The sequence below is a fragment of the Humulus lupulus genome, chromosome 6, assembly GCF_963169125.1.
Source record: "Humulus lupulus chromosome 6, drHumLupu1.1, whole genome shotgun sequence".
In the NCBI taxonomy this organism is placed as follows: Eukaryota; Viridiplantae; Streptophyta; class Magnoliopsida; order Rosales; family Cannabaceae; genus Humulus; species Humulus lupulus.
This window is the reverse complement of record NC_084798.1, coordinates 203084493-203156581: the sequence shown is the minus strand read 5'-3', so window position 1 is coordinate 203156581 and position 72089 is coordinate 203084493. Positions and strand designations below refer to the sequence as shown.

At 37.8% G+C, this 72089-nt stretch overlaps 2 protein-coding genes across 3 annotated transcripts; both read right to left on the bottom strand.

The window, feature by feature from the left end:
• Nucleotides 1–32614: 32614 nt before the first annotated feature.
• On the bottom strand, nt 32615–45992 carry LOC133782999 (protein REDUCED CHLOROPLAST COVERAGE 2). Of its 2 annotated transcripts, XM_062222499.1 has the most exons (24): nt 45432–45992; nt 44954–45015; nt 44714–44806; nt 42250–42322; nt 41751–42107; nt 41415–41479; nt 41118–41249; nt 40886–40927; nt 40284–40808; nt 40041–40198; nt 39384–39894; nt 39105–39167; nt 38909–39010; nt 38378–38698; nt 38196–38288; nt 37987–38088; nt 37765–37869; nt 36905–37038; nt 36189–36372; nt 35811–35942; nt 35607–35719; nt 35236–35314; nt 33469–35143; nt 32615–33387 (listed from the first exon to the last, which is right to left on the bottom strand). In XM_062222499.1, exons 1-24 carry the CDS (start codon nt 45499–45501, stop codon nt 33095–33097), a joined length of 5484 nt encoding a protein of 1827 aa, XP_062078483.1. In that variant the 5' UTR covers nt 45502–45992; the 3' UTR covers nt 32615–33094. The 2 variants fall into 2 exon arrangements, with proteins under 2 accessions (XP_062078483.1, XP_062078481.1); XM_062222497.1 differs by having other exon boundaries at nt 32615–35143; nt 45432–45990.
• Nucleotides 45993–50420: 4428 nt separating this feature from the next.
• Nucleotides 50421–51244, bottom strand: LOC133782998 (uncharacterized). Its single transcript, XM_062222496.1, has 2 exons — nt 50891–51244; nt 50421–50797 (listed from the first exon to the last, which is right to left on the bottom strand). The coding sequence occupies exons 1-2, from the start codon at nt 51109–51111 to the stop codon at nt 50665–50667; spliced, it is 354 nt and encodes a 117-aa protein (XP_062078480.1). The 5' UTR covers nt 51112–51244; the 3' UTR covers nt 50421–50664.
• Nucleotides 51245–72089: the final 20845 nt, after the last annotated feature.

The window sequence follows — 72089 nt, the reverse complement described above, 5'->3', positions numbered from 1 at the left end:
CAGCATTCCCTGGTGGAACCTGTTGTCTCAGTAATCGTATCTCATCTTCCTGTCTCTGTAGTCTTGCTTGCAAATCAGCAAGCACTTGCTGCCAATCCTGAGGGGCATGTGGAGGGTTCTGACTCTGGTCATTATCTCTAGCGCCAATACCTGTGTCGACTAGTCGTTCTGATCTCCTTGGCATAATATTTGCAATCAACGACTTGACTTATAAGGTAATGATAACATGTTCCAGAAACCATCCCACGGTCCACAACCAAACAAATAAGCAAACACATGCAACCACAATGCTAATAAGCATTTCACTAACTTTCACATACTGCAACAACGCTAATAAGCATGCCTTTTCATATTCACCTAGCAGTCAAGGGCCAGTCCCTATCAGTATATTTCATGCTTCCTATTCTAGGATGCAGATAAGGCATATATATTCTAGTTAAGCAGTTAAACACATATTTAACACATAAGTTACCAAATCGCCAGTCGAGCTTATCTTTAGCAGCGAGCGTACACACTTAGCCTATCTTCGGGAGCCATTAACCTTGGCAGCTCTAATACCAAATTGTAACGCCCTACTAATCCATGATCGTTACATCGTGTGTTAAAAATAGTGCTAACTCGTTAAGTGAGTCATTTGGACTTAAAAATGTAGTTAAGGTTAAACGATAACTTAGGTACTAAAAATTTCAATCAATAAGTAAAAATTTTATTAAAAAGTGTTTGAATAATTACAAGGGATCCCAAAGGTATTCAAACAAAAATACAAGTCCATCAAAATTACAGAATTAGTGGTCCTAAGCGGAAAAATTGAACTAATAACCCATGTGTTAGAGAATATATTTTATTGCTCAATGGAAAAGTGGAAAAACCAAAAATACAACTCTATGCAAACAATACAATGGACAAGATGATAGATAAATAGGTTTACAACTCAATGACCAACAATATAAGTAAATGTAGAAAAGAGATAAAGAAGAGAATTATTAGAACTAAAACTCTAAAACAAGAGATACCAGTAAATCTGTAAATAGAAATAGAAGAAGAGGATTACAAACTCAAAACAATAATAATACAAGAAGAACAACTGAATGAAAAGATCAATGAAAAACACAAACTCACACTCAACCAAAGTGTAGAGTAATGGGGATTACCAACTTGAACAAGGTTCAAAACCTTTGTCCAAAAGCTTATTTGCCCCTATTCTCTAAGCACTAAGGGATCTCTCAAGGAAATAGCTCTCTGGAATAATCAAGCCTCAAGGTGTATTTTTCAACCAAGTGCTTTGTGGGTGAAAAATGGTGTGTCTTACAAGTGAGCATTAGGCTCCTATTTATAGAGTTTTGAGACACCCTTTGAATTTCAAATTCCACCAACCCCATGGTTGTTACCAATGATTAATTGGATGTTTTATGAAATTAAAATAGAGATTTGGGAGTTACTTGGTTGTTGAAAACGTTCAAAATTGGATAAAAACTAAATTTGTATGAAGCTGTCAGCCACTAAGGCCGCGGCGCTTGAAACAAGCCACGGCCCTTGGTCATTTTCAGCAACCAATTTTTTTTTCTTTTTTTCCAAAACATTCTAATTTATTCCCACTTGATTTTGTAACTTCCATACACAATATGGGAGTTAAAATCACATCTCTATCAGCCATTTCTCATATGGCTTTATGAAATCCAATCTCAAATGTGTAACATATAATATACACATTATTGGGTAATATTTGGGAGTTACAAATTTGTAACTGATTTTGTAACTCCAAAATATGTCACATTTAGGCACACACATGTGTCCAATTTTGTGACTCTCAATAATATGTTACAAGGTGTGACAAATCACATTTTGTCACATTATTTAATCTAATATTAAAAATACAAGTTCATCAAAATTACAGAATTAGTGGTCCTAAGCAGCAAAATTGAACTAATAACCCATGTTCCTCAAAAGTATCTCGACCGTGGCGGTCGAGTAGGCTGAGTATGTACACGTTGCTCCTACAACTCTCCAACCCATGGCTGGTCCATCTTTCCTTTGCCCTTACTTGGACCACGAAGCACCCATGTGCCAATACTCAGTAAGAAAACCCAAACAAGTAAAACAGATATCCAATACTCAGCCGTTGAGAAGGCTCTTACCGCTGAGGAAGCAAAGAACAAAATTTGGAAGGAAAGTGCAGTAAGGCGCGAGGGCCGCAGGGTGGTGCCTCCTTATTCTGGCTCAGGTAAGGGCGGAGGCCCTAGTGATTTCAAGAGAAAGACCCTTGACACTTCGACCGCTGCTGGTTCTGATAGGAGGGGTCGGGGTGGTCAGGGCAGCCGTCAGGGCAGCAGTGAACCATGGAGGAGTTACCCAGAGTGCCCAAGGTGTAGAAGACGCTATCAGGGTGAATGTCGGGCCAAGGCTTGCTATGTATGTGGCACGGTGGGATACCTCAAGAAGGATTGCCCAACAGTGAAGAAAGGGGAAGCAGGAAAGGTGGACAGCTTGACTCCAGCTCGAGTGTTCACCTTGACGCAGGCAGAGGCCGAGGCTAGTCCCTCGGTAGTGACAGGTCAGCTTTCTAGCGCTGGCTCTCCTTTTTCTGTATTGATTGATTATGGTGCTACGCATTCCTTTGTTTCTAGTAAAGTGATTGATAGACTGTGTAGACCTAGTGAGTATCGGACTGCGGGGTTTGGGACTTTATTGCCTACTGGGGAACTGGTAGTTTCTAGGAGGTGGATTAGGACATTGCTAGTGATGGTGGATAGTAGGGAGCTTTATGTTGATTTGATTGAGCTTGATATGGAGGACTTCGACATGATTTTAGGGATGGATTGGTTGGTCAGATATGGGGCTACTATTGACTGCAGGAAGAAGATGGTGACTTTTGAGCCTGAGGGCGAGGATCCTTTTGTCTTTGTGGGTGCGATATGTGGATCCCGCATACCCATGATTTCTGCATTGAGAGCCAAAGACTTGTTACAGGGTGGATGTATAGGTTTTCTGGCTAGTGTGGTGGACACTACCAAGATATTGCCAGTGGTGCCGGGAGAGTCCAGGGTGGTTTGTGAGTTTTTAGATGTATTCCCTGAAGAGCTACCGGGTTGCCACCACGCAGGGAGATTTAGTTTGTTATTGAGTTGGCACCGGGGACAGAACCATGGCACCGACAGAGTTGAAGGAATTGAAGATACAGCTGCAAGAACTTCTGGATTTGGGATTCATCAGACCTAGTTACTCTCCATGGGGTGCTCCAATTCTGTTCGTTAAGAAGAAGGACGGGACTTTAAGGATGTGTATAGACTACAGGGAATTGAAAAGGTTGACTATTAAGAATAAGTACCCTCTACCAAGGATTGATGACTTGTTCGATCAGCTGCAGGGAAAAACAGTGTTCTCAAAGATTGATCTTCGATCTGGTTATCACCAGCTGAGGATCAAGGATGAGGACATACCGAAGACGGCCTTCCGAATGCGGTATGGGCACTATGAGTTCTTGGTCATGTCTTTTGGTTTGACCAACTCCCCAGCAGCTTTCACGGATCTAATGAACAGAGTGTTCAAGGATTTCTTGGATCAGTTCGTCATTGTTTTCATCGACGACATCTTGGTGTACTCTAGTTCAAAGGCAGAGCACGAGCGGCATCTTCGACAGGTTTTACAGAGATTAAGGGAACACCAATTGTATGCTAAATTTAAGAAATGTGAGTTCTGGTTGCCAGAGGTGACTTTTCTTGGGCATATAGTTGGCGCAGATGGGATTAAGGTGGACCCGTCCAAGGTGGAGACAGTGATAGATTGGTCGAGGCCAAGGAATGCCTCAGAGGTACGGAGTTTTCTTGGGTTGGCAGGCCATTATAGGTAGTTTGTAGAGGGATTTTCAAAGATTTCTTCACCAATTACATAGTTAACAAGAAAGAACCAAAAGTTTTTTTGGTCAGAGAAGTGTGAGAACAGTTTCCAAGAGTTGAAGCGACGACTTATTACTGCGCATGTAACGACCCAAAATCGCTAATAAGGCTTAAGGGCCTTGATTAGTGTGACAGGAGGGCATTAATGGACTAATTGTGATTTAAATGAGTAATTATATGTTTAGTAATGTTTATATGACAATTGATGATATTATGTGGTAATGTGATATGAAATAAATATGTGATATATGTGAGAACCACATTATTATGTGGACAGGTTCGCAGAGCACGACTCGAGATGATTCTAGGATTAGATAGCGGGAAAAGTCACAACAGGACTTAAGATATGGCTTTGGATAAGTCGGGGGTATTTTTAGATAGCAGGTAGCGATTTGGACTATCGGGTCATGAAAATAAATATATGGAGATATATTTGAGGTTAGGATGTCTAGACGGGAATATTGGGGGATTTTACCATTTTGGCCTCGGGGACGGTTCTGGCAGCCCGAACCTCGGGATTAACTTAACGAGTAAGATAGACATAAGGAAGTCTTTAGAAAACATAAACCGACCTTATTTTCTCAGCCTTACCTCTCTATTCTCTCTTAAGGAAAACAAGGGGAAAACACAGAAATCTAAGGAGAATTTGCTAGAATTCAGCTGGAGTTTAGAGGATTGAAGGAGGGTGATTTGGAGGCTTAGCTTAGGGATTTATCAAGAACTGAAATAGGGTTAAGGTAAGCTTTTAATTTTCTTCTCTGTGGTTAGAATTCTGGGTTTTGGTTAAGTGTTGAAGCAAATATGGTTTTGATGTTTTAAGGCAGGATTAAGGAGGAAACTTGGGGACTTAGCTTGGCTTTGGCTTGGTGAAGTGATTCAACAGAAAAGGTAAGTGTCAACTCATGGTTTAGAGGTTTTAAATTGGGTTTGAATGGCTGGTTTGAGTGTCTATAGCTCTTAAGTTTCAGAAATTGAAAAGAGAAGATTAGTGTGTGTTAGGCTGTGTTTTCTGTGGAATTATGTTGTTTAAGTCATGCTAAAGGAGTTGGGATTAATTGGTTGTGAGTTGGGGAGCTTTGGGATGGTTTAAGGTGAGGTTTGAAGCTTATAAATGATGGGTTTTCTGGGCACGAAGGGGAGGGCCGCGGTTCTGTTCTAGAGTGTTGCGGCCCTAGGATGAGAAAAGGCCAAGAAGGCTCGGCCATGGGAGGGCGCCGTGGCGCCCAAAGCAAGGGCCGCGGCGCGTGTTTGGTTCAGCATGGGAGTGGTTCTGTTTTGAGGCTAGGGCCGCGGCTAGGCTTCAGGGGCCGCAGCCCTTGGTTGCACACATGAGTTTTTGAGGGTTTTAGGCACGGGAAAGTGGTCTAGTGTGCTCGAGATTGGTTTCACCACCGTGCTTGGTGGAATTTGGTTCTCGGGAGTTAGTTTTATAACCAGAAACCTATATCGGAGTATTAATGGAACCCTATACTTTGGTTTTGACTAGGTGATAAAGGCTTAGGCTCGGAAACAGATCGTGCTTGAGAGGCGTTGCTCGTAATTCATTAACTGCACAGACTAAAGGTAAGAAAACTGCACCTGGTTGAATATATGTGACAAGACTAAGGGCTCCCTATTGTAAATGCTTGAAAAGATGGTATTATGCCATGCAAGCCATTTAGTGAACCAGCGGCCTAAGGGTGCCAAGGGTTTCACTAGCACACAGGGTGCGGCTCGGCCACTGATAGCCAAGGATAGCTTATTATGCACTGAGCTCGGTTTAAGCGGGCCAGAGTCAGTGGGTTAAATAGAGGGTGCGGCCTAAGTCGTCGGCCCTGAATATTATGTGATATGGGTGTAATATGTGATTGATTATTTCTTGAATCTGATTGTCTATGCTGAATATTTGTTGGGGATTATCTGATGGGAATACATGTATAATGAATTAATTGTCTGTTATTATTGTTTGAGTTGTTTATGATGGTTTCTTGCTGGGCCTTGGCTCACGGGTGCTACGTGGTGCAGGTAAAGGCAAGGGCAAATTAGATCAGCCCTGATTGGAGAGCTCAGCGAGCATAATGTACAAAGCCAGGTGCTCAGCCGCCACGGTTGAGGTCTAGGCAAGGACGTGAAACCTGAAGACTTTCTGTTTTGCCTTAGTATGCCTAATGAATACTCATGTGCTTTTGGGAGTCTGTAAACTTATTCTAACTTTGTTTCCGTATGGGATCCCATGTTTACTACAGTTTAAATATATGAAATGAGTCTTTTGAGACCAAAACCTTTTTAACCTTAGCTCTTACATGTTTAGTGACACGTTTTCTAAATAACGACTTGATTAGTGAGTCTTGCACCTTTATAAGTACACAGTGTAACGGTCTTGGCTATCCAAGGCGTTACAGTGCATGTACTGAGTCTTCCTTCGGATGAAGGAAAGTTTATAGTATACTGTGATGCATCGAGGATGGGTTTGGGCTGTGTGTTGATGCAGAATGAGAAAGTTATAACTTATGCATCACAGCAGCTAAAGGAGTATGAGCAGCGGTATCCTACCCATGACTTGGAACTGGAGACAGTGGTATTCACAGTGAAGGTTTGGCGGCATTATCTGTATGAGGAGAAGTGCAAGATATACACTGACCATAAGAGTTTGAAGTATTTCTTCACCCAAAAGGATCTGAACATGAGGCAAAGGTGTTGGCCAGAGTTGGTTAAGGATTATGACTGTGACATTATTTATCACCCAGGGAAAGCCAATGTTGTGGCAGATGCATTGAGCCGGAGGGGCTCGGGGCATTTATTTAGTTCAACTCAGATCTCTAGAAAGTTAGCTGATGAGATTACCAGGGCGGAGATATAGCTAGTGGTAGGTCGGTTGGCCAATATTACCTTGCAGTCGACCCTTCTACAGCGGATCAAGGAGGGACAAATGGTAGATGCCCAGCTTCAGGAAGTTAGGCAGAACGTCTTAGTAGGGATAGCTAAGGATTATTCTATTTCTGAGGCTGGTATGCTTTGATATCAGGGACAGATTTGTGTTCCGAAAGATGAAGGGATCAAACGAGAGATACTAGATGAGTCGCATAATACGCCATACTCACTTCATCCGGGTACCACGAAGATGTATTAGGATCTACAGACATTATATTGATGGCCTGGGATGAAGAAGGATGTGGTAGAGTATGTGGTCAGATGTTTGACATGTCAACAGGTGAAGGCTGAGCATCAGCGGCCAGCAGGATTGCTTCAGCCTTTAGGTATCGCTGAGTGGAAGTGGGAAGACGTTACGATGGATTTTGTGGGAGGTCTACCCAGGATGGTGGGACTTTGTGACTCGGTGTGGGTAATAGTAGACAGATACACCAAGTCAGCTCATTTTCTACCAGTGAAGTCAACTTACATAGTGGAGCAGTATGCTGAGTTGTATGTGAGGGAGATAGTTTGTCTCCATGGGGTTCCCAAGTCTATTGTATCTGATCGAGACCCTATCTTTACCTCTAAGTTCTGGGGAGCTCTGCAAAAAGCCATGGGGATTCAATTGAAGTTTAGCACAGCCTTTCATCATCAGACTGATGGACAGTCTGAGAGGACGATTCAGGTGTTGGAGGATATGCTTAGGGCGTGTGTGATTGATTTCGAGGGATCTTGGAGTAAGTATCTTTCGTTAATTGAGTTTTCGTATAACAACAGTTATCAGTCCACAATTGGAATGACTCCTTATGAGTTGCTATATGGAAGGAAGTGTAGGTCTCCCATTCATTGGGACGAGATGGGTGAGAGAAAGCATTTGGGGCTAGATATGGTTCAGAAGACAAGTGAAGCTATTGAGAAGATTCGAGCTAGGCTGCTTGCTTCACAGAGTAGGTAGAAAAGCTACGCTAATCCTAAGCGTAGAAACGTGGAGTTCCACCACGTGTTTCTGCGAGTTTCACCACTGCGAGGGGTGAAGAGATTCGGAGTAAAGGGCAAATTGAGCCCTCGGTTTGTTGGACCTTTCGAGATTTTAGAAATGATTGGACAGGTGGCTTACAGGTTGGCCTTGCCACCGTCGTTGTCGGGAGTTCATGATGTTTTCCATGTCTCTATGTTATGAAAGTATGTCTCAGATCCGACACATGTATTGAAGTATGAGGATTTAGAGTTACAGACAGATATGTCCTATGAGGAGTGCCCGGTTCAAATTTTGGACTGGAAGGATAAAGTTCTGCGGAACAAGACGATTTCGTTAGTTAAAGTGTTGTGGAGAAATAACAAGGTCAAGGAAGCGACCTGGGAGCTAGAGACGGTGATGCAGGATCAGTATCCCGAGCTATTCAGGTAAATTTTGAGGACGAAATTCTCAGCAGGAGGGGATAGTTGTAACGACCCAAAATCACTAATATGGATTAAGGGCCTTTGTCAATGTACCGGGAGGGCATAATTGGTTTATCTGTGAAAATTATTAAATTAACGTGTGATTTTATGATAAGCATGTTTGTGTGGCTATATGAATGTAAATGTGGTTGTATGTTGTATTTGTGAGAACCACATTATTATGTGGGTAAATCTACAGTGTGCGACTCGATGTGATCCTAGGGAGCTAGTTAGCGGGAAGTCACAACGGGGCTTAATATTTGACTTGGGGAAAGTCAAGCGGTATTTCGGGTATTAGGTGATTATTTGGGTTATTGGGTTATGGAAATAAATATATGGAGATATATTTGAGGATACGAAGCCTAGGCGAGAATATTGGGGAATTTTACCTTTTTGCCCTCGGGGATGTTTCCGGTACCCCGAGCCTCGGGATTGACTTAATTAACTAAGGTTAGACTAAGTAAATAGAAACCAGTGGAACAAAAAAAACCCAAACCGACCCTTTAACATCTGTTCTCTTCTCTCTCTCAAGAAAGCTATTGGAATCTAAGAAACTCAGCTGGAAATCTTGTGATTTGAGCTGAAGTTTGAGGGATTAGCTCAGCTCTAGCTAAGGGAACTTCACCAGGACTAAGGTAAGGACTGAAATATACTCTTGATTATTAGAATTCTGAGTTTTGGTTGAGTATTAAAGGTGTCTATGGTTTTGATGTTTAAGGACTGAATTGAAGCTGAGAAGCTTGGGTTTTAGCTCAGAAATTGTTAAGGAAGTGGTTCATCAAAGTAGGTAAGCTTCAATTCGTAGTTTAGAGTTAAAGTTCTGAGTTTGCATGACTGGTTTTAGAGTTATTGAGCTACTGGATTTCAGAAATCAAAATGGGAATTTAAGGAGTTTTTAAGCTAGGTTTTTGTTGGATTGAGTTGCTAGAATCATGTTAGGAGTTGTGTGATCTATGGGTTTTGGAATTAGGGTGCTTTGGGGTGGTTTTTGGCAAGGTTAGGATGCTAGAAATGGTGGTTTTTCTGGGCACAAAGGGTTGGGCCGCGGCTCTGTTCTAGAGTGTCGCGGCCCTGCGAAGCAAGAAAGAGCCAAGGAGGCTCTGCAGTGGGGAAGCACCGCAGCGCCACAGGGCCGTGGTGCATGTCTGTCTTTAGAGAGACCTAGCCTCTGTTTCAGGGGTGGGCCGCGGCTGGGATTCAAGGGCCACAACCCTTTGGGGTATTTCTGATCTTTTGGAGGTTTTAAGAGCGGGAACTTAACCTAGGGTGCTCGGGATCGATTCCACCACCGCGTTTGGTGGAATTCGATGTCCCGGAAGCTAGAACTCTATCCAGAAATATTAATGTGATTGTTAATGGTACTCCCTATCTTAGTTGTGACTAGGTTTTTCGCTAGGGCTCAGGAAGCGGATCGTGCTCGAGGGGCGTCGCTCATAGTCTGTAAACTTGGAAATTAAAGGTAAGAAAACTGCACCCGGTTGTGGATTTATAATGGGACTAAGGGATCCTTATTTTGTATGCTTTGTAAAGGATGGTATTATGCCATGTAAACAATAAACCAACGGTCTAAAAGTGTCGAAGTTTACTCTAGCGCATAGGGTGCGGCTCGACCACTGGTAGCTGAGGACAGCTCATTATGCAGTGAGCTCAGTTTAAGCGGGCCGGAGTCAGTGGGGTAAACAGAGGGTGCGACCTAAGGTGTCGACCCTGATTATTGTATGATTTGTTTGATGTTATTGACTGGTGGATTGTTATGCTGTATGGCTGGATGATGATTAGCTGACTCTTTGGTTGAATCTTCATGCTTTGTGATTATTGTGGTATGTTAGGTGTATGAACATGCTTAAAGGGTTATCCAAATGTTAATGTTGCTTGTTATACAATATGATATGTTTTCTTGCTGGGCATTGGCTCACGGGTGCTTCGTGGTGCAGGTAAAGACAAGGGCAAGCTTGATCAGCCCTGATTTGGAGAGCTCTGAGAGCAGAATGTACATGATCAGCTGCTCAGCCACCACAGTTGAGGGGAGACAGGGACAAGAAAACCATAAACTTCTGTTTTGCCTTTAGAAAGGCTGGTGGTTGTCTGTACACTGGAAATTTTGTAAACAGGCTTTTGAACGCTGTTTCTTTTGGGATCCCATATGTAAAATGTTTTAATTATATGGAAATTATCTTTTGAGACCAAAACCTTTTAACCCTAGCACTTTAATGACTTTAGTAATCACGTTTTCAACTGATTGGCTTGATTAGCAAGTCTTGCACCTTTATAAATACACAGTGTAGCGGTCTTGGCTATCCAGGGCGTTACATATATCCACATAATAATGTGATCTCAAACACATAGCATACAAGTTACAATTATACCATCAACGGGTCAAAATTATAGTGGGCTTTTAAGCACATTTAATACACATAAACATGCATAAGCAGTCATATCATAATATAACTCACATAATCACATATATATTCGATTAAAATCACATAATTTCCAATTATGCCCTCCAGGCACACTAATCCACTTACCAATCCTTGTTAGGATATTTGGGGCGCTACAACTATCCCATCCTAATAGAAATTCCATCCTCAAAATTTACCTGAACAGCTCAAAATATTGATCTCGCATATCTGACTCTAGCTCCCAATTCGCTTCCTCATTCTTGTTATTCCTCCATAATACTTTAACGAACATAATTGTCTTGTTTTGCAAGACTTTATATTTCCTATCCAAAATATGAACTTGTTGTTCCTCATAGGATAAATCTGTCTGTAACTCTAGATCCTCATAGCTCAACACATGAGTCGTATCTGATACATATCTCCTAAGCATCAATACGTGAAACACGTTATGTACACTTGAAAAAGCTGGAGGCATAGCAGTCTATAGGCCACATGCCCAATCCTTTCTAGGATCTCAAAAGGTCCCACAAAACTGGGGCTTAACTTTCCATTCTTCTCAAATTGTTTCACTCCTCTCAACATTGAAACTCAGAGGAAAACATGGCCCTCAACTTGGAACTCCGCGTTCCTATGCTTAGGATCAGCATAGTTTTACTGTCTACTCTGTGAGGCTAGTATCTAAGCTCTAATATTCTCAATGGACTCATTGGTTCTCTACACCGCTTTAGGACCAAGTATTACCTCTCACCCATTTCATCTCAATGAATGGGTGATCTACACTTATACCATACAACATATCGTATGGAGACACTCCAATCATTGATTGATAACTGTTGTTAAAGGAAAACTCAATCAAGGGGAGATACCTACTCCAGGATCCCTCAAAATCTAATACACATGCCCTAAGCATGTCCTCCAGTATCTTAATCGTCCTCTCAGATTGTCCATCTGTCTAAGGATGATAAGTTGTGCTAAACTTCAACTGAGTAGCAATAGCCTTCTCCAGGCTTCCCCAAACCTTAGAGGTAATGACGGGATCCTGATTTGACACAACAATGCAGAAAAGTTCTTATACTCTAAGACTTGTGAGGCTATGTCATCTTAGTGTGTCTATATGTTGATGATATGTTGATTTTGAGCAATGAGATGAAAGGCATAATAGAAACGAAGAGGTTTCTATCTTCCACTTTCAAGATGAAAGACCATGGAGAGGTTGATACCATCTTGGGTATAAAAGTAAGAAGAAATAGTGGGGTTTATGCCTTGATTCAAGCATAAAGTTTGAAAAGAATAATGGTAGAGTGGTGGCTCAACTTGAGTATGCAAGTGCATTAGGGAGTCTAATGTACACCGCTCGTTGTACAAGTGCAGATATGGCATATGCGGTTAGTAAACTAAGTAGGTTTACTAGTAATACAAGTATGGAACATTGGAAAGAAATTAAGAGAGTTCTAAGGTACCTTAATAGGACCAAGTAGCTAGGCCTCAGATATTCAAAGTTCCTGAAGATACTTGAAGGATATTCCAATGCAAGTTGGATATTGAGTGTAGGAGATAATCTCTCCACCAGTGGTTGGGTGTTTATGTTCGGAGGAGGAGTGGATTCTTGGGGTTCCAAGAAACAAACATGTATTTTACAACTCAACCATGGAGGCCGAGTGGCTTAGAGATTTCATGTTGGATATCTCAATTACCGCGGATGAGGTATTGATGATCTCGATATATTGTGATAGCCAAGCCACATTAGCTAGTGCTTATAATGGCATATATAATCAGAAGTCTAGACAGATAAGTCTAAGACATGAATATATGAGACAATTAATTCGAGGAGGAATCATATCGATCTCATATGTTAAGACAAGTGAGAACTTAGCAAATCCACTTACAAAACCTCTTGCGAAGAGGTCAGTAAGTTCCACTTCAAAAGAGATGGGACTGAAACTCTTAGAAAAATATATTCATCAATGATGGAAACCTAACTCCAAACTTGTATATATCAAGGGTAAGAGTTCAATGGGTAAGAACAAGTCATTGAGTGAATAGTTTCAACACTAACAAAGTCGTGAGTTCCATCCAAGGATGGTTAGTGTTGGTTGCTACCGAGTGAGGGTTAAGCTTTAGGGATTTCAATGATTTTCAATTTTGTGCAACAAGAATCTCTAAAGGTAACAAAGATTTTGTAAGAACTTCACCTATGTGAACTTAGAGGTGGTGCTGCCTCTCATGGGAGTTGAAGTTTCTCCCCAGAAAGTTCATGAAATGGATGAGCACAAGGCCATGAAAAGGGTCTATGCGCGATAATGGTAAAATGAATGGTCAAATGGAGGTGTGTGAGGTGTTACTGGTCTTATCATTAAGGAGTACTTGGTTCAATCTTTAGGACACCAATGACTTCGATAAGGCTTTGTAATACTTTCACTAAGGTAAATTTCAAATCGAAAAATACTTTATTTTATGCACCAAAACTATTAAGCTAAAAAGAGAGGATTATATTTAACCAAGTGGGGGAATGTTAAGATTAGTTAAATATAATGGTTAAGATACCAAAACACTTAACGATTTTCACTTAGGTTGAAGTGAAAATATGAGATTGTGTAGAAGACATCCAAAATTGACTTTTATGTGTCTAAAGTGATTCAAAGAGGTATCCAAACAGTCCCAAAAATTTTGGAGTCATTTGGAGACATTTTGGGGCCATGCTCGGGGCGTTATTACAGAGGCATTGCCTAAAAGAGCCTAGGAGGAAAAACCCCCAGCATGCGATGCATCGCCACATAGCAGGAGACATATTGTAACGACCCAAAATCACTAATTTGGCTTAAGGGCCTTGATTAGTGCGTTGGGAAGACATAATTGGTTTATGTGTGAATTTATTGATTTAATGCATGATTATATGATAAGCATGCTTGTATGATTATATGAATATAAATGAGGTTAAATGTTATATATGTGAGAACCACATTATTATGTGGGTAGGTTTGCAGCGTGCGACTTGAGGCAATCCTAGGGAGCCAGTTAGCGGGAAGTCACAACGGGGCTTAATGTTTGACTTGGGGTAAGTCAAGGGGTAATTCAGGTATTAGATGAATATTTGGGTTATCGGGTTATGGAAATAAATATATGGAGATATATTTGAGGTTAGGAGACTTATGCGGGAATATTGGGGAAATTTACCGTTTTGCCCTTGGGGACGTTTCCGGTACCCCGAGCCTCAGGATTGACTTAACTGATTAAGATTAGACTAAGTTAATGGAAAGCAGTAGAACAAAAAGACACAAACCGACCTATTTAGCTCTTCTCTTCCTTCTCTTCTCTCTTTCAAGAAATACATTGGAATTTAAGGGAAATCAGCTGGGAAATTAAGTGGTTTGGGCTGGAATTTTGAAGGTTTAATCTAGTGCTCAGCTAAGGGACACTCAACCAGGATCAAGGTAAGAATTGAGTTTTTTTTTGGGGTGTTAGAACTCTGAGTTTTTGACTGAATATTAAGTTGCTTATGGTTTTAAAATTTAAGGGCTGAATTGAAGCTGAGAGCTTGGGTTTTAGCTCAGAAGTTGTCAAGGAAGTGGTTCAGCAAAGAAGGTAAGCTTCAATTCGTAATTTAGAGGTTAAAATCTGAGTTTGCATGACTGGTTTTTGGTGTTTTGAGTTGCTGGGTTTCAGGAATCAAAATGGAATTTTAGTAGGTTTTTAAGCTGGATTTCTGTTGGATTATGTTGTTAGAATCATGTTAAAAGTTTTGTGATTAATGGGTTTTGAGTTAGGGTGCTTTGGGTTGGTTTTGGATGAGGTTAGGATGCTAGAAATGGTGGATTTTCTGGGCACGAAGGGTAGGGTTGCGACTATGTTCTAGAGCGCTGCGGCCCTACGAAGCAAGGAAGCCAGGGAGGCTCGGCCAAAAGGGAGCGTCGCGGCACCACAGGGAAGGGCCGCGGCGCGTGTCTGTCCACTGGGGGGGCTTGGGTTCTATTTAAGGGGCGGGATGCGGCTAGGTTTCAAGGGCCGCAGCCCTTGGGTGCATTCTTGATCTTTTGGGGATTTTAAGTGCGGAAATCTAACCTAAGGTGCTCGGGATCGATTTCACCACCGTGTTTGGTGGAATTCGATGTCCCGGAAGCTAGCATTGTACCTAGAAACCTTTATTTGAATATTAATGGAATCCATTACCTTGGTTGTGACTAGGTGTTAAAGCTAGGGCTCGGGAAACGGATCATGCTCGAGGGACGTCGCTCGTAGTCAGTGAACGTAGAAATTAAAGGTAAGAAAACTGCACCCGGTTGTATCTTTGTAATGGGACTAAGGGTTCCCTAATATGTATGTTTTGAAAGGATGGTATTATGCCATTTAAACAGTGAACCAATGGCCTAAGAGTGCCAAGGTTAAACTAGCGCACAGGGCGCGGCTCAGCCACTGGTAGCCGAGGACAGCTTATTATGCACTGAGCTCGATTTAAGCGGGCCGGAGTCAGTGGGGTAAACAGAGGGTGCGGCCTAAGTTTTCGGTCCTGATTATCATTTGAATTGATTGTTATTAATGCTTAGTTGCATCTTTGATTCTGAATATGTGCTATGTGGTTAATATGAGTATTGAATGTTTGATCATGTTTAAAGGATTATTCTTCTGTTATTGTTGTTTATGATGCATATTATATTTTCTTGCTGAGCCTTGGCTCACGGGTGCTATGTGGTGCAAGTAAAGGCAAGGGTAAACTCGATCAGCCCTGACTAGGAGATCTCTGCGAGCTGAATGTACATGACCAGCTGCTCAGATGCCATGGTTGAGGGGAAGGCAGGAACAGGGGAACCAGAAATGTCTGTTTTGCCTTAGAATGGCTGATGGTTGTCTGTATTTTGGAGATTCTGTAAACCAACTTTTAAACACTGTTTCGTTTTGGGATCCCATGTGTAAAACCGTTTAATTATATAAATTGTATCTTTTGAGACCAAAACCCTTTTTATCCCTAGCACATTCATAGTTAGTAACACGTTTTTAATTAAATGACTTGATTAGCAAGTCCTGCACCTTTATAAGTACACAGTGTAGCGGTCTTGGCTATCCAGGGTGTTACAACTTGGTATCAGAGCATCCTAGGTTTAAGGGTTCCTGAAGACCGGCTGGACATGTACATTCGTTGCTAGAGACAAGCTCGATTCAGGGTTTGGTAATGTGTATGTATGTTTATATGCTTGTATGCTTGGAATGAATTATGAATGTTGTTGTTCATTGGATTAATAGGATGAATGAGATACTGATAGGGCCTGGCCCTGGACTGCTGTATGAAAATATTAAGGCATGCTTATCACCATCGTAGTGCATGTAAATGAATATTTGAATGATTAATTGTATATTGTGTATTGGTGAACGCTTTTATCTTAGCTGTGGTGTGATAATGTTGGGGCATGCTTATCAACAGCCAGTGCATGTCCCTTTGATGAGAGACCAAGGCTCTCTGACTTGAGCGCGCCACGGCCCTTAAGGGCTGGGCGGCGGCTCAAATAGGAGATGTTGGTCATTTGAGGGTTTTAAGCTCGGGAACCCAAATGTTAAGGCTCGGGAAGGATTCTACTACCCAGTTTAGTAGAATTCAAGGTCCCGAAGGCTAGTATTTTAATCTAAAGTTCTTAATTTGTTAGGGATTTATGGATATCTATTTATTATGGTGTTGTGACTAGGTTTTACGTCAAAGCTCGGGGATAGGGGATCGTGCTCAGGATCGCGTTAATCTGTCAGCTCGAGACACAGGTAAGAAAATTGTTTGTGCTCGTAGAGTAGGGCATGGCCCTAATATTTGTGTTTAATATATGTGTGAATACTTGTAAATACTATGCTATATTGTGCATGATTATGAATGAGCGCCGAAGACCGAGAACGGCGAAGGCTAAGAATGGCGAAGGCCCGGAATGATAAAAGGTCGAGAACAGCAAAATCCAGGAACGATGAAAGCACGTCGAGTGCAGGCCGCTAGGGAGAGACCCTTTAAGGCTGTTGTATCCACCCGCTCGGTGAAGACCACGAACCCAGGGCCTGGTAAAGCACTTGGGTTGGCATAGGCCGCTATGTGTTTAATTTGTTGACTGTTTATGTTGTATATTATTGGATTTAATTGTTATTTGTTATGCGTTGAGTTTTCTTGTTGGGTCTCGGCTCACGGGTGCTCTATGGTTCAGGTAAGGGCAAGGGAAAGGTCGATCAACCATGAGTTGGAGAGTGTGAAGCGGTGTAACGTCCCAAATTACCTAATAAGGCTCAAGGCCTTGATTAGGGGGCTAGGATGGAAAATTATGGAAATTATGTGATCTATATGTGTATCATTATATGATTATGTGAGTTATATTATAATCTGACTTGATATGCATGTTTAGGTGTATTAAATATGCATGTGGGCCCATTTCTAATTAAAATGGAAATTTGTGTTGGCCTTTGTTGTTGAGGATACAGGAAACAAGATTTGGAGGGAGAGTGCTGGAGAGCGTGGAGCTCAGGCAGTGATACCTCTGTTTATTGGATTATGTAGGGGTGGAGGCCCCAGTGATCAGAAAGGAAAAGTTATCAATGTATTCGGTACCTCTGGACTAGAAAAGGGGTTCTGAAATGCTCATATAGGCCATCAGGGCAAGGACGAGGATTGGAAATTTTACCTGATATGTGCTCGGTGTAAGAGACTCCATTTGGGAGAATGCCAAGCAAAGGCATATTTCTTATGTGGGATGGTTGGGCATCTCAAGAGGGATTGCTCAGGACTAAGGAAGGATGAACCAAAGGGGGCGGATAGCTCGACTCCAGCTCGAGTGTTCGTTCTGACGCAGTTAAGGTTAGAGACTGAGACTGGGGCTAGTTCCTCAGTAGTGGCAGGTCAGCTTCCTGGTTTTGATTCTTGTATTATGTTGATTGGTTTTTGTGTCGTGTTGTTCCTTGTTTTGTTGCATTTAAGAGAGGCATGGAATTGATATGCAGATTACATGGTTATGATATGATAGAGTTGGTCATGACCGACTTTGATATGATCCTGGATATGGATTAGTTAGTTAAGTATGGGGCAATGGTAGATTGTAAGGAAAGGATAGTAACCATTGGGCTTGAGGGTGAGAAACCCTTGTATTTGTTGGCACTGCGCATGGACCCCATATACTTATGACATATGTACTTAGAGCAAGAGACCTATTGCAAGAGGATGTTGGGACTCTTAGCTAGTGTGGTGGATACCACTCAGGTCGTGCCAGTGGGACCAGGACAGACTGGATGAGCCTATGAGTTTCTGGATGTGTTTCCAAAGGTTTGTTAGGGTTACCTCTACACCAAGAGACAGAATGGTGATTATGTTGGTGCCAAGGACGGAACCAGGTCTAGGGCACTGTATTGAACGACTTCAGCAGAGCTGTAAGAACTAAAGGTTCAGTTATTGAGTAAGACGATATTCTCCAAGAGGGATCTTCGATCTAGTTATTACCAGCTGAAGATCAGGGAGAATGATAAGCAAAAGACTGCTTTTGTATCATATTTGAGCGTCATGAGTTTTTAGTCATGACTTTTGGTTTGACTAATGCCCCAGTTGTTTTATGGATCTGATGAACAGGGTAATCAAAGATTATTTAGATTGGTTTGTGATCATCTTGATCGACGATATTGTGGTATACCCTCAGTTAGAGATTGGCCAAGGCCAAGGAACACCTCATAGGTCAGGAGTTTCCTTGGATGGGCAGGGTATTACATGTGTTTTGTGGAAGAGTTCTCGAGGATTTTTACCTCATTGACAGAAAAGGTGATTGCCTATGCATCACATCAGTTGAAAGATATGACTAGAACTATAGTAGAGTTACTGGTGGGCCAGTTGGCCAACATTATACTTTAATTTACTCTCTTATAGAGGAGTAAAGAAAAACAATTGAGTGACCTACATATGGAGAAAGATTGGAGGGAATGTCTTAACTGGAATAACTAAGGACTATACAGTGTCAGGCATGAGTTTATCGAAGTATAAGGGTCAGACTTGGGATCCGATGGACACTAGGATTAGAGGGATCAATCTCATACTACCCCTTATTCTCATCATCCAGGAACCATGAATATGTACCAGGATCTGAAAGCTTTATGTTGGTGGCCTGGGATGGAGAGGGACGTAACTAAGTACGTGGAAAAGTGCCTGACCTATTAGCAGGTCAAGGCAGAGTATCAGAAAGCAGTAAGGCCATTACAACTTTTGTGTATCCCAAAGTGGAAGTGGGAGGACATCACGGTGGATTTTGTGATGGGGTTGCCAAGGATAATGGGCCAGTGTGATTCAGTTTAGGTTATTATGGACCGGTATATAAATTCAACTCACTCTTAGCAGTGAAAATGAATAATACAGTTGACAGTTATGTAGATCTCTATGTGTGAGAGAGATAGTACGCCTTCATGAAATTTAAGGTCTATCCTGATGGATAGGGACCTTATCTTTACTTCCAAGTTTTGGGGAAGGTTACAGAATATGGTGATGAGTATATAGCTGGAGTTCAGTACAACTTGTTATCCTCAGACTGATGGTAAATCATAGAGGATTATCAAAATATTAGAGAAAATGTTGAGAGCGAACTTTGAAGGGTCCTGAAATGAATATTTGCCTCTAATAGAGTTTTTCCTATAATGATAGCTACCAGTTGATTATTAGAGTAGCACCTTATGAGATGTTGTATGGTAGAAAGAATAGATCGCCCATTCACTGGGATGAAATGGGTGAGAGGAAATATTTGGGTCCTGAGGTAGTTTAGAGGACCACTGAAGCTATGGGAGAGATTAGAGCTCGGATGCTCACTTCTTAGAATAGACAGAAAAGTTATGTTAATTTGAAATGAAGGAACGTGGAGTTCTAAGTGGAAGACTATGTCTTCCTTAGAGTCTCACCATGGAAAGGGGTGAGGAGATTTATGGGAAAAAGGGAAAGTTGAGCCCTAGATTTATTGGACCATTTGAGATCCTGGAGAGGATCAGTCAGGTGGCCCTAGATTGGCCTTATCTTTAGCACGATCGGTTGTACACAATGTATTTCATATTTCCATGTTGAGGAAACATGCGTTAGACGAGACTCATGTGTTGAGTTATGAGGATTTGGAACTGGAGGCAGAGTTATCTTGTGAGGAATAGCTAGTTCAGATTTTAACAGAAAGAACAAGGTACTGAGGAACAAAACTATACCTTTGGTTAATGTATTATACAAAAACAGTAGGGTCAAGGGAGCGACTTGGGAACTCGAATCAAATATGCGGGATCTATATCCCAGGCTATTCAGGTAAAATTTCGAGGATGAAATTTCATTAAGGAATGGATAGTTGTAACGTCCCAAATTACCTAATAAGGCTTAGGGCCTTGATTAGGGGGCCAGGATGGAAAATTATGGAAATTATGTGATATATATGTGTATATTTATATGATTATGCGAGTTATATTATAATATGACTTGATATGCATGTTTATGTGTATTAAATATGCATGTGGGCCCATTTATGATTAAAAAGGCAATGTTAGTAATTTGGCACATTATGGGTATATTTGGCATATATGTGATATATGTGTGGGACCACATCATTATGTGGATAGATTTGGGTTACTCGGCACGAGACAATCCTAGGGAGCAAGCTAGTGGAAAAGTCACAACGAGACCCATACTTGACTCGGTGCGAGTCAAGGGGTATATTGGGTATTTAGTACATTACCGGGTTATTGGGTAATGGGAATAAATATTTGATGATATATTTGGAGTTAGTGAGATCATGAGGGAAATCTAAGGATTTTGACTATTTTACCCTCGGTGGTGTTTTTGGGACCCCAAGCCTTGGGTTATATTTAAGGTTACTTAAGCTCGAAGTAACCTGTCAGAAATAAAAATAACGTTTAGTATTCTCTCTCTCTCTCTCTCTCTCTCTCTCTCTCGTTCATTCATTTGACACCCATTATTGTTTTCAAAGAAAACTCGAGTTTTAAGACCCAGGTTCAAGCAAGGTTAGAGTCATAACGATTTGAGGGAAGATTAGAAGCTTGTTAGCCAGAGGATTTAATTGGAAAATGACTCAATCAGAGGTAATCCAAGCTTTAAGTTTTATGTTTTTGAGTTTTTAAGATTTGATTGGATTTTAAGTTTTGATGAGTTATTGAATTTATTAGGACTTGGGTTTTGGTGGTTTTGGGCCATGGAGTTGATTGGGAACTTAAACCTAAGGGCTCGAGATCAATCCTACTACCCGGTTTGGTAGGATTCAATGTCTCGGAGGCTAGGACTTGGTTCGGAAGCTTGTGTTTACTCGTTATTGACGAGATTCTAAATTATGGTTTTGACTAGGTTATCTCTAGGGGCTCAGAACCGGGATCGTGCTCAAGGATCGTTCATTGGTAACCTGTGCTTGGACTAGAGGTAAGAAAACTGCACCCAGTATGTGATACATGTGATTATGGCATGGCCTGAATGTTGAATATAGAATTGATCAAAGCTTGAGTCTCTGTAATTGTGCATGATTATTATTATGTTTGTGATTCCAAATTGTTGAACAGGAACATGAATAGGGCACGAACGCCTAAGTATGTGCATGATTACGATTATGATTATGCTTATGGTTATTGATTAAGCATGATGAATGCTTTGTATTTGGATATTTGACATATGATATATGACTGTTTGCATTATCTTATTAAGAAAGGCTTGACTTATTATTCAAAGGCGGCAATAGCGCGTTGCACACTGGTCGTTATGGTTATGCTTAACCAGAAGCACATCATACGCTTGACCGACCTATTTGTCAGGGAAAACTCAGCGCCAGGTACGCTGGATCAGCTCCAAACCTGATTATACAGAGGATAGGGCAATGGGGCCCAGGGTGACTTATTAGTCCCATATCCTAGCATTGACTTATTAGTCAAGGACAGCATGAGCACGATGAGTGTTGGTCGTAAAGCATTAACTTATTAGTCAAGGATGACATGAGCGTGATGAGCGTTGGTCGAAAAGCATTGACTTGTTAGTCAATGATGGCATTAGCACGTGGAGTGCTGGTCAGCGTCAGGTATGCTTATACAGAGAATAGGTCTAAGGGACCCGGGGTGACTTATTAGTCCCATATCCTGGCACTGACTTATTATTCAAGGACGGTGTTAGCACGGTGAGCGCTGATCATGAGGCATTGACTTATTAGTCAAGGGTGGCGTTAGCACGGGGAGTGCTGGTCGTAAGGTATTGACTTATTAGTCAAGCATGGCAATAGCACGGAGCGCTGGTCCATATGGTTTAGCCTAACCGGGAGCACATCATATGCTTGACCGATCTATTGGTCGGAGAAAACTTAGCGTCAAGTACGCTAGATCAACTCGAATGCTGGTTATACAAAGGACAGGCAGAGGGTCCCAGGGTGACTCATTAGTCCCATATCCTAGGGCGTTGAGCCAGTATGATTCCATAATCATGTATTTTGGGCATTTGACCCTGATATGATTTATTGATCATTTATCTAGGGTAACTAGTCCCTTATGACACTGTAGTCATTTATATGAATGTTATGCATGCATGAGTGGGATTATTATTGCTAGGCATGCTTATTATGATTTGGTAACATGTTATTAACTACTTATGAGCATTTTTAAGTTTTCTTGCTGAGCCTCGGCTCACAAGTGCTATGTGGTGTAGGTAAAGGGAAAATAAAGCTAGACCATCCTTGAGTTGGAGAGCTTAGGTGACGATGTGTACATATGCGACTACTCGACCATCACGGCTGAGGGTTTAAAGAGGAACTAGTGTCAAACCCTATTTTGTTGCTTAGATCGGCAGGTTGTAACTCTTTTATTGTAATTAACCTTTCAAATGTATTTTGGGATCCCATGTATATAGTAAATGTTTTAGTGAAACGTTTGTATCTTTGACCAAAATTTTTAATTCTAAACCGTTAATCATGTTTAGTTACATGATTATGGCCAAATGACTTGTTTAGCGAGTTTAGCACTATTTAAAATACATAGTGTTACAGTCCCTGGGTAGTAGGGCGTTACAAGCGGTGTGTACATGTTTGGCCGACCTGCCTGCCACGACCAGGGTTATTTTGAGGAATATGTTGTAATGATTATTTTTATCGCTTAGGTCGATTGTATTCACATTTTGAGTTGTAAAACATTTTGAAACAGTATCTTTGGGATCCCAAATGTATAACTTTTATGATTTTAAAGAATGTTCAATGCTTTATAATTAATGTTATCCAATGAGTCTTTATTTCAATTTAATCACTCTTTTCAACCTAAAACCTCGATTAGCAAGCTAATGACACATTTATAAATCACATGGTAACAACTCTAAGGTAGTAGGGCGTTACACTTAGAGTCCTAGCCATCACCACTCTCCTTTCCCCTACCATTTCCACTCCCCAATTCCACACTTTAAGGGCCACCATTTTCCTTGAAATGGGGTTCTCAGGAGTGATTCTGGTTGTGCACACCATCGTCCTCCATTGGATTTCTTGGCATATAATGGTGGCCCTTCCAGGTGAGTTGGCAATGATTTTTTCTTTGGCTTGGGAGCTACCTTCTATGTTAGTCATGTGCCAATGAAATGGAAGCTAGGTAAGTTCAATATAGTTGGGTGTTGACGTGTGAAATTGTCAATCAGAGGTGCACAAACTTCTAGAAGAAGACTTGTGCTAGAATATAAGATCAAAATAAAATCTCTAAAAAAATAAATGAAGAACACCATAAATTTATAGTGGTCCAGCTATAATCATGAGCCTACGTCCACTGTTTTTTCACTATTGAGAAAAATGATTACAAAAAATGAGAGAGTTTTCATTAGAGAATTAGAATTTGAGTCATCTTTACAAATGAATTTCAACTCTATTTATAGTGAAGCATAGGGGTAGACTTGGTAATTTGTGGGACATACTTCTCATTTGTTACAATATAATAATCTTTTAAATTCAAATAAAAATTTATTTCAACTTAAGTTACAAAATATTAATAAAATAATACATAGAATATTGTAGAAAAATCTTGTTAACTCATCATGCTACGTCTGTAAAGATGATTTTTATCACATAACAATTGCCCTTCAGCTTTTGAGTTTATTTATGAATTTGAAAGTTTTACTAATAGGTCCTTCTGGAGAGTGTTGTTGAAGTAAAGTTGGACACATAAGAAAATCTTGAGATAAATCTAATGTAGATATGAACCTCTGAGGTAGAGCTCTTGTAATCCCCCATGTTTCAGGCACTGTTTAGACAAACGGGTTAGGACAATGTTCCCTATTATGAATAGGATTATAGTATTTATTATTGGAAACCTAATTTTCATGATGATAATGTTAGCCAAAAATATGAATAGAGTGGTTGTGAGAAAATCGAAACTCTCGTTTTCGGACCGAACTCAAAAACCCCGGTTAAAGAAAAAATCTTAGACAAAAAAATTTAAGAAAAATAATTATGGCAAAATATTTTGGGCATAAAATTATTAAAAAAATATTTAGTGATTCTTAATTTGAATGAATTTTTGGAAAAATAAATTTTTAGTGCATTTTAATATAAAAAATGCTCAATTAAGCCTAAGTGTAGAAATTTAGTTTTTCACTAAAATACTATAGGGTATTAATAAGATTATGGTGTCAACATTTATTAAATACCTTAGGCTAAATGGGATTAAGTTATTGATGTGATAGTTTTAATTGGTTTAAGTTAGTTTTATAAAAAAAAAAATTTTAAAAATGAAATGGTCATCGTCTCTCTCTCTCTCTCTCTCATTTGTGTCAAAATACTCAACTCATTTTTCTCATTCTCTCTCAAGGAAAACCAAAAAGAAAAGGAAAAAAGAAAAAGAGATTGATGCTTTGAACCCAAAATTCTTCTTCTTTCTTCTTCTTCTCTTGGCCGAACCATAAGCTTCCCTACATCCACTAGTTTCTGAATTGTATTCACTCTAAGGCAAGGTTTAGAGGCTTAATGTTTTGCATGCAAGCCGATTCAAAGGGTTCATAGTGCATGCATATGTTCTAGAACACAAAAGAGGTAAATCAAGCTTGAATTTGTGATTTTCATGGGTTCCTTTCCATCTTTCCTTTAGTCTATGATTATTCTAACCTCTTTAATGTTGGGGTGGTGGTTTGAAGGCAGTTGAGAAATTCATAGGAGTTCCAAAAAAGCTAGGGAAAACCAAAACCCAAAGCTAGAACACCAAAGATAAAATTTTGTGATTTTATGTTTAGAGAAATGTATTATGAGTAATCTGAGTTGCATATATATATATTAGTGTTTAATCTCTTTATTATGATGTAATAATGTAGATTATTATGTTTGCTGATGCATGCATGTTGGTTGTGTTGATATTAGCTGAAGAATCCAATGTTCCTTTAGGGTTTGTGCAAAAAGTTTGCTGCCAATGTTTTAGTCTTGACTTCCAAAGGGTCAAGCAAACCTTGAACGTGCCATTTCTAGAATTTGTTGTTATCATTGTAGTTTTTACCAAAGGGTCAAGCAAGCCTTGAACATGCTATTTCTAGAATTTGTTGTTATTATTGTAGTTTTTAGGAAGAGTAGATGATTTTAGACTCTTAAAACATTAAAAAATATTTTGTATTTACAAAGTTATGGTCATTTTAAAAATATGAGGCAATCTGGAAAATTTGGTATTTTTAGTTTTATGTCCAATTTTTTAACATTAAGTTCACCAAGAAAAACAACTCATTTTTACCTAAAATTTGGCAAGGATGTTCATGATATATCCAAGATTGAATCTGGAAAGTTTTAAAAAAAAATAACAAGGGGTTAGAAAACTATAACATGTCAAAGTTGGCAAGAATATCTGGACTTTAAAAATTGCTCAGTTTGACCTCCCGAGTTTTAAAGACATGTTTCACCAAGCAAAAATGATCTTTTATACCTAAAATTTTGTGAGAGCTCTTGTTGAAAAGTGGTAATCTAGAAACTTTGGTAAATAATTGACAAGTAAATTTTAAAATATGTGTTACCAAAGTTTAAGATTTAGACTAAAAATAAACAGTTTTTACACTTGGTAAAAATGAGATTTTTGACACTTAAGTAAGGAATTAGTTTATGATTAGTCTTAATAAATTTATAGACTCAAAATTTCCACTTAAGATATGGTTAGGATTAAGGGAATATACTCATTTGGTACCTTATGTTTTTGCAAAATATCATTTTGGTACCCTCTGTTTTCAATAATGCTCATATAGTACCCTGTATTTTAAAATCGTACATATTTGGTACCCTAAACTCAGATTTGATAGATAAAATTTTGTCAATATGATCAAATTGTCATCAGTTATATGTAATTAAATTTAAATTTGTAACTTACATAATTGACAGCAGTTTGATTAAATTGACAAAATTTTATCTATCAAATCTAAGTTTAGGGTACCAAATATGTACGATTTTAAAATACAGGGTACCATATGAGCATTATTGAAAACAGAGGGTACCAAAATGATACTTTGCAAAAACATAGGGTACCAAATGAGTATATTCTCTAGGATTAATTTGGAAATTTAAAGCAAATATTTTTTTGTAGCTAATTAATTTATTTTTATTGAAAAATAAATGGGTCCAAAACCCTAAAATTTAAAGAAAATTATTGAATCAAACTTTATTTTTCTAAACTTAATTTTTTTGGATTTCTAAGAATCAATTAACTTATGTTAAAGAGGTGAAGCTCTCACTCTGGAGTGGAGCTTCTCTTAGAGAGGTGGAGCTCTCACTCCAAGGTGGAGCTGCTCTTAAAATGTGGAGCTCTCATTCTAGAGTGGAGCTTCTCTTAGAGAGGTGGAGCTCTCACTCTGGAGTGGAGCTGCTCTTAGAGAGGTGGAGCTCTTTCAAAAGTTGAGCTCTCATTCCTAAGTGGAGTGTCTACTCTTAGAGAGGTGGAGCTCTCACTCTAGGGTGGAGTCTCTACTCTTTAGAAAATGTCGAGCTTTCACTCTTTGGTGGAGTGTATGCTCTTGTTGAGTAAGCCAAACTCTCATTTTGGGGTGGAGTGTCTGCTCTTAAAGAATAAAATCGAGCTCTTACTCCTGGGTGGAGTGTTTGCTCTAAAGAAGGTTGAGCTCTCACCCCTAGATGGAGTGTCTGCTCTTGAAAAGGTTGGCGGTCATCACGAGATCTCTCAGCATTGTTACATTGTTCTCTAGTTTTTGAATTAGTTGCTTGCAAAGCTTCATGTTGGTTATCTTGATTCTTCTCAAGTGGAATTTCTTTTTCCTGGTTCCCTTTTGTTGGTACTCCTTGTGGACCTCCTTATACACTTGCTGCATCGAGACGCTGCAGGATTGTATTAAGAGTCGCATTCATTCCTCCCACGACTTTGTTAAATCGTGCCTCAGTGTCTGGCACCATTTAAAACTTCTGCTGCACCTCTAGTAGTTAGAAGAATTGTTTGGTTGGATCCAGCATGGCGAGTAGACTTGTTGCTTTTTGGTGGCATGAATGATGTAGTTGCTGACATGTTCTTGAAAATAAGGACACGTTCAGTGTTCGGCTATAGTCTTGTTCTTGAAAATAAGAACATGATTCTCTTTCTATCGCTAATTGTTGATGTGTGAAATTTTCAATTAGAAGTGCACAAACTTTTAGGAGAAGACTTGTGCCAGAAAATAAGATCAAAATAAAATCTCTAAAAAGTGAATGAATAATACAAGAACTGTATAGTGGTTCAACTATAATCTCGAGCCTACGTTTACTGTTTTCACTATAGAGAAAAATTATTACAAAATGAAAGAGTTTTCACTAGAGACTTAGAATTCAAGTCTTATTTATAAATGAACTTCAACTCTATTTCTAGTGAAGCATAAATATAGACTTAGTAATTTGTGAGATATAAAAATAAATATCTACAATATAAGAATTTAAATTCAATTATAAATTTATTTGAATTTAAGTCACAAAAATATTAATAAAATAATACATTAAATATTATAGACAAATCTTATTGAATCTTCATGTCACATTTGTAGATACAGTTTTTATCTCAAACACTCGGCAGTCATTAGATTTTCCATGTCTTTGTCGTTTTAGGGGCCCTGGCTCATAGCGTGGCCACATTAGTTGCCTTGGTGGATCACCCACCTGCCACTAAGTAATTAGCCCTCATAAGCTTTTTTTTTTTTTTTTTTTGTCGGGAATAGATTTTATAACTATTCAGAATGTAACGGAAGAAGAGTACAAATTGGAGGGGGGATTTCCTCCAACCAACAAAACTCATTGTCTAGCCTAAGGGCATGCTTTGCCAAACCATGGGTCAAATTATTAAACTTTCGACCAACATGTGACAGAGTTACCCCCGGAAAATTAGACAATAAAGTTTTAATATCTGAAAAAATAATTCCCAGTTCATTTTGATAAGTTATGTTATTATTTAAAGCCAAAACAAGAGAAAGGGAATCAGAAAAGATAACATCCAGCTGAATTCCAAGCCTTTGAGCCCAATTGAGTGCGACCAACAGTGCTATAGCTTCTGCTTGAAAGGCTGACAACATTCCTGCAAAATAATTCATAAGAGATCTTAGACAAAAACAAAACTAAGAGATTTCATAGGAATTGAAAAGACTATAAACAAACCTCCCTCAAGAACAATAAGATAACCTTAACCAAAGGGATGAATCCCTTTGGTTAAGTTTTCAAAGATCGATATAACCATTTACCTTTTTTGCTCACTTATATGAATGCCTCTTATCAGATAATTTTGAGATTTTGTAGTAAGTTTTAACTTAAAGAACAACGACACTTACCTTTTAAGGGCTTAGATAAAGCTGCAATAACTTCCTTCTCTGGGGAGAGGATGATTACTCCAAACCCTATCGTTTCTGTCTGGTTAGATAATGCAGCATCAACAGATAAGATTTTGGATTGATTCCCCAAATCTTCTCTTCTTTGATTTGTAGATGTTGCATTTTGTATGGGTTGCTCCGTCGTTCTCTGTGTAATTCTTATCGACTCCCAATATCGGGTTACCCATTCAAACACTTGTTGTCCTTGTCTTGCTGGATGTCCATGGGTTCTTTTATTCCTCTCAAACCAAATTGCCCAAGCTATGATGAGCATTTTTTTAAAGTTTTCTTTTTCCAAAATTTCAGAGGCATAGAGTAGTATCTCCTTAAAGGAAATGTCCTCTTTCCTATCTGACATGAAAGGGTAATCCCACCGATCCCATATTTCTTTAGAGGAAGGACACCAAAAGACAGCATGTGCATTAGAATCCTCTCCAAAACCACATAATGGGCAAACACTGTGTTTAGAGATATTTCGTCGATTTAAACCTTTAAGAGTGGGAAAAATTTCATGGTAGCCTCTCCAAGAAAAATGTAGAATTTTACGTGGTATTTTGATTCCCCAAAAAGACTTCCACCACATTGCTATTAATGTAACAGATGAAGATGGCAGTGCAATGTCCATAGCTGAGGCTAGATTATACCCACTTTTGACAGTATAGTTCCCATGATTTGTATAGTGCCAGAGCCACGAATCTGGATGATCAAATTGAGTTAGAGGTATGGTTAAGATGTTCTGGGCATCAGCAGCATTAAAAAATTGTTGGACTCGTATCATGTTCCGCGAACCAGGAGTTTCAAAGAGATCATGTACTCTAAGGGGATCAGATATATCAATTATACTTGGGAGAAAAGATGGAGGTCTTGGGATCCATGGATCACTAAAGGCCAAAGTTTCTTTTCCATTTCCTATACGTCGTCGCAATCCTCTTCGTAAAAGGTCCCTACCCCAGATGATACTTCTCCACGTTATTGAAGGATAATGACCTTCTCTAGCCTCCAATATACTTGTATGTTGGTAGTATCTTGCCTTGAGTACTTTTGCAAGAAGGGATGTAGGGTTTATTAGTAATCGCCAAGCCTGTTTTGCCAGAAGTGCCTGATTATACTGAATAAAACCACGGAATCCCAATCCTCCCTCACATTTTGGTCTACACATTTTATGCCAAGCGCGCCAATGAATTTTCTTTTGTTCAGTAGTAGAGCCCCACCAATATCGGGCTTGTATTCTTTCAATTTCTTGGCACAAACCTTCTGGTATACGGAAGCATGACATTGGATAAGTTGGCATAGCTTGGATAACAGCTTTAAGTAAGATTTCTTTACCAGCTTGAGAAAAAAGCTTTGATTGCCATAAGTGTAACTTCATCCAAACTTTGTCTTTTATTGAATTAAACAAAATTCTCTTATTTTTACCTCCCAACATCGGTAGACCCAAATATGTTTCTATAGAATCAGTTCTTTGCATATTTAGAGAGGATGTATACAATGTGGCAATCTCTTCCGAAGTATTTGGAGAAAAATATAATAAAGACTTTGTAAAGTTGATCATTTGCGTAGAAAAGAGAAATAATAGTTATAGCTATATTTGAATAATTGGAAAAACATATGTGTTGATATCTCTAATTGGAGCTAGTTACTAGTGAATGCCTTTATTGTGTCTTTCAGAATTTAATTGCAATGGTTAAAAACATTACCTGTCCAGAACATGTCGAGTATAGAGAAAAAATGTTTTGTATAGCTTGTAGAGATCTCTCAGATGCCTGGACGATAATGAGGCTGTCATCCGCAAAGAATAAGTGGGTAATGAAAGGAGCTGTATTAGCTAATCGTAGTCCCTTTATTTCCTTTCTACTTTCCGCTTGTTGAAGTAAAGCTGAAAAACCTTCTGCACAGACCAAGAAAAGATAAGGTGATAGAGGGTCCCCCTGTCTCAACCCTCTTGATGGAAGTACTTCTCCATAGATTACTCCATTAATTTGAAACGAATATCGGACTGAATTACGCATTTCATTAATTTGTTAACCCAGTAAGGTCGAAATCCCATCTTGATTAACATTTTTTCCAAGAAAATCCATTCAACTCTGTCGTACGCCTTGCTCATATCTAATTTCATTGCTGCGAATGATTTCCTCTCTGACTTCTTAGATTTTAAACTATGGAGGCACTCATAGGCTATAAGTGCATTATCTGTTATGAGTCTTCCTGGGACAAAAGCACTCTGGGTAGAGCTGATGAGTGAAGCTAGGAAAGGTTTTAATCTATTAATTAATACCTTAGAAATGCATTTATATAGGACATTGCATAGATTGATTGGACGAAAATCACTGATAGTAACTGGATTTTTCACCTTTGGAATCAGAGAAACCAATGTTGAATTAATTGTAGACAAATCTTCACTTCCATTTAAGCATTCTAGAATAGTTTTTGATACTAACGGGCCTACTATATCCCAATGTTCTTGGTAAAACAGTGTACTCATACCATCTGGACCTGGGCTTTTATCTGCAGGCATAGAGAAGACTGCATCTTTTATTTCCTCCAAGGAAAATGGGGCTTCTAAACTCATGTTCATCTCATATGAAACAGAAGTATGAACTCCTTGTAATAGTTCTTCAATTTTTTCTTCTAAAGGGGACGAAGAAGTGAAGAGAGAATTGTAGAACTTCATTGTGATCTCGCTGATCTCACTATCACTTGTGCACCATTCGTTTCCTTCATTGAAAATACCTATCATATAATATTGGAACGGTTATTTTCATAAATAAAATTATATGGCCTACCCATTTTAGCTTGTATTTTTAATGATATGTATCTTGTTTTGTATGATAAAGGAAATTAGGTTTTCATTGGTGTTGTATTTTTATTTTATAATTATCCCTTGATTTACTTAGGTTTCCTTGAGATGATCCCTAATTGTTATATAGACTCTGTTAGCCAATAGTTCACTACTCAATAATTAAGCATTTTGTGAAAGATATGTGAAGATCGAAATGTAAAGAAAAATCAATTATAGTACCTTTAATTGAATTGTTCTTTTGTCGCTCTCTTGCCTTTTGATGAAAGAATTTTGTATTTTGATCTCCTGCTTTTAGCCATTGTATTCTGGATCGTTGATGCCAAAAGACTTCCTCTTTGCGCAATAAATCATCCAATTTTCTTTCTGTTTGTCGTAACTCACTATGGTCTTCCATATGTTTTTGTGAATTCTGCAAACGGATTATTTGTGAATGGGTTTGTTTGATGTCTTTGGATAAGGATCCAAATTTTGACTTGTGCCATGTGGATAAGTTAGTTGAGCACGCCTGAATATTACTCATAGTTGCGAGAAGGGAGGAAGAAGAAGAAAAAGGTTTCCAACACTTTTTTATAATTTCTTTGCATTCTGTCTCATTTGACCATATATTTTCGAATTTAAAACGAGGTCTTTTTCTGTTTCTTAAAATGTCGTACCCATTTTCATCTTGAAGAGTTAAGAGAAGCACTCTATGATCTGAATGGTAGAAGTCTAGATGTGTTAAAGAGGATGAAGTAAAACTATCTTTCCACTCGTAAGCTTTATATATATATATATATATATTTATATATATATAAATATATATATATTTATATATATGTGTGTGTATTAGTATTTAGTTGAGCGGTCAAGCTTTTTGCTCGAAGTGGGTTCAATTTTTTTGAAAGGCCACCACCTACGAGTTTACAGGGCATCTCCTCCAAGTGGCTTTGTAGATTTAATTTATGGGAGAACTATATATTAATAGGGAGAACAAAAAAGAAAAAGAAAATCTAGAGGTGTTCATCATCTTGGGTGCTCCAATTATTGTATCTTTCAATTGTTTATAATGCTTCAACTTATGGGTGCCTTGGAGTGTACTAATTCCCCATAAGGTGTCTTTCTTGTTACTTGGGTTTGTAACTTGGTTTATTGACTTATTTCTACTCTTGTTTGTTACTAGCTACCAGTACTACTTGTTCGTAACTTCGTCGCATTTCTGGAACTTCAGTAAAATACAAAATTGTGATATTGATTCTTAATATGACAATGATCATGTTAAATATGACACTAATACTATTGTTGTCTTCTTGAAGTTAACATCTTTGATGTTTTCTCGAAAGCACAAGGCAAATAAAAACATGCTTTTGTATTACGCAATTAAGTTTTAAAATGTTTAAAAGAGAAAAGATGGGAGATAAAACGAAAAAGTGAGGCCAGTATATTACATGTTCAGAAGGAAAATTGAAACTTTATTGCAGTAGTAGGAGACCATCCAAGCAGTTTGATATGGAAAGCACTAAACCTCAAAAGGTTATTTTGGGTTCTCACTTAACAAAAACAAATTATATCAGAAACAAGAACAAAAAATTACAAATAAGAAGACAGAATTAGAAAGTTGTCACCAAAGAACCACTTCACTTCAAAGGATCTTTCCTCACTCATGGTGTAAACAATCTTCGGTGCTCATGTTCAAAACTACTTGGTAGAGTTTAATTTAACAATTCCCGTTTGATTCTCCAACAAAGCTAACCTGTATCAGAAAGTATTCACATTGCACAGGTTCGAAGTCATCTAGCGCCACCGGCATCACTCGCCATAGCTTTATTGCATCTGTAGTATCATCTCACATCTACTCATCCTTGATCTGTTAAAAACTTAGCTTTCGTTTTGTATCCAACAAAAATTCAAAATCCTTCTTCTCTCAACTTGCAACCTCAATGACCTCAGCTTCGGTGTCACTGTAATCTCCCCAGCATTTGGATGGTTTTTCCTCAATTACTATAATACTAGCATCTCTCGCTACTTCAGTATCCCCAGCAGCTTCGGGAACTATATCAGCTTGATTTTCTTCTGTTTTGGGATCAGGGTTTGAAGTAACTACTGATTCAACTTCTACGGGCTTCTCTTCAGTTGACTGCGATTCGCATCCAGCTTCAGTCGAGGACTTCTCGGTGCTTTCTTCTGCTGGAGCCTCAATAGTATTGTTTTCTTCACCTGTGTCAACATTCACCAAACATGGTGATTCTACTGGGCTGACTGGAGATAGCAGAAAACCATTTTGAGTCACTGCAATACCATTTAGTGATGTTGGATATCCATTTGGGGACACAGGATAACCATTTGGGGATGTCAAATAGCCATTTGGAGATACTGGATAGCCATTGGGAGCCCATGGTTGACCTGGTACAAACTCAGCTGCATGTGGGTTCATTATTCTAGGAGGACTGAAATGGTTTCCATCACCAATGTGTTCGCCATTGTGGTAAGTGCTTTTGTTACGTGAAACCCGATTTCCAGCTCTGTTGAAGCCACCAGACAACCGTGGACCATATGGAACTCTTGCTGTTGCTGACTGGTGAGGCGATCTTCGAACAGGATTAACCGTCAGCATAGGAGGAATGTTTATAGGAGGGGGCAGAATTCCTCCATGCTCTTTGAATCCAGGAACCGGGATAGTGCCAAAGATGGGGATTGTTGTTGGATTGAATGGAGGGGCAGCTGCAGAAAGTTTCTTTGTTGACTCCTTTCCAGTTTCGGCTTCATCCTGCTTTTCTCCTTCAGTTGGCACTGATTTATCAACTGTGTCACCATCTGGTGAATCACAAGATTTTTCATCTGTGTCTCCTGCTTTCAGGTTTGCATCAGTGGAGATCTCTTTCTCTTGCAACAGATTTGTATTTTCAGTTAAAACTAATTCTGTATCTTTCTCCAGCTCTGCTGCTTCAGGCTGCTCATTTTTCCCAGCCTTAGTGTTTTTAGAATCAACAGACTTTTCAACTCCGCGAACAGCAAAACTTCCAGATTTTGCTTGCTTGGTTTCAACTGCAATGTTTTTCAAATCTATATTTTTAGTTTCCACTTCCACATCTCCAACAATCAGAGTCTTCCCAACCTTCAAAGATTCATCTACGGCAGATTTTTCAACCTTAGCATGTTTTTTTTCATTGTCAAGATTTTTAGTTTTCTCAGCTTTGTTTTTTGCATCTGCATCCTTTACAGTTGACACTTCACCAAGCGTTGCATCTGTTGCAGCACCCTCCTGGCTCACCTGAGAGTTATGTTCGAGGGGAAGGGGATCTTTTGGCAACTGTTCTGCCACAGCCTTCACAATTGTCCCTGGTGGAGCCAAAGCAACTTCCTTGTAGGAAAACAGCTTCCCAGCTGCCTGAACACTTGGACTAGGGGCAGCCTTGGCAACTGAATCTAATGAAGCTGGGGTAGCTGGGGCTGACTTCGGGTTTGATGGTCTCTCTGCTCCACCATTAACTGGTGTGGCTGAGTTAGCTAACTTGGGACTGAAGCTCGCACTCTTACTAAACTTTTTAGTAGGGTTACTGGTGGATGCATTAGGCTCGTTTGGAGATGTCTTTGCTGGTGCAAAATTGTTGGGTTTTCCTCGATGTCTTGTTGTTTGGGATGGGTTGATAAAGTTAGTATTCAGTTTTGCGAGACTTGGTCTCCTTGAACCAGAAGGCTTGCGACCTGTAAGTGAACGACCTTTGGGAACAGCTTCTTGCCATCCTTCATCTGAGATGTCATCCAGTGCCAAATCAACATTTGCACTCAGCACATCTGACTGATCAGGTTGGCTTGAATCAGGTTTCTCATTTCTAGGTTCTGCAATCTGAACTTCAGATTTGTTTTCTTTATCACTTGAATTCTCAGCAGAGGGAAAAGTAGGCAACACAATTTCATCCTTCTGATGCTCATCTGAGACAGCTTCCTCATTTTGTCCCAATTTTCCTTTGACCTGAGTGGTGAAGAGAAATTTCTTCCTTTTAGATTATTTCAACGAGAAATAAATAAAATATAAGATAATAAAACCAGAGATTGCTTTATGACCTTAGAACGAGCTCTCTTTTGGGCTTCTCTTGCTTTCATATCAGCATCTGGGGTGATATAATCCAAAAGGTCTGACACACTGATTAGGATCAGAAAAAGAGAAAGAGCCAATCGTTAGAGTCAAGTTTCTAAGTTGACATAAGAAAAGCCTCTAAGAAATACATGCTGTGTAAAATAGTATTTGCTTCTTAATAAGAAACCATGAAACTTTAATCAAAAGGAATAAACTATAAGGACAACGGACCCTCCACACAGAAAAACAAAACAGAAAGTTTAAACCACATTGATCCCAAGTTGTTAACATGAGCAGACATTACCTAGTCAATTAAGTTGTTTATAAACAAAGATGTTAATATAGTTACAACTATTACCTTAAATGACCTTTGCTGGAGATTGAGGCATCTGGTTTTGGAGTACCATTGCGTGCAGCTTCTTGTTGCTCCAGGGCCTTGGACTCAAAATACTCAAGCCATGCAGCCGCATCCTGGAAAAATTCATAAAGCATATCAATTGAAGAACTAGATTGCACAATACGATAAGAGTTGGCCATCAAATATTAAGCAATGATACTGTACCTGTGTACGTAGATCCTCTAACCCAAGCTTTGCCTGCAAAATTTGTAGGGTAGTCTGCTCATGCTGAACACTCAAGGAGTATGCTTCCATCAAAGAGAGTGCAATGGCTATGGCATGATAGCTGGCAGCAGTCTGAAAATAATAAAAGAAAAGGGAGAAACATGAATAAAGTATGTAAATACTTTACCGTGGTATATGCACAAAAATAAAAAATGCTTCATATGGTTGGCAAAAGTCCAGAAAATTACAATATTAGGAGATCAAGGAAAATATCTAAAATTTAAGTGTCAGTAAGAAGCAGAGAACACTTTTGACAAGCATATCTGTTCTTAAGGTGACTTGTAGCATATAATTATTTTGAGAGAGAGAGAGAGAGACCTGTATGTGGTCGACCCCAAGTAGCCTCTGATTACATTTCAGAGCCTCGTGGAGATATCTTAAAGCAACATGCACATTCCCCAAACCTTCTTCCATCATAGCTACATTTATGTACGTGGCAGCAGTGTTGGGATGAGACGGACCACATGTTAAGTGTAGAAGGTATAATGCACGATTGACATACCTGGTTTAAAAAAGAACAAAAGTGAGTCGTAAAATATTAATGGCCTAGTGTTGAACCATTAAGATTCAAAAGAACATTAGCATATTATAAATTCTTGCTATTTAAATATTAATCAATTAATGTAGCTGTTATCCATCAAGTTTTTGGTGGAAGAGTTCTCTAAGCAAGGTAGAATAAAACAATTTAATGTGAAGTTATCCTAGTTTTAGTTTATTGAGAGGTTGTCTTGTCAAACATGTGTTTGATGCCATTTCTCTGTGAACTGAAAATAAATAAAGCATGCCTTATACATTCTAATTATTGGAATCCAACTTCTACCCCCACCCCCATTCCTATTCTCTATTTTCCATACTGATGTTATATATATTACCATTGTTTTGGGGGGTCAAATAGTAATCGTTTATGTCCTTCAAAATAATTGAGATGGCAGAAAAATTAGTTAAAGCATACTAAAACAACTAACTTGGAGGATAGCCATCAGTGTAATATCAATAAAGTAGCTTTTTCAATTAAGATAAATATGAAAGCATACTTCAGGGCCAATTCTGTGTGTTGAAGCCGATAGTAGAATACAGCTAGATCCCCATAACTCTTCATTGTGTCAGGATGATCAAGTCCAAGCTCTCTCTCATTAATATCCAGTGCTTTTTGCTGATAAATGGTAGCCTGATTCAAGTAACAGGAACCTTGTTAAAAGATTATTGTAGGAAATAGGGTCACGCAGAAATATCATAGCAATATTTGAATGTATTCTTAACTTGATACTTTTTTTTTGCAGCAATTCTTGAGTTGATACTTTAAGTGTAGTAGTATACTGCATATTGTCTATGATTTCACATAACATGTGTCTCATTCACTAGAATTGTACTTTAAAAGTCACGCCTTGACTGATTTGTTCTCTGTAATTCATTAACATAGAATTTTCTCTCTCTTTAATAATATTCATGTATATTTATATTTTGAACATGGCAGCATCCCAATTTTCAAACCACGTGTAACAAAATCATGGCTAAACGAAACCTTTTAGTAAAGATTAATAAAAGAGAACAAGTAAAGAAAGCCAAGCACATTATTCATACGAGATGCAGGACAGATATGTATGAAAAATAAAAATAAAGAAAAGGTGGGAATTTTTAATGCTAATGATAAGTTATCTATCAGCCACATATTATGATGAGCAAAAAGCAGCACAGCTGTAGCTGTTGAGAACTGAATAAAGATGTAAAAATCATCTGCATGCTCTATTATTATTTTATATAACAGTCGCCTACGATTCTTTGCCATTACATAGTAATTCATAGCTACAATTTTATTTATACTTCTATTATTTTTGCATCTTTCATTCTTACAGTGATTTATCATTAGCCATGTAATGAATGGTTAAAAAAATACCTGATTGAAATCCCCAGTATGATAGAGCACCACAGCCAGAAGACTATATGCTCCTGCTGTCATTCTGTGATAAGGTCCACACACTGACACAAGTTTTGCAAGTGCCTTCAAGATTGGATATCGAAGAGTGGTTAGTTCAATAATTGGAATTATGAATAACCATGACATTAAAGAAAAGGAGTATATTGTTTCTTATATATATTTGAAAGGAGTAAGTCATACCTTAGTTCCAAAATTAACAGCATCCTCCAGTTTGCCTTTGTCCAAGGAAGTTTTTGACGATTCCAATAGTGTACGCCCATCAGCAGATGAGCAAGCAGCATGCTGTAGAAGGAAGTAATAGATTTAATGCAAATTATTATAAATTCAAGGAAACTCAATACCCATTGGCTAGATTGTAAAAGTAACTATCAGTTTAAATGTGTAGTCACCTTGTAAACAGGTACCATGCTTATAATGTCTGATTTCTGAAAAGGAGATGCACTGTCCATATCATAGTCTTTAGGGACAAGCTCAAGTCCCACCTGAGACAACGTTTGTTAAGTACAAATGAAGTATATTAATTTTACCGAAAGACCTCACAAATACACAAAACAGTCTGGTCATTGTCTACCTTGTGGCACAATCCACGAAGAATAGCATACTTCCTTAGGTCCTGGCCATTTTCATATTTCCATTGCCACCCAAATCTCTTTGAAAGGAAAGTTTCCACCCAGCTCCATTTTAATTTTCCATCGTCTGTGGAATTTGCATTAACATTTTCAGTTGATGGTGTTCCGAGCAATATATTTAAACACGATGCTATTGATGCAGCCAAGTCAGCAACATTATCAACTGCTGCTATGACAGCTTGTAGTATGTGTTTGTAGGCTCTCATAAGCATCTCATGTACACAGAGTGATTGCACGTGAGGGAGCTTATCAGCAAGTTCAACCTAACATTACATAAAAAAATATAAAAACATTGCCCAGATCTAATATGGCAGCCAGATAATTCCATTAAGAGAATAACATGGTAATTTCTTTAATATCTGACAGCCTAGTCAGTCATAGTGATTCTAATAAGCATGTTGAGAAAACAAAGTGCTGCATAGAACTAATTAGATTACAAAGCATAACAAAGAAAATGAAGAAATAATAATTACCACACGTCCCAGGGAGCACATTTGCAGACCCCGGGTGTGCATAAAATCTGTTAATGTCCTTCCATCAACTGGTGATAGTTCAAGTGAGCCAAAATCTGCCACCTAATAATAAAGACAAAACACTCTAAATATATCAAGACCAGAACATCTAAGGTCAAGGGGATAATGAAACAAATAAGATCATTTGAGACCTTACCAGTTTAGGAAGTGCGGTATCAGCATAGTATGTGTGTGCCATTTCAATCAACTCGTCAGGAGACTGTCGATGCAAACACACCAAAGAGATTATGCATCAAGAAAGTTATATGAGATAAGATCAAAAAAGCAAAACAAAAATACTGAAGAAAATTTTGAAAGAATGATTAATGTAAATATTTAATAGGTCATCTCCGGAGAGATGAATTCCCATGCAACTGAAAACTTAAAAAAGACAATTTGACGTATAATTTTCATTAAGAAAAAGCAGAAAGCAAACCTTAAGGTGAAGCCCAGTATCTGATTCTTTAAGGCGCGAGTATGCAGCTTCTGGAAGCAGATTTTTCCATATCACTGACATTTCCTTTTCCACATCTTGTTTTTCAAGCTCCTTTTGATTATTAGCATCTGCATTCTTGTCCATGTCAAGGTTGTTACCTGCAGGGAATTCTTTCCCCTGTTCAATTTTGCTGCTCTTTACATCTATTTTCTTCTTTATTTCCTTTAGCAGTCCACCTTGCTTCCCAAGACCCTTGACCGCTGGCTCCTGTTTAGCCTCTTCTGTTTTTTTGGTCTCTGTTTTCCCCGATGCCTGATTTTGCAAATGTTGCACCCAACATGCTCCTAACTCCCATCTGATAGATTTCATTTGCATATTGGGTTCTTCCTGCAACCTTGATAAACTTTCTTCTAGTACTTTTCGTACCAAAGACTTAGCAGGATGTGAATTTTCATGATCCGAACTCTGTAGTTTTTGAGGTGAAGAAAACTTGTGTAATAGCATTCTCAGGCTGTACCAAGTGATAGAAAATATATATCAGTAACTATGAACACATACAAATGGCGGTAGAAGAAAAACCCAAATTATGAGCATTTTATTGGTTTCCCTTTCAAACCTGTTACTACTTAACTAAGGCACTGCAAATAGTTGAAATACCTGTTGACGTTCAAGGCATTGGCACCTCCTTCAGGCTGGTCCTCAATCTCAATGTCCTGAGGAATAGGACTTCCCTCCCAATTTACATCAGCGGAAACTTTTACAACAGATGTGAAGCCACAGTGTCTAAGAACTACAACACCTAAAGTCGCGGTATCCTACAAGATAAAATGATGACAAAGACAATAAAAAACCACACCTTTTGAGATTACAAATAGCATTGACAGCAACCAACATACTCACATGAACGGTTGCACTTTCATCAGCTGTTATGCCTTTGAGTAAATTTCTCTTAGCAAGCTCATCCTGTGACATTCCAAGAACCTGACTTCCGTCATTTTTAGAATCCAACTTGGTACTTGCATCAGGCACATCTCTTGTCACCTTAATGATTAAATCCCCAACTCTTTCCTCGTGGACAAGTGAGACGGTGGGATCATTCAAGGAGTCTTGGTTAGTGTCAATGAGACTCCTAATTACCGCAACAGCTTGATGAACTGAAATGTCAACAAATAGACTGTGAAGCAGAAAGGCTTTCCTATCTCTAATTTGCCGCTCTTCTGCTGTTTTACATGGCATTGCAGCCAAAACTGCAAATTCTTTTGCCCAAGACCTATGATCATGTTTTCCACCTCTTCCCTGACCACCACCATTTCCTCCCCAGTTTTCATCTTCCACAGGAAGCGGTGGGAAAACTGAAGGATTATCAGCAACAACAGGAGGGACAACCCATGTGTTTGCTCGGAAACCATATGGAAGATTGCCAAACTAAAATGTAACGATTAATAGTTAGTTATCTTCTCCCACCAAGAGATAGGCATAAAAGGTTTCAGAAGAAATTATACCTTATTGTGCTCCGTAAAAGCCTTCATAAGAGCATTGTATGTCTGCAAGTAAAATCGTACTTCAAAGATTACTAGGGAGCTATAAGTAAACTAAGACATGGGACATAGATGTTATATGGTAAATACTCTTTCCCAGTAGAATAAAAATTTGGCTAAAAACTAAAAGACACAAAAAATGGGGAAAACAAACTTAACAGAAAAGGAGAAAGTGGGGCCAAAAACAAGCACTTACTGCGTCAAATGCTCTGCTGATTTGCCGAAGAAGACCAATCAAAGAGTGACTTAAAAGAAGACGTTTTCCAGAAGGATAAAACCCTTTTTTTGAGGCAACTATTGTCGTTGGCTTCCCATTGCATACTCGGACCTGCACATAATGTTATATACTGTCAGTGTCAGACTTAACAAAACCAAAATTGATATGTTCTTTCGTTAAAGAACCTAAAGCAAAACACACACATAAGCTTCAAACCTCATGGAAATGCAATAAGAATAAGAAGCACAAGCACATGAACTAGCCAGAAAACCTTACGTCAATTTTGAAAAAGTCGTCTTCTGTCTTATCCTCAAGGAAGGGACGAGTAGACCTTCGAATATCTGCGAGAGCCAACAACACAAACATCAGAACAAGATTACGAAAACATTTTTCCCTGTGAACACAGTCACAATGAGCACGTGGCATTTTCACCACATGTTCCCAAGCAGAACGGGAAAACAGTACACCCTATAAAACCTTTCGTTTACGTATAACATGCCATGCAAACAACTTTCTCACAAGCATTTCTACAAACACTTAGTACGCCACCCCCAAAAAGCAACGAATATCCAACTAAACCAAAAACAAAAGAATCAATTACAACTAACTTACAATGGAGAGGAGGCGTGAGGTGAGAGAAAGAGAAGAAGTCGTAGAACTGGCCGAGCCTCGGCGGCGGACACATGGAGACCGCCGGATCAACACATTCTCCAGTCTTCGCATCGTAACTCGAACTTTTCTGGACGCCGGCGATGGCCGCTGCTCCCGGTTTCTGTTCGCCGGCGCCGGCATTGACTGTAGCTGTAGTAGTAGCAGCATTTGAACCGGTTTCGGTGTCGTTCAAACCTGGTTCTTTAGGGTTTGGTCGGCCGGCGAGTTTGGAGGCGGAGGAGCCGAAGGAGGTGGTGCAGGCCACGATATCCAAAAGCCGCCGTATGTGGGCCACCGCTAGCTCTTCCGTGTAATCCTCTGTTAATAAAAATAATATTAAAAAAGAGAGAGAGAAGTAAGAGAGCAATTATGATGTACGGTTGATTACACGGTAAGAAGGGTGTGGTGAACCGTTCTGATTGATTGGAGGAGATTGAATGAGGTGGGGTGTACGGTGTACCTTCAACGATGGTGAGGTGGGATGGTTTAAGAGAGAGGATGTCCACCGAGTCTTTCAGTCTGGGTCCTCGGACCTGATTAAAATTAAAACAGAGAGTGAGAGAGTTTTGACTTTAGTCAACGTTTGTGGGTGACACGCCAATTCAATATCATTGATAATTATATAATTTTTTAGGGAAATTATCGGTACACCCCATAAAAATTAAAATTGGTACAACATTTCACCCATCTCTAGTTTTGGACTTGAGTAATATTTTTAGCTCAATTTTTTTTAATGGCGGCGTGATTTTAGTTATTTAAAATATTTTATAAATTTTTTAAAAATTTCTTATAATTTATAGTATTGAAAAAAATAAAATAAAACGTGAGTGTATTTTTTTATGTCCGTAAAAAATAATTTATTTAAATATTATTTTTGAAATTAAAAATTACTCAAAATTTTCTCAAAATTTACAAAATATAACTTTCTTAATGAAAATGTGAGGTATTAGTTTTTGAAATTGCTTCTTTTCTTTTCCTATATACAAGGAGAGAGATTCTTATTTGAGCTAAATATTAAATTATTGGTAATATTAATCCAAAGAAAAATAAAATAAAACAAATGTAACTCAATTGAGTTATTTTATGAACAATTGGATTTCACTTGTTATTACGGTCAATATTTTTTACACCCTAATTTGAGGTAATTAAAGTGTAATTACATAATAATATTAGTAATTTATTAATTTTAATTAATAATTATTACATAATATTATATTTTATTGTATAAATATTAACTATCCCATCATACGTAACATTAATAATTCATATGTATTCAACTACTATTTACATAGTGAATTCCAAACATTCTCTAATAATAATTATCACAAAATAATAAACTTAAGTGTCACATTTGATTTGGTGTTAATTGCAAATTAAAACATATAGCAAAAATAATAAATGTGTTACAAAATGATTTGGGTATCACATCACATAATTATGACTAACATCTTTATATGTATTTATTAGACTCAATTAATGCGTAGTTGTATTAATTAGACACAATTATTATCGGACATTCAAATCCAACAAAAATAGCACGAATTAAAAAATAATAATAAGGTAGTTTTTTTTAAATGTAATTTTGGCAATTCACTTATTATATCGATACTACCATTACCATAGTAGGAGTCCAATGACTCATATATCCGCCGTCCTATTGAATAATTAATATCAATAAACACAACTTAAAATTTAAATGACATTAAATTGGGTGTAGAAAAATATAATTTTGTAATTTGTTGTTAAACATCATTTATTATCTCAACTATCAATACGAGATTATAATAAAGAGAAATGCTAAATAGATTATTTTCCTATGTTTAAATGACACATACATGTCAAGTATTAAAGTAAAAATAATAGTCTAAATAATAATCCAAAGCACTTAAACATATCTCTTTTATATAAAAGTCCGTAGATAATAGAAATTATTGGTTTTAACAATTTGTTTTGTTAATTTTAATAGAATACTCTAAATATTTAATTGAATATACATTTAAAACTAACTAAAAGTAGATATTTATTAATTATATTATAAATTAAAATATCATTATTATAATAATATTTAATATAAGACTACATATATAATAATTATATTAATATAAATTTAAACTCAAAGTCAAATGTTATAAAATATCATTATTATAATAATATAAAACTAGATATTTAATAATTATATTAATATAAATTTAAATATTATTATGATAATAATATGTAATCCTATTTTTTTACTAATTATATTAATATGAATTCAAATATTATAAAATATTATTATTATAATAATATTTAATACAAAATTAGATATTTAATACTTATATTAATATATATTTAAATATTATAAAATATCATTATAATAATATATAATATATAATCTTAATTTTTATCAAAAAAATTATCATATTATATATATTTAAAAAATCATAATTATTTTTTGGTTTAATTTTTTATTAATATGTTTATGTTATTTTTTATAAACAATATTATTTATTTATTTGAAATTTATATGATAATAAGACAACTTTAATAAAAATAATTAATAAATTCTATAAAGAAAACTAAACAAACAAACAAACGTGCATTGCACATTTAAAAAAGAATATACCCTTTATTGCAAAATATAAGTTAAATTTCAAATTTTAAAACTTTCTAAATTGTACAACACCAATAATAGCAAAATATTGAAAGAACAAAAAAAAAATACAAATCTTTACATTAAAGTCCATAGAACAAATTTTCCCAAAATAAACAAAAGGCTTTGTTTAAATATTAACCAAGGAGATAACATAAAAATTAATTAGTATATAATATTGGATTAGTTATAATTAATGGAGAACCAATGAAAACACAGAGTGGAGATTACGTGGGGTCCACAAGGTGACACGTAAGCAGTGTCGGAATGTGGGTATAACAACTAAACTACGTACCTCATGTGATAAGGAGTAATTGGTCCAATGGCATGTCTCCACATGTACTCCCAAAAGTTTTCTCACATCCAAGATCCTGTCCGTAGATATACCCTACAATATGAAAAAATATATATAAATATTTTTAATTAATTACAGTTAATTTTATAGGCCAAAACTAGGTGATTTAGAGTTTCAAAGTGTGCATTAACTAACTAATTAATTAAAAGATGATGAAATTTATGATATAGTCAAACCAACCTTAAGGGTCACTTGTGAGTCTTCTGGTGTTTCAACTGAAATTTCAATTACCGTGGGCAAAACTGCAAACAAAAAAGTTAAGATAAATGATAAAATTTTTACAACGATATAATATAACTTTTAAACCAATAGTATTTGTTGTGTTAAAAAAAACGTAATTTAGTACATATTTGGGGTATGTGAGATATTAAATAATAATGTTTGTTTGGTTCTATTGTCAATATATAATAATAAGTCAATAACTCAATCCCATACACTCACTCACACATAAATATTCAACTACACTAAAGTCTAATACAAATTTTTCAACTTGAGCTGACCCCATATGAGCTGAATTTACCCCTAATGATAAAATAACCACAAAAATAAATAAATAAATAAATATGTATATATAGAAGAGATAATATATTTTGGTTTTTTAGAAGGAAAATGAATTAGGAGAAAATAATCAATGAAGAGGGTTAAAGAGCATTTGAACCTTTCTCTTCTTTCTTCTTCTTATCTCCTTTAGCTTTGTGTGGCTTAGCTTTGCTTGCCTTGGGAGCCATTATTGCAGTCCAGAAACTTTGCCTCTTTTTTCCTTTCTAATATATATAACTCTGTTCTTCAAAGATGAAAACAATAATGGCTTTCACAGTACTAGAGTTGAGTTGAGAAGTCTATCCAAACAGAACCAATTCCAGCAGTGATAATAGATATATATATATACTCAATAAGATTAATCCAAACAAGTAATAATAATATCAACTCAGACTCAGAACCCAAACAAGAGCTAAAAATACCAATCCAAGCAATACCCAATAAAGGAAAGTTGGTTTATTTTATTTGGGTAGAAAAGAAGAAGAAGATAGGAGAAGAGTGGATATTGGAAAGGGACTGAGATAGAGTTGTAAATGGGAAAGAAATGAAATATATGGTGAGAAGGAGTGAGAATGGTTAGGTTAGGAGCAGCATATATTATTTATCATAATAAACAAGAGAAACAAATATAAATATAAGAGGGTGAGTTAGAGAGAGAGAGAGAGAGAAAGTAAAAGAGATAGTAGAGAAAGATAGGATAAGGTAAGGTAAGCCAAGGCAGTAGTGCCTCTTTGCCTTATATGTACACACGAAAACAAGAGAGAATATAAGGCTAGCGATTTCGGGCCTCTCATTAATTTTTTTTATACAAGTTTTCTTCTTCTCCTCTAATTATTCTAAACTCTCTCCCTCTTACACATCATCACTTTTCTCTCTCTCTCTCTCTCTCTCTCTCTCTTTGTTTTCTAAACTTCCATCTCTTTCTCAATCTTTCCAAGGATTTGGATATATATATATATATATTGTGTATAAAAACTAAAAGCTTATTGATTAAAAAGTTCAATATGTGTATAAATGTATCCTTTATATTCTCCTAGGTCCTTGGTTCTTAATTCATTTCATGAATGATATGAGTAAGAATTATCCCACGTGTATTTTTTTTTTTCTAAAAATAAGAATTAGTATAGAATTTTTAACCTGTGTTTTATCATGAAAAAATGCACACCCTTTAATTTGATCATATTTTGTTTATGGTTCTAAGTAAGATGAATTGACATGAGGGCAATATTTTCTCCACAAAATGTTAGAAACTTGTAATATTAGCTTTTCTTTATTAGATTTTTTTTACAATTTATATATAAAAGAAAAGAAATTATCAAACACATTATTCAACTTGTACTTTAACCTTTAAAAGAAATGTCATTTTTCTACTAGTTATGTCATAATTTAAACCAACTTTACCCTAGCCAAACAAATGAAATATAACTTTCTATGTGTAGTCTTTTTCATTTTCAAAGTACTTTACCACTCAATTTTTTTTCCACTAGTGTGAATTTCTTTGTCAGTTTAAATTTTAATCACTAGGGGTAAACGTAGTGGTAAAATGATACATGATTTAGTGAAATTAAGATAATTATTTATTTATCTAATTTTCACTAATTACAACAATTTATAATTATTGTGCAACCTATCATATTAAGTCTCACATTAAAAATGCATCATATATTAGCAACTTTAGTTATATATGTTATCATAATCCCTAGATTTGTGATATAATTATAAGAATTTATCAGAAATTATTTAAATTTTTATAAACTTGTAACAAAACTAATAAACATTATATTATTTTGTATGTAGGTTGTGATCATTATATTTGTATGATGCAATCATTAATTTTTTGTATACATAAGTATATAAAAAAAATTATTTAAATAATTTTTATTTTCAAAACTATTTAAAATTAATTTGAATAAATTCTTATTGATATACTTTCACACATTCTTAGGTTAGATAGACACATGGTCTTGAAAAACAAAATAAATTGTAGAAGCTAATAAAATTTGTATGTCTTGATATGCACAAAAGGAGGCACATATATATGAGCCAACTATCAAAGCTGAAGCTTCTTAGTTCCAAAAATAATCAAATTAATATGGTCAATGGATCATGATTTGACAAGTTTTAATCGTAATAATATTTTGTCAGTTGTCATCAAGTGATTCCAAACATTACACGTGTTGATCATGTATGACATCAGTTAAAAACTGTTAATTACAGCAATAACTCAAGTCATTTTTTTTTACTTGTCAAAGTCAAAAGATGAGTTACATTGTTTGGTTAGTTTTACTTGCAATAAATCTTTGAAGAAGAAACAAAGTTCCAAAAATTTAGAGTGATAACTAGAATAGTAATAAAAAAAAACAGTGATAGAAATGTTTTTTTGTTTGATTTATTCTTGGAGGAATGAATTATGAGTATTATATCTTCCTTCAAAAAAAAAAATTATGAATATTGTGAATAGGGTTGTTTGTTTTGAGTAGTTGAGTGAATTTGTAAAGTATAAAGTAAGTTAGGATGGAGGTAATATTATATTATAAAATAGTTTACTTTATTATTAAAATATATGTGAGACTCACGAAAATTATTAATTTTACCTTTTAAAAATTTGAATCAAACATGAGAAATATTTTAGATTATCATTCTCATCTTCACTTTATCCTATACCAAATACCTTCTTAGGAATTGAGGCAGTCCTTTGACTACTGGGGCAAAATAAAAAAATAATAATAAAAGGTGGCCAAATATGAAATCTTCAAATAAAAAAATTATGTAATTTTTGGGGGGCATGATTATTATCAAGATTATGGAATAAGTATTTTATGATAAAAATGTTAGAATTTTATATAGACTAATATAATTACAAACATAATTCCATTATCACAATCATTTTCTAGAGTGCCTACGAATAGTTAAATACCATAATGGGATGGTTAATATTAATCTAATTGCAATTGAGGCACATGGTAGCACCCTAAAGACTATAGGTTGGCTCATTAAACCATAGTCCACCATATCTAATAATATAAGCCCAATAGACCCAATATACCCCTTAGGGTAAGAAGGCATACGAGACATATATATATAGAACATATATGTTGTTGGGTAAATATAGACGTATGTGGTTTTGGTAAGGGTTGATTTCCATAAGTTCTCTCTTGCATTGTTTTTCTAATATTGTTTTGTGTAGATCGTGAGATATTCAATGATAAACATTGGAGAATCAATGTCAGGTATGTTTCATCTCTATATATTCAATTCAATGCTCTAAATAAAATGTGTTCCTGGATTATTGTATGAGCATGTAATGTTGATTTAAATCTGAGTTATGGATTTAATGCTCATAATATTGTTTTACAATTTAACAAAAAAATATATTTATTTTTTAAAAAACTATTAAATAAAAAGAGTGAGGTGGTAGTTTTCTTTCTTAAATAACTTAAAATAGAAAGAGAATTCCAATAAATAAGGAATGAAATAACAATTATTGAAAACAATGGAATTACAATTCTATCACTAATAGGACTAAGAATTATATTTTGTAAGTATCAAACCAAATAAGACATAGTTAAAGTCAGTGTCGACACTGCAATGCAATAATAGACAGTAATAATGGAAAAGTTAGTTTGATAAAGGATTTAAGGGTTAGATTTTGGCATTGACAGTCATGATTCTAGTGTTCATATTTGAACTTTATGTAGCCAAAGCTAAAACTATCTTACATAGTATTCAAGTAGACTTAGGAGAAATCATCATGGCATCATAAATTCTCACCCTTAAATACAGAGGATAGCTATTGTTGTTACATACATTTATGTCGGGGTGTTTAATGTGGGAGTTGGGAATGTTAAATTTAACATGCACCAAAAAAAATATATATAAGCACACCATTAATTAAAAGAAAATTATTTTTAACACTTTTTCTCATATATATATTTTTACATTCTTTAAATTCTTTTTTTTTTTGTTAGTTTCAATAATTTTATTTTATTTTGTTTTCATAATATATATTATTTATTGTTTCAGGGTGTTTATTAGTCGGTTTGGTCGGGTTATATCATATTTTAATCAACCAAATGTAAAAATTCAACTCTAGACCCGTTCAATTAAGATAAATATTTAAATAATTAGATTCAACAAACTAAAAGTATAGTTTACCTCCTTTAAATTTAGACATATTATTCTAAATTGACACTTTAAAACATTATTCTAAATTCATTGTTAAAAATTTAAAAACAATATTTAATATTACATTTAACATATGTAATGGTATAAATAATATATGTATGTGTAAATGAAAAAAAAAACTTTTAATCGATTTATTCGGGTTATTTAGGCAGGTTGTTATAATTTACAAACCACCAAATACAATAACTTGGTTGATTAAATTTTTGTTAGGTTATTCGGCTTGTACTTTTTGTCGGATTTTTCGATTTAGTTTGAGTGGTTTACACAAACTTTTGCACATCATTTCACATTCCATTAATTTATTCTAGTTACATCATACTCAACCCCTATACCAAACACCCCCAAACATGTAACCTTCCAATAGTGTCCAAATATTGCCAATGGTATTGCTCATGTATTTGGCGAAACTTGCGTTATCTATGAAACATGATCATATTTGGTTAATTCATATTTATAGCCTATTCAATGAAATTTCATCCTTTGAAAAAAAAATTGAAAACAAACACCGGAATATACCCTATGTATGCAGGAATGAAATCCAATGGTGATTCCCGTGAACCAAACATCCACTGAGATGCACTAAGTTTCAAGACATTTCCTCAACTTGTCATGCTCGAACTTCTTTGGTAGATGACACTAACAAGTAACAAAATGAACGAAAAAAAATTGATACTATTGTTGAGCAAGAAGCCAAAACAACTTATTGACTCATTTTTAGAGCCATTCTCCCCTTAGATCTCAGTCTTCCTCACATGGCTTTCATTTTCTCCCAAAACCTTATCCAAACACAATTGTAGCCATTCAAGTATGAGCTTATCAGAGCTTTCGAGGAGTTTTGAAGCTCTGTGGTTGGACAAATTGAATAGCCTAGAAATATGACTTCTTTCCAATACCATTATAACATGTTATGGAACACAAAGTATGATACTAAACGATGTCGTTTCCTATGTTTTCTTCTTTCTTAAACAAGTTTTAAGCTCCTGATTCCAAGACCTTGGTGGTGGTTGTGGAGCTCAGCAACAATTTCCAAAAGATACATGTACTAAAAATGAGCAAAACCCATTAATGGTGGACCATTTTAGCATGCTTTTCCCAAGTAAATTGGAAATTCTACATCAAATTTTCATCTTGAATTTCATAACTAAACAAAACCCAGTTCAGTAATTCTAACTCTCTTTCTGTTTGGATAAATTCACTATAAGAAACAAACATAGGGGAACAACTATAAAGGCTGCAGCTTTAAGTAAATCTTCACTCTCTTTTGAGATCACACCAATTCTTGACCAGTCTCCACTATACCTGAACATTTTAATGTCAATTTGATGCATTGTAATTAACCCAATAAATAAAAACAAACTTACTTTATGATTATATGGTTATAGGAAAGCTTACCCTGCATCAATGAATCCCAATCCAAAGATAGCAATGGCTGATTGAGTAATGAGTGTGGTTGAAATTCTTAGTGGAAAAATGGGTCCTTTCTGGGTTTTTGAGTTCTCAGAAAAATCCCTCTTTTGACCTGATATGATACCATATCTCTTGCCATTTTTGTTCAAATACAAAGAAGAGGAATACTTGTTTAAGATAAAGCTCTTTCCTGCCACCACTGCCATCTTCTTCTCATCTAAACTCTTCTCTGCCTCTCATATCACTCTGACCTTACCAATAATGATCTCTGGTATGGTATAAATCAGATGATTGTATCCAACCAAAAAATGCTGCAAAACAAGATAAAACTCACATGAGTGAGTTGCTTGAAAAGGTGATGTTGGCAAGTGTTAAGGGTATTCAAGTAATATCACATTTACATTTCATTCAAAAAAAATGAAGACTTAAGAACTTTTATTTGCGGCCTATGAATTTTATATATATTTATTAAAAAAATATATACTAATGTGTGGATGTGGCCTATATATTTTTTTTTGGTTTGTTCTTGTTCAATCGGATAATTTGGTTTTATTACGAGAAATCAGTGAAAATCACATTTTTTTTTTAGTGATTTTGTACTCTGACCTACTTTTGATAATTTTTCTGCAAAATGACATCTGTTTAAAATTCAACTAGTTATTTAAATTTTTTGACCAGTTGTTAAAAATTTTCAAATGCCTATTTGAATTTTTTGACCACCTACCTAAATTTTCGACTAGTTATCTAAATTATGAGAAGTCATTTTGCAAAAAATTATTAAAGCTATGCTAAAGTGCAAAATAAATTTTAAAAATAGGTTATTTTGCCAAATAACATTTTTATTAAATATACATTATTTACCTCATATATTTTTAATTGATTTAAGCATTTAAAATCTTATTAATTATTTTCCTCTTATTAATTTAGTCTAAACACTATATTATTTTTTTTCTTTCTAATATTTGACTTAACAAACATAGGTTTTATCATTTCCATGCATATCCACATTATTTAGTCTAAATTATAATAAACAAATAAATTACCTATAACTATATTATAATTAGTGGTGGAGTCACATACAAAGTATGTACAATTATGTGCTGTAGTTATAATTTAATTTATATAAAGAAAAGTATGATTGATAAAATCTAAATATTTAAATAGTCTTATATTTTTTTATTGTTAGTGATACATTTTTTACCATATAATAAATCATTTAAAACTAAAAGTGAATACATTATCAAAAAGCTACATGTACAAAGTAGTTTTATTATCTCATTTACGTTATTTTATCATTTTTATTTAATTACATAATTAGACAAGTTGCATAATTTATTTAATGTTTTAATGTTATAAATTTTATATCAATTAAATAAGATTTTACGCGCATTTAGTTAGCAATTTTTAAGTCTAAAGCTAAGACTAGGAGTGAACATTTGACCCTAAAAATCCGCAAACCCGTCCAACCCGCAACTCGAAAACCTGATTTTTTGCAAAATCCGTCAACTTCAGGTGAAATTCAGTCTGAACCCGACATGGTTCAAGTCGGATTCGAGTTTTGAAATTAATGACACACGGGTTCGGGTTACACCCAAACCTGAACATAATTAAAAAAAATTAATTTTCGAAAAAATTAAGGGATTTTTCCATAAATATGGCTTTTTAGCTATTATTGTGTAAAAATATGGGAATTAAACTTTCCCTAATCTGTATGGAAAAATTTAATCAACAAAAACTTAATTTATGGGAATACTAACTACATAGGGTAATTAAAATTTAAACAAAGATAGATCAGCCCAAGCAGGGGTAAAATCGTAATAAACAACACAACACTCCTCAAAATCAATCAAACCCATTACCGTGACATTGCCTTTCTTCTGCCGTGACTCTGTCCAATTTCTCTCCAACTTCCTTCTCCAGCGATACCTTCCTTCTCCGGCAACAACTTCTATCTCGGCGATCACCTCAACATTTGATCAACAATAGTTATTTTCGAACTCATCTCAAGCAAAAACACTTTAAGAAAATCTGGTCACTTTTGCAAGAAAATTGGTGATCATCTTCTACAGAAATCAACTCAAATTCAAGAAATCTTCCAATCAGTTCTGCTGCAATCTTTGGCATTTCCAACAACTTGCATCTCTGGTATACAATCAAGAAACAAGGTATGCAAAAATCATCTCCTCTCTCAATTCTATTCTATTGTCATTTTCTTCTATTTCAAAATATTAATTTCCTACACCTACTAATAAATGTACATTGGTTGATCAGAAATAGACTAAAAACAAAAACTATAAAAATTTTAGATTCTAATTTGTCTTTTCAATAAAAAATCATTTGATATTTATGTGAATTTTAACTGCCAAAATATTCAGTAAGAATAAGGTAACCAGTTATCTTAAAAATCAGTCAATATGTTCAATTAAGTGTTTCAGTAGGGTACATGATTACACATTAAGGTAACCAGCTACCTTAATATATTCAATTTTATTCTATTGTCATCTTCTTCTATTTCAAAACTATTAATTTCCTAAATGTTCTACATAAATCTATTTTGTTTGCATAAAAATTCAAAATTATTTTTTAACTATTATCTTGAATATAATGATAATAGTGATAATCATGATGTGCTTTCTAAAAACACAAACAATTTATAAACTAAAACATAAAAATTATTTAATCTTTCTGATATATATGTACATTGATTGATCAAAGATAGACAAAAAAACAAGAACTATGAAAATTTTAGATTCTAACTTGTCTTTTCAATAAAAAAAAAATTCATTTGATATTGGTGTGAATTTTAACTGCCAAAACATTCAGTAACAACAAGTTAACCAGTTACCTTGAAAAACAATCAATATTTTTAATTAAGTGTTTTAGTAGGGTATGTCATTACAGACTAAGGTAACCAGTTTCCTTCCCCAGTTACAATCAACTAACTCGTGAAAAATTTGCCAAATTTTGCAGGTATGGACAATACTACTTCTTTGGTTCAATTTGGAGGCAAGTGGAATGAAAAAAACGAGTACGAAGGGAACACAATGACTAGGATATTGATTCCACCAAATTGTTCTCTTGACAACTTGGTGAATTTGATAAAAGATGAGATTAAGGAAACAAGAGCAACTATTGAATTTATTATCAAGTAGCCAAAGGAACACCACCAATGAAGGTTGAAACACACAATTCAGTGTTGTTCTACATAGAAATAAAGAAAAAAATTGTTGCAAAAATAACAGACTTACCATTGTGTGTCACTATAGTTCAAGAATTAAGCAATGAAAATAACATTCTTCTACTAGCAAATTAGAAAGTTACAGCAGAAGAAATGGAGGTGGGAAAATTATTAATGCAAGCAAACAATGCTTCCATCAATGAAAAAATGTTAACTTGATATTTTAACAAGCAAAAAAGCAAAAGACATAGCTTGATATTTTACAGCAAAACAACCCTATCATAACTTTATTCATTAAAGGAGTGATTTTCATATTCATAAATTGTTATTGAGTATTATATTAAGTTTGTTACAAATTCAAATACATTGAATGATTACACAAACATATAAAATTCCTTTTAGAATAAATTGTTGGTTTTTTTGTTGCCTATTATATATTTATGCCACCAACACCCAAAAAAATATGTTTTTTAAAAATTAAACACAATAGTCTGGGTAATTGGTTACCAAAGGTAACCAGCTACCATTTTGTATATAACATGAGGACCCAGCTGGGTACCTGGTTACATTTAATATATCTCAGTTGCTTTAAAATGTGGAATATATATTATATATAATTATTAAACGTGAAATACATAAAAAAAAATAAACAAGAAACTAAATACTTTGCTCTAACAATTGCCACACAAAAAACAAGAATAGCAAAAACATCAAGCACCAAAGATAACCAGTTACCCCTTGTATATAAGATGAAGACCAAACTAAGTACCTAGTTACCATTAAAGCATCTTAGTTACTTTAAAAAGTGGAATATTATAATATATAATTATTAAACGTGAAATACAAACAAAAAAAATAAACAAGGAATCGGGTACTTTGCTCTAACAATTGCCACACAAAAAATAGCAAAAACATCAAGCATCAAAGGTAACTAGCTAGCCTTTTGTATATAAGATGAAGACCAAACAAAGTACCTGGTTACCATTAAAATATCTCTAAAAACTAATTAAATATATACAGATAAAGAACATAAAAAAGATCAAAAGATATATAAAATAGTCTTAAGTAACCAAGGTCTTACAATAGTAGCAATTTAACATATACAAGTATCCAACTAACTATTGGTCATCATTTCCAAAAGTCAAATATCCTTTCCAAAAGTTGATATGGTCTAGAGTATAGACAAAATAAAAAAAAGTCTAATATCCTTTCCTAAAGTTTCCTAAATAACCTATGCAGCAGTCTTAAGTAAACCTATGCAGCAATCTTCCTCCTCTTCTGCCTCCTATCCAAAAGCTTTTCACTAAACTCATTGTTAGTCAAATATCCATCTTATTGTTTCTTCTTCCCATGAAAATACAAGCTAACAACAATGTCTTGGCGAAGCAACTGAGTATCAAGTTCTTTTGGCATCTCGCCATTCACCATTCGCCACTCGAAACCTCCGTTCTCTGAAGCTACAGCACTCCGTACGCTGAAGTAAATTGGCTCCAATCGACGACTATGAAGACCATAGCTCGCCTCCATTCCCCGACCTCCGTTCGCCTGCACTCAACTCCGATGGTCGCCTGCCTTCAAGCTCGTGGCCGGATTTCCCCAATGTTGCAGAAAACCCCAAATCGCCACATATGGGTATGAAGCTTTTGTAAAAAGTAAATGAAAACAAGAAGTGAAAGAGTCAGTTTTGTAAAAGTAAATAAAAACAAAAAGTAAATGTTTTTAATATATAAAATCAATTAAAAAGTTAAAATACTGAACATTGAATTATTTTTTTTAACTAAATAGCCAATTTAAAATACTTGAAATAACATGGAAATTACATGATTACCCTTCTACTTTTATAAAATATCATTAGTAATCAAAATATGGCATAAGGATAACTTAATACAAAAATATGGGGAAAAAAACTCATAATAGTGAATAAATGGTATCAAAAGCCATAAAATAATACTTGTAAAAAAAACCATATTTTTGAAAACTTTCTTCCAATATGTAAAAAAAATCAACATTACCAAACTAACGACAAAATTAAAAAAAAGCATGTGAAAAACAAAAAATAAATAAAAAAGTGTCAAAAAATGGTATTTTTGAAATTTTTTTAACAAGGCCAATTTTCGGCCCAAAGCCCATTTTTGGACCAATCCCACTTGAAACCCGACCAAACCTGACCCGATCAAACCCGAAATCACCCCAAAACCCAAAAATTTTGGACCGGATTCGGTACCACTTTCCTCCTCCCGAAACCCGCAAAACCCGACCTGTGTGCACCCTTAGGTAAGACAACTAAAAAAAATATAAAATAAATATAAAAAATCAATTTTTTTTTTCATAGAATCAGTATTTATGAACTCATTTGTGTGTATGTGTTTTTTTTCTATTTTGTAAATTATATATTTTAGGTTATTTGTATGCGCTTAAAAATTAAATTATTTGATGTTGTTTATTAATTTGAAATTTAGTGTTCATAATATTTTAAATTTTGATATTTTTTATGTTTTGATTTATGTTATCCAATAAATTAGCATTTGTGACGTGGCGGATAATCACTTGACACGTGGCTGATACCTGGACGGCGTTTGCTTGAGTATCGACCAAGAGAAACAGCAGAAGCAGGACAAGCCTGTTTTTCCCACGACCAGGCTGGTCGGTGGTTCCGCTGGCAAGGCAACATTTATGGGAAGATCTTTGTGAATCCTGAATTTATCTCACGCAATCTTCTGGATATCCCATTATTCAGGGGATAATATCTGTAACATATATTTTGTAACCCTCCATGAGCCTATAAATAGCAAGATATAGCTCAAGGGAAGGGACTTTTTGGCAGCGGAATCATAGAGATATAGAATTTCTTCTAGGAAATTTGTATTGTTTTGTGAGAAGTGTTGAAACTCATTGAACCCAAGTTCTCTGATCACATTTCTGATTTCATATCAATATAATTCTGAGTGGACGTAGGTCATTACTAGATCATGGGGCCGAACCACTATAAATTACTGTGTTTTCTTTACTTTCGTCATTACATTATTCTCTTTACATTTGTCCATATCGTTCATATTTTGACTCTGTGTCAGTTGGCTAAATCGTGAGTCAACATTCTGGTGCTTTCATTGAGAGGACGATTCATTGTTGTTAAGAAAACTAATGGCGAAAGCAGGAAGGAAAGATGGCCAGACTGCCGCCGCTGCACCGTCTAATCCGCCACCTCCTCCTCCACCCGCAAGCATGGCGGAAGATGAGCCGCAACTAGATTTTGAAGAGGAGGAAATGGACGATGCAACACTGAAGAGCACCCTGGGCGCGTTGCAAGAAGAATTGGCTACTCTGAGGGCCAATCAAGAGACTGCCGCAGAAGTTATGGCGCGACAGCAGTAGGAGCTTGACCGTCAGTGGGCGGAGTTGGGCGAGAGACAAGCGGAGGTGGACCGCCGCCAGACTGAAGCCATGGCAGCCCTCGAAGCAGCCTTGCTATTGGCTAGAAATCAAGCCACACCTGCCTCGCAGCCTAACCAACCTGGGAATGGGCCACCTCAGACGGGTCTCAATCCTAGCCCACCAATCCATCCTTCAAGTCCGCAAAGGCCCGAGCAGCCTCAGATGCCCCATGAAGAAGTCCCACTGGACCCCGAGGCAAATCCACCATCCCAGGCTGCTCGGGGTAATCCCCCGCAGCAAAGGCAGAATAGGGCCGAGCGTCAGCCTCATAGTCCTAGACGCCATGAAAACGATGGGCCAAACCAAGCGAACAGAGGTCACCACCCTCCTGGTAACAGGAGAGACTCGGAATTAGGCTCTGCGGTCCGTGGACCCCCACGGCATAACGATGCACGGGGATACCGCGACCAGCGCAGGCCACCCTCTAACGCTCGAGGTGTTTCTGCCAGAGACGGTCACAGGGGGAACCGTCAGTCTCACCACAGCCAGTCAAGGTTCAGAGATGGTCATGGGTACAATGAGGCTGACTCAGGCAAGGGTAATGCTGAGGGGAGAAACGGAAATAGAGGTAAAAGCAGGAGCCAAGTACCTCAAGGTGACCAACCGAATAGACAAGAAGCTGGGGGGCAACCTAAAAAAAATAATGTCTTCAACCGGCTCGGAGGTAGCGAGCAACGGAGAAGAGAAGAGGACCTGAGAGATGTACTCAACGATCGTTGAGAAAGGCACGGCGAGAACATCCCCCCAGCCACAGAGGCCACCGCAATTCCTGCCGCAGTGCAAGCCCAGATAGACGCACTCAATCAGGCTGTGCAGCAGCTGGTCGGAGGAAAGACTTCTTACATTGATCACGACAGGAGGAAAGGTACCCCTTTCGTCCAGAGGATAGCTAATGCCGAAACTCCCAGCAAGTTCAAAATGCCTACGCTCCCGAACTTTGATGGATATGGGGACCCAGTCTCGCATGTGAATAAATTTGAGATTCAGATGGACATTCAGAAAGTGTCTGAAGACGCTCGGTGCAGGATCTTCCCTGCAACACTTTCTGAAGCAGCACAGGAGTGGTTCTTTAAGTTCCCCCCTGCAAGCATAGTTTCCTGGGAAATGTTCGTGAGGGAGTTCTACGGACAATTCTATGCGGGGTGTGTGCACCCAACCGAGGCAAATCAGCTGGTTGAAATCCGCCAGCAGGATGGAGAATCCCTGAAGGACTACATCCAGCGTTTATGCGAGCAGCAGCTGGAGCAAAGACTGTCGGAGACGAAGGAAAAATGATGGCTATAACCGCAGGAGTGAGGCGCCGTTCTCCTCTATGGAAGAGTCTCTGTAAAGACGGGGTTAGAACTACCCAGGAGTTCTTGGACCGAGCTGATCGATATATCAAGCTCGAAGAGGCCATTGCTGATGATGGAAAACCTTCGAACAAGGGTAAGAAGGCCGCCGAACCCGCCAAAGCCTCCAACGGTTCCAAACCTGATGGCAACGGCAAAGGCGACAAGCACAACAATGGTAATGGCAAGAACGGTGGAAAACGTCCGCACAATGAGCCTTCCACCTCTGACAATAAACGAGCCAAGGGTAATCATTATGAACCTAGGTTCACTAACTACACTGTTCTCATCGAGTCCCGGGGAGAGGTTTACCAGGCCACAAGCTCTAGTGTGCCTTACAAGAAATCTGGGCCCATTCGAAAAGACATTTCGAAAAGAGACACTACCAAGTTCTGTCGTTACCATAACGACTACGGACATGACACCAATGAATGCAACCAGTTAAAAGATGAAATCGAGTTCCTTATTAGACAAGGACACTTGAGAAGGTACATACGGGCCTCGGGACCTACCCAACGAGAAGCTCCAGGTGGCAACGAGCAGACGTCCACACGCCAACGCTCGCCACCATTACAGCCTGCCCCCGTAGCCGGAACACTCTTAACCATCTGTGGAGGCCCGCACCTCGCGGGAAATAGCGGAAAGGCTAGAGAACGATATGCTCGGACTCTGCGCCACGACCAGGACATCGAGATGATGACTGTGGAGGACCGTGCGCCGAAAAAGGCTCGCTCAGAGGAGTTCGAGATAACCTTCTCTGAAGGTGATGCCCAACACGTCCGGTTCCCACATTTCGATCCGCTGGTCGTAGATATCCAGATGGCCAATATGATGGTTAAAAGAGTACTGGTCGATACAGGAAGTTCAGTGAACATCTTGTATAAGTCAACACTGGAACGCATGAAGTTGTCCGTAAAGGACTTGGAGCCCTGCAATCAAACCATATACGGCTTCTCTGGAGAAGGACTCGCCCCGGCCGGAATGATCAAACTCCCAGTAACCACGGGTACAGCGCCTGCCTCAAGGACATTACTCACCACTTTTGTAGTGGTCGATTGTCCTTCAGCATATAACGCCGTTATTGGAAGACCCGTACTGGTCGATCTAAGGGTCGTCGTCTCCATGTGGCACCTAGCCATGAAGTTTCCAACTGACGCAGGAGTAGGATACGTCTTAGGAAACCAAAGGGAAGCCCGGGAGTGCTATAACGCTTCGATCACAAAGGCAAAGAGTGGAGCGTCAAGGAGCGCTATCCCAGACCGATTGCAGATGGCAGAAGACAGACAAGCCCAACCAGGTGGTAACGTCACCAAATAAGGCGTTGCCCAAAGTGAGGATATAGATTTGGATCCTCGCTTTGGGGATTTTGAAGAAAATGTTGGACCCATCGAGGACTTGGAAGAGGTCCAACTCGATGAAAAAGACCCGGCCAGAGTTGTGAGGGTTGGGAAGAGTTTAGAGCCTACCACAAAGCAGGCACTGGTGAAATTCTTACAAGAGAACCAAGAAGTCTTCGCCTGGTCGCATAAAGACATGGTTGGTATAGACCCAGCAGTAATCAGCCATGTCCTGAACATAAACAAAGCCTTTCCACCGGTGCAACAAAAAAGAAGGCTGCTCGATAAAGACAGATCAAAAGCCTTAAAAGAAGAAGTCGAAAGACTTAAAGAAAATGGGTTCATCAGGGTAGCGTTTTATCCATCGTGGGTCTCGAATCCGGTGCTGGTCCCCAAGCCTAACGGCAAGTGGCGGACCTGTGTGGATTTTACAGACCTCAATAGAGCCTGCCCAAAAGACTGCTTCCCACTCCCGAGGATCGACCAACTAGTCGATGCAACTGCAGGACATGAGATCCTCTCATTCATGGACGCATATTCAGGATACAACCAGATCAGCATGCATCCCCCTGACGAGGATCACACCAGCTTTCGGACCGATACGGGCTTATATTGTTACAAAGTGATGCCCTTCGGACTGAAAAACGCAGGTGCGACCTACCAGGGACTGGTCAACCACATGTTCAAGGAGCTAATTGGGGTAAGCATGGAGGTATATGTGGATGACATGCTTGTAAAATCCAAGAAGGCAGAAGGACATGTGAGGGATTTGAAGGGATGCTTTGATGTGTTGAACAAGTATCAGATGAAATTGAACCCCCTCAAATGCTCCTTTGGAGTCGGGTCAGGGAAGTTTTTGGGGTTTATAGTAAATTCAAGAGGAATCGAAGCCAACCCTGACAAGATAAAAGCCCTGATCGACATGAAGTCGCCGAAGAAAATCAAAGATGTACAAAGCCTGACCGGGAGGATCGCTGCCCTAAGTAGATTTATCTCAAAGTCAACTGACAAGTGCGTTCCATTCTTCAATCTACTCAGAGGGAATAAGAAGTTTGAATGGACGGAAGACTGCGAGCGGGCATTCCAGACCTTAAAAGCTCATATGTCGCAACCTCCCATCCTATCAAAACCAATCGAAGGAGAGACTTTGTATATTTACCTGGAAATTACCGAAGTTGCTACTAGTGCGATATTAATACGGGAGGAAGAAGGCGTACAGAAGGCTGTTTACTATGTCAGCAAAAGGCTTATCGAAGCATAATTGAAATATCCACCAATCGAGAGGTTAGCATATTGCTTAATTCTAGCCTCCAGAAAGTTGCGTCCATACTTCCAAGCCCATCCTATCACAATTCTGACCGACCAGCCCCTTCGGCAGGTCCTCCAAAAACCTGAGGCGGCTGGACGGCTGTTAAAATGGGCGGTCGAATTAGGACAGTTCGATGTAACTTATTCACCGCGAGCAGCAATAAAGGGGCAAGTCTTGGCCGATTTCATTGCGGAGTTCACCGAACTCCCCAACAGTGAGCTATGCAAACAGCCTGAAGCGCCCATGCCTCAAGACGAGGCTCCTTCGTGGAAACTATTCACGGATGGTTCATCCAATGAATCCCACGCTGGAGCAGGAGTGATATTGATGACGCCCGAAGGGCATCGATTTCACTGCGCAATCAGGTTTGACTTCGCAGCATCAAACAATGAAGCAGAATACGAAGCACTCCTCGCTGGACTGAGAATGGCCAGAGACATGAGCATCAAAACGATCGATATTTACAGTGACTCCCAGCTGGTCGTGAATCAATTCCTGGGAGAATATCAAGCGCGAGGGTTAAAGATGATGGCCTACCTTAATAAAACGAAAGATGCGCTAGCCCAGTTCACAAAGTACACCCTCCAGCAAATCCCGCGAGACCAAAACTCCAATGCATACGCCTTAGCTAAACTCGCAAGTGCGAAGGATGCTGACACCTTGAACATAGTCCCGGTAGAAAGGTTGAGTAAGCCAAGCATTGAAGTGGCCATTTCCAATATGGAGATTCGCGCAGAAGATACGTGGATGACGCCTTACATGGAGTATCTGACAAATGGAACATTGCCAGCAGATAGAAACAAGGCCAGAACTCTGCAAAGACGGGCGGCTAGGTACATACTGCTCGACGGTGTTATGTACCGAAGAGGATATTCAATGCCACTACTCAGATGCATTACATCAGAAAAAGCTAAGGAACTCATGAAAGAGGTGCATGAAGGCTTCTGCGGGGATCACGCTGGGGGGCAGAGTTTGGCGAAAAAAGTTCTAAGACAAGGCTACTTCTGGCCAACAATGAACGAGGATTCAATGGAGTACGTACGAAAATGCGATAAATGTCAAAGGTTCTCCAAGATCCCACGAGCAGCTCCAAACGAGCTAAAGCAGATGCAGAGCCCGTGGCCTTTCGCGATATGGGGAATAGACTTGATTGGATCACTGCCAACCGGAAAAGGAGGAGTAAAGTACGCAGTCGTGGCAGTCGATTATTTCACAAAATGGGCCGAAGCTGAACCACTCGCAACCATCACAACCAAAAAAGTTCTTGACTTCGTTATCAAGAACATTGTATGCCGGTATGGATTGCCCAGGAAGATAGTTTCAGACAACTGGACCCAATTTGATAGCGACCTGTTCACCGATTTCTGCGAGAGGCATGGAGTTATTAAGAGCTTTTCTTCAGTCGCACACCCCCAAGCAAATGGGCAAGTCGAAGCTGTAAACAAAACTCTCAAGGACACCCTGAAAAAACGACTTGAAGAAGCTAAAGGAGCGTGGCCAGAACAGCTGCCTGAAGTCCTCTGGTCGTATAGAACATCTCATCGAACAGCGACAGGGCATACCCCATTTTCTCTAGCCTACGGATATGAGGCAATGTTACCTGTCGAATTAGATCCCCCCTCACATCGGCGTTTGACTTACGACCAGGACGCGAACAGCCAGTTGATGATGGAGTCCTTAGACTCGATCGATGAGATAAGAGAGAAATCTCAACTCCGGGTTGCTGCTTACCAGCAAAAAGTCGCCCGGTACTTTAACTCCAAAGTTAAAGAAAGAAAATTCAACGTCGGAGATTTGGTGCTACGACGAGTTTTCTTAAATACCCGCGACCCCACTGCTGGCATGCTCGGACCTAACTGGGAAGGGCCTTACCAGATTGAAGAAGTCCTTCACCCAGGCACCTACAAACTTTCACGCTTAAACGGAGATCTCGTTCCGCGTTATTGGAATGGAGAACACCTGCGCAAGTATTATCAATGAACAGCCCTTCTTAAAGGACTGGCTTGTTTAAATTTCTCTTTTAATTTTTACAAGTTTTGCAAAGAGGGTTAGCCACGATGTATGGCTAACTGCTCGTATATGTAAGATTCTATTTCAGAATCACTCGTAAAGACATGTTTAGTCCATTTTTAATACGAGATTATAAGGGATTGTGCTCAGCCAGTCATTCTTGCCAACCTTTGTGAATTTATATTTACAAGTATTTGTTCATTACGTGTGTTGTTTTGCTGTATTACAAGTATAAGTTTGATTACGAACAGGAGCGTTCGAACAGGTTATGGTCAAGGCAAGTGACCAAGGACCTAAAGCTCCTCGATCACTTGGGGGGCATATAAGGCACATCGATAGCAAAGCATACTCGCAAGGTATGTAAACACATGAACAAAATAAGTGAAAGCATACTACAGTACTTAGAGTATTTTTCAAAATTTACGTTTTGTTAAAACTATGCCAAAGTACTATGCTAAGTTCGGTCATACGGACAAATGTTATAATAAGTAAAAATATTATAGAAAAAGGAGTTAGGACTTATCACAAGGTTTAAAAAAACTACAAGACTTGAAGAATAAAGAGACACTTACGCTGGAGATTTCGTTCAGAGCCCTGTTCAGGATCTGGTCGACCGGTAACTCTTCAGCTTGGATCATGGCGGTCCCAATATGCTCGCCTTTGCCTATGCGGTCAAGACGGTCCTTGGCAGATCTGATGGCACGGCTCACGAGTCTAGCCCCATGGGCCTCTTCACGAGAAAGATGCTCCCTAGCAGGCGCAGCTGGAGGATTGGACCGAACAGGAGTATTTTGCTGTTCAGAAGGAGCAGGAGGAGGAGTAGGAGTTTGCCCAGTTGGCGCAGGATTTTTCCCAGTTGGTGTGCCCTAAGGAGGGTCTTCTGGTCGACTCTTTTTGGCCGAAGGGCCCCGACTGGATTCACCAACCCTCTTTTTCGATCTCCGTGAGAGTTGGGGGACTTCTTCTTCTTCCTCGGCCTGGTACATGTCGAAGATGTTGGGAATCGGCATATCTGCATGAAGGTAAACGCAAGGGGCTAATAAGGAAAGAGAAAGGTGAAAGTAAGTAATACAACAAAAAGAAGATAGCAAAGTAAATACCCGAGCTACAACTACTGGTCGTTACATTATTGACTCTATTAATCATAAACTCATTTTCTGGCATGAAGAAGTCTGGCCCTAAATTTGGGACATATGTAAAGTTACCGTCCCCGTCAAACATATGACAGGGAATTGGCAAACCATTTAAAAGCAAAATAACGTTACCATTGTCATCAGAGGACTCTCCCAAGTCAACAACAGGCTCTGTGGCCTTTTCTTTCCCCTTGCCTTGGGGAGCAGAAGGCCTTTCGACAGAAGGGCTACCCGTGGGTTCCCTGATCGTAACTCCTGTTGGCCTCCTCCTGGGAGAAGGCACAAGAGGTTGCTGCTCGGGAACCCCCTCGGCAGTGGCTTCGTCCACCACGGACCCTCTATTTTCATGGCGAGGAGCCAGGAGGCCAGACGACCTCAAGTTCTTTTCAATGATCAGGGCCTTGACGCTTTTCGCTGCGTTAGACATCCTGGCCAGAGCATTGGACCTCAACACCATGTCTGGTGTTGGAGTCGGACGTAACCAAGGGCCTGAAAAACAGGTCAAGTTTGAGAAAAAATGAAAGAGTATACTCTGGGGAAAAGTATCGACCAGCGAAAGATAAGCTCTTACCTCCTCTCGCGAAGGCCAAGTTGTTACTGGCTATGTCCGGAGTAAAGAAGTACTCCTTATTGTAATGACCCACGTTCGAGATATGGGTGGTGCCACTCAAGAACGTCCGGCCGGTTTCCTGGTGACAGAAGTGAAAAAAGCCAGTCCCGTTGTGCTGAGGATTGGACTTGAGATCAAAGAGGTAGTTGACCTCATGAGGTGAAGGTTCTGGCCATTTGTTGAGTTTGTAGAGGATATAGAGCGCGGCCAGCATCCTATATCCATTGGGAGTTATTTGAAAAGGGGCGACACCAAAGTAGTTGACCACCCCCACAAAAAACGGATGAAGAGGAAGATAAGCTCCCGCCTCAATGTGGTATCGGGACCAGGCGCTGTTCGCCCCTCCTGGGCGGTTAGCTCTCTGGTCCACAGAAGGACGTGTAATGGTTACCCCCGTGAGGGGGAATTTTCTGAAGTAGTTGGCAACCATTCGGAGGGTCACCGAACTAGCTGGGGAGGTGTACCACTCAACATCAGGCGGGTTCTGATGACGAGGACGAGCCTTAGTTTGGATATTAGGGTCAGGAATAAGACTTTCTCGACCACTGGTCGAGGGAACCCCAGCCTGCGAGCCAGGCTGGGCAGGAGAAGTAGGGTTACTTTCAGACTCGGGCCTTTTCTTGCCGGAAGACTTTGAACGGGCCATGGGAGGAGAAGGATGTAGTCTGGAAGAGACTCGCGAGAAAGGTATCTGGTGAATACAATCGGTTGGTTGTTCTTCTCCCTCGAGCAGCTGGGCGAGGAGGTCGTCGTCGATGGGTCTCTCACCTCCCCACAAATCTGGCATTAAAGTCTACAAACAGAAGAATGGGAAGGTGAGGTTAAAGGATTCTAGAAGGCTTTTAGAATATCGCTGGTCGAGTATAAAAGACAAGCCTTTATACAACAGCATTCTAACAAAGAAACTAAATCTTTCTACGCGAACAGTTTGAAAAATGGATCAAAGGGAGAACGTGAAAAGTTTTCCTGAAAAAGTTTTTTTTTAACTCCCCTTAGGACGGGAAAAATTATTTTTCAACCGGCTTAAAAATCGAAATGTTACTTCGGTTTTACGTCCTAAAAAGCATGATCCTAAGTTTTAAACTAAAACATAAGCCTACTCTGCCTACAAAAACATTCTATCTACAAGCGCCTAAGAACCAGAAGCCAAGGGACTTAGATAGTACACCATTAAAGAGCATGCAACACAAGAAATTAGAAGCATGGGGTTTCAGTAGCTTACCAGGGAAAATGGTCGTGAAGGTGGAAGAAAGGACTTCGGAAATCAAGGAGCCCATCGTCTGAGTCTTGAAAGCACAAGAGAACGTTCGCCGGAGAAGGTAAAGCTCTGGTTTTTAGGGTTTTTTGGCAGAATAATGGCGTGCGTGAAAAGAAAAGAAATGAATCTGGTGGTCTTATATAAGTTTGTCTCTGATATTAAAAGGGCGTAATCATTAGTCTTCATTTTTCGAAGTATGGGGGAACGTGATGGCCGTCGAAATTGTTTCTGGGGAACTGAAAGGTCATGATTAGACAGGAGTGGGCTACTTTTTTCAAGAACACACGAAGGGTTCTGACACGTCAGGAGGGGTTACCGAAGAGTCGCTCGTTCAAAGTTTATTTACTGTTCGTAGTAAATAAACTTTGGGGGGCAAATGTTATCCAATAAATTAGCATTTGTGACGTGGCGGATAATCACTTGACACGTGGCTGATACCTGGACGGCGTTTGCTAGAGTATCGACCAAGAGAAACAGCAGAAGCAGGACAAGCCTGTTTTTCCCACGACCAGGCTGGTCGGTGGTTCCGCTGGCAAGGCAACATTTATGGGAAGATCTTTGTGAATCCCGAATTTATCTCACGCAATCTTCTGGATATCCCATTATTCAGGGGATAATATCTGTAACAATATTTTGTAACCCTCCATGAGCCTATAAATAACAAGATATAGCTCAAGGGAAGGGACTTTTTGGCAGCGGAATCATAAAGATATAGAATTTCTTCTAGGAAATTTGTATTGTTTTGTGAGAAGTGTTGAAACTCATTGAACCCAAGTTCTCTGATCACATTTCTGATTTCATATCAATATAATTCTGAGTGGACGTAGGTCATTACCAGATCCTGGGGCCGAACCACTATAAATTACTGTGTTTTCTTTACTTTCGTCATTACATTATTCTCTTTACATTTGTCCATATCGTTCATATTTTGACTCTGTGTCATTTGGCTAAATCGTGAGTCAACAATTTATATATTATTGATGATGCATTCTAGTTTTAAAATTAAATACTTTTTTTTTCTAATTTTCTTTTAGAAAATATACCTATGAATTTCAATATAATAAAATATGCAAAACTTCTAAATTACAACTATGAATTTAAAAGGTTTATTTGATTAAATTTTAATTACTTAATTTAAAAAATTTAAAGTCAACAAAAATTTATATATAAATATAAATGTTACACCCAAATTTTGAGAATAAATAAATAACCTCGAAATGTAGGCTCGTAAGGTGTAAGCTCGAAGTTAACAAGTATTGATATTATACTTGCACAAATAAAGACGAAGTTCCAGTGCCACGTCATCAACACTCGAGCATGAGTTGCAGGCTCGAAGGCAGGAGTCTCCTCCAAGATATGAGTTGAACAGACTGATCAAGTAAGGAGGTGGCGACAACTGGAATAGTGAGCTTGAAGCTACGAGTGATCTCGAAAGCGCGTTGAAGCAGCATTCAAGCTTGAAGACGCGTTAAATTAATACACGGAAATGCTGTTAGAAAATCCCTATAATCAGGGTATTTGATTCAAATCGTGTAATCAACCATATTATTTAGGGATATTTATCTACAATGAATGCGATTGATTGTATATAATTTATCAGATTTGTAATTCCAATTCAAATTTGATATGGGTAACGAAATATCCCTAAGATTAAGGGAGGATTCTTGTAACCGGGTCTATAAATAACCTGGGTTTAGTCATTTTTAGGGGGAACTATTTTTGTACTGAGAAAATCATTGTGAAATTGCTTTAAAAAAGCTTTAACACATATTTTAATAAAAGTGACTTGTGGACGTAGACATATTTTAACTGTTGAACCACATAAATTATACATTTAATTGTGTCTATGTTCCTCTTTTCTTGCTAAACTATACATGTGCTTAATTGCTATTGTTTTTAGTTGACGAAAAATGTCGTCAACAGTTTGGTGCTTTGTAACACCCTAAATTCTAGCTTTAATTGTAGAAAATAAAGATGTTGAAAAATAAACGTAATAAATCGTAAAAAATGTTGCATTCTTTATTTATAATTTAAAATAAACATAACCCGAGTTTAAGAAAAATAAATAATAATCTTTACAATAAAATAAAATTAAAACTAGGCAACATTAAATCTTAAAGCTCATAATTTCCCAAGAAAATAACACGCGGCTATACGACCCCCACATATTCACACCAGTCCTGCTATTGGGAATCCGCTCGCCACCGGTCATCTAAGATTAACTTATTCTGCAAAAATAAAAGAAATGAATGAGCTTCTAAGCCCAGTAAGGAAAATACACAACAATTCATACAGAAATCAATCATAAACTTATAACAAGTAATTTCACATGCAATACTATATTCATAACAGAAACCAAGGTCATAATCTATCTTATATCACCATCATACCAAAGATCACACATAGATCTAGATCATAAATTTTATCCTGCAATCATAACATTAGTCATAAACACAAAAATAACAAATCAAGACAACCCAAGAAACAATTGAGAGTGAGTTATATAATCATATAATCAAATATATCATAAATTTCACAAGCTTCATAACATAACTTATTTATACTAATCATACATCATCATAAAACCCTAGGTCATAACATAGCCTAAGTCAAAGTCATAAATCCTAATCTAAATCATAGTTCATAGTCATAAGTCATAGGTCATAATAATAACCATAGGTCATAAGTCATAATCATAAATCATAAATCATAATAACAAGACAGATATTATAAAAAGATAAGTGCTTATACATGGGTGGCAATTAAGCCCCGGACATAAGTCTGTCATACAAGTTTGGCAACCGAGCCTACCGGACATCAACTTAGGTCTGTCATACAAGTTTGGCAACTGAGCCTACCGGACATAAGTCCGTCATACATCATTGGACACCTTAGGTCTAGCCACACTTACCCCTTTATTGTACCTGAAATGTTAGGTCATACAAAACATAAACTAGGTCATAAACTAAACTACCTAATTTTTCTTACCTTGAGTGTGGTGCACAGAAACTATACTTGAGTCTTTTATATGATAATCCCGCTTAAAACCCTCAACCTTGTTCTTGAAGAAAATTCCTAGATCCTTAAATGCTTGCTTGTAGGGTTTTGACAATAAGAAAGATAGCTTGGTCATGTGGGCTCTTTGGGTACTAGGGTTTCAAAGATATGAAGAGGTGATGGTGATGATGATTTCGACCTTAGGGTTTTTGTTTTGATGGTGGTGCACGACAACAATAGGGAGGGAGAGAGAGAGAGTGTGCGTGAGGTTCTCAAGAGGAGCAAGAGTAAATGAAAAAAAAAATGAGAAGGAATAAGCTCTATTTACAGGCTCTCAAAAATCCCAATTTCATTCTAACTCTAATTCAAATTTAAATTTAAATAAAATAGAATCCTAACTTCTATAGAAAATATCTCTAAATTATCTTATTAATATTTTTATTAAATAATTGAGGAATAATCTAACATCAAACTAGCTAGGAAAAAATATCTCAACCTCTAACTACCTAAATCTCGTAACTCTGGACTCACCTGTAGTAAAATAAACATAATTGGAGCTGTAGGAGTTTTATTTAGACAATCTTTATATCGTTAGAAAGGTAATTCAATTATCTACAACTTTTTAGAAATATTATGTTTCCAAAATCATAATATAACTAGGTCAAAAATGGGTCCGAAGTTACGATACCCTATAGTTACGAAAATTCTATGTAATTATCTAAATAACAATCTAATTCACAAATATCTTAACTAACCATAAAATAACAAACTCTAATTCTCCAAGTTGATTTTGAATTTAATAAGCCCAAAACCATATTGGGCTTTTGGGCTTTATGTAGACTCGAACCATAACAATTCTTAATAATACCATAATTAATCTATTCTTACGCAATCACCAATTTTCCCACAAACAAGGCTACTAATATCATAAAACTATACTATACTATAATAATTATAACCACTAAATATTTTAAAAAAAATTAAACCTTATTCTGTCACCACAACTCAAGTTAAATCTATTCTATTAAATTAAGACAACCTATAGTCACATAAATAAAGAGGTCTAAGAGAAAGGTAACCTCGGTTACTACATGCTTTCATTGAGAGCATTAAGCAGCCGTGTTCTTTCAAACCTTCCATTGAAAAAACAATGGTTGCACCTGCTTGCAACATCCCTGGATCTGGAAATGGTCAACCATTGCCCAGAATCCCCGGGGAGAACACTCCTCAAACGAAAGAACATCCCTGATGGCCTGGCAAACAACCGATGAATGAGGAAAATCCTGCTGAAGGGAGTGTGTCATCGACCCCGCGAGAATCTGGCCAGGGGTCCAGGCCACCTAACAAGGATTATTATAATCCCGAGAGATATGTGCCAATGGTGGAGTTAGAGAATCAAAGGTTGCAAGAAAGTCTGGCTAAAGCCATGCGACTGAACGAAGAAATGATGAGGAGGGCCAGAACATTGCAGGCACCCCCATGACGAACTTGGGGACGTCCTCAAGGTAGTACCACGTCAAGGGCAGACGAACAAAGAGCCCAGCAAGGTCGAGGAACAAGGGCTGGAGTAAGTACTATGATCAACTAGTCTGGGGTGTCATCTCGAAACCCCTCGTGAGCCAACCAGCCAAGAGAGGTTCTGATCTCCATTGGGAACAATCGAGATGCCCCGTAAGCAGCCCAGGATAATTACCCCAGATCCAATGATGCTAGTCGCGAATAACGAGAGACCACCTCCATCTCCAATTAGGCATCCTCCATCACCCATTAGGCATCCATCTCCTGCCCAAGATGTACCCCAGCGAGCTCCTAGTGGAAACAAAGCTGGGGAAAGGGCACCTCAGAGGCCTGCCCAAAGTGCTAGGAGTGGAAGTCGGGACAGGAGCCATCGGGCTCGCCCAAGCATAGAGGTGATCATGAGGTCTCACCGGGGACACATCAAGGACATAGACAGGCTAGACCACCCCAGTCATCAGGAAGTTATGTGTCGAGGTCATGTGCTACCAGAGTTAGGGTGCACGTGAATAATCCACCTCAGAGACATGCTGCACAATCACAGAAGCTCTTGCAGAGGACTATTAGCTCCCTTGAGGAAAGCCAGGATTAAAGCAGGCTGGTAAGTGTCTATAACACCGAGCTTGAATATTACAAGAACTATCTGAATTATCATCCTGATCTTCGAGATCATCTGAACCAGAATCGAGGACAATCCAACCAGCCAAACCCGGACTTGAGGGCACACTTAATTGCTTGAAGGGAGCCCTTACAGCCTGTGTACGAGAATTACTATAACCTTATACTACAACAAGGAGCTGGAGTTCTTGTGAACAATAACTAGCTCCCAGTGGTACAGGCTCCCCCTCCGGTGGATTCAGTTCAAGAAAGAATTAACCAACTCGAGGAAGTGCTCAAGCTTCTTCGAGAAGGGAAAAACAAGGATAAGACTTATGACTCAGATGTGGAGCTCGAACCCTTTGCTCACATATCTTGAGCATGCCTTTCTCCAATGGCACCTTACGATGGGATTGCCGACCCTGGTAGCCACGTGAGCACCTTCAGTACAGTAATGAGGGATATCAATGTCGAATA

Coding starts and splice junctions, on each gene's coding strand:
- LOC133782999 (XM_062222497.1), bottom strand. CDS start 45,501: ATGGCTCCCAAGGCAAGCAAAGCTAAGCCACACAAAGCTAAAGGAGAT. Junction 39,168..39,383: donor ATACTGGGCTTCACCTTAAG/GTTTGCTTTCTG, acceptor TTGCATCGACAG/TCTCCTGACGAGTTGATTGA. Junction 37,039..37,764: donor ATACTGGGGATTTCAATCAG/GTATTTTTTTAA, acceptor TACTTGAATCAG/GCTACCATTTATCAGCAAAA.
- LOC133782998 (XM_062222496.1), bottom strand. CDS start 51,111: ATGGCAGTGGTGGCAGGAAAGAGCTTTATCTTAAACAAGTATTCCTCT. Junction 50,798..50,890: donor TTGGGATTCATTGATGCAGG/GTAAGCTTTCCT, acceptor TAAAATGTTCAG/GTATAGTGGAGACTGGTCAA.